Source organism: Rosa rugosa, chromosome 6, assembly GCF_958449725.1.
Source record: "Rosa rugosa chromosome 6, drRosRugo1.1, whole genome shotgun sequence".
In the NCBI taxonomy this organism is placed as follows: domain Eukaryota; kingdom Viridiplantae; phylum Streptophyta; class Magnoliopsida; order Rosales; family Rosaceae; genus Rosa; species Rosa rugosa.
This window is the reverse complement of record NC_084825.1, coordinates 30723662-30794198: the sequence shown is the minus strand read 5'-3', so window position 1 is coordinate 30794198 and position 70537 is coordinate 30723662. Positions and strand designations below refer to the sequence as shown.

General features: G+C 39.6%; 6 protein-coding genes and 1 long non-coding RNA gene across 10 annotated transcripts in view; 4 read left to right on the top strand and 3 right to left on the bottom strand.

The window, feature by feature from the left end:
• Positions 1 to 1686: 1686 nt before the first annotated feature.
• LOC133713736 (uncharacterized) lies at positions 1687 to 3647 on the bottom strand. Of its 2 annotated transcripts, XM_062139770.1 has the most exons (3): positions 3174 to 3646; positions 2097 to 3070; positions 1687 to 1817 (listed from the first exon to the last, which is right to left on the bottom strand). In XM_062139770.1, the coding sequence occupies exons 2-3, from the start codon at positions 2944 to 2946 to the stop codon at positions 1693 to 1695; spliced, it is 975 nt and encodes a 324-aa protein (XP_061995754.1). In that variant the 5' UTR covers positions 2947 to 3070; positions 3174 to 3646; the 3' UTR covers positions 1687 to 1692. The 2 variants fall into 2 exon arrangements, with proteins under 2 accessions (XP_061995754.1, XP_061995752.1); XM_062139768.1 differs by having other exon boundaries at positions 2097 to 3647.
• A 7782-nt stretch (positions 3648 to 11429) lies between these two features.
• On the top strand, positions 11430 to 16416 carry LOC133714785 (F-box protein At5g51370-like). Its single transcript, XM_062141040.1, has 2 exons — positions 11430 to 12745; positions 15659 to 16416. The coding sequence occupies exons 1-2, from the start codon at positions 11562 to 11564 to the stop codon at positions 15930 to 15932; spliced, it is 1458 nt and encodes a 485-aa protein (XP_061997024.1). The 5' UTR covers positions 11430 to 11561; the 3' UTR covers positions 15933 to 16416.
• A 2820-nt stretch (positions 16417 to 19236) lies between these two features.
• On the bottom strand, positions 19237 to 21001 carry LOC133713566 (uncharacterized). The gene is made up of 3 exons (XR_009848090.1): positions 20375 to 21001; positions 19736 to 19758; positions 19237 to 19586 (listed from the first exon to the last, which is right to left on the bottom strand). It is a non-coding gene; the product is annotated as an uncharacterized LOC133713566 (long non-coding RNA).
• Positions 21002 to 33387: 12386 nt separating this feature from the next.
• Positions 33388 to 34607, top strand: LOC133715150 (protein transport protein Sec61 subunit beta). Its single transcript, XM_062141531.1, has 2 exons — positions 33388 to 33498; positions 34144 to 34607. Exon 2 carries the CDS (start codon positions 34148 to 34150, stop codon positions 34400 to 34402), a length of 255 nt encoding a protein of 84 aa, XP_061997515.1. The 5' UTR covers positions 33388 to 33498; positions 34144 to 34147; the 3' UTR covers positions 34403 to 34607.
• A 3139-nt stretch (positions 34608 to 37746) lies between these two features.
• Positions 37747 to 40175, top strand: LOC133715071 (uncharacterized). The gene is made up of 4 exons (XM_062141385.1): positions 37747 to 38197; positions 38727 to 39091; positions 39190 to 39271; positions 39755 to 40175. The coding sequence occupies exons 1-4, from the start codon at positions 37883 to 37885 to the stop codon at positions 40022 to 40024; spliced, it is 1032 nt and encodes a 343-aa protein (XP_061997369.1). The 5' UTR covers positions 37747 to 37882; the 3' UTR covers positions 40025 to 40175.
• Positions 40176 to 40624: 449 nt separating this feature from the next.
• LOC133715070 (uncharacterized) lies at positions 40625 to 59146 on the bottom strand. Of its 3 annotated transcripts, none has more exons than XM_062141382.1 (51): positions 58846 to 59146; positions 57449 to 57746; positions 57083 to 57314; positions 56630 to 56969; positions 56428 to 56541; positions 56211 to 56339; positions 55897 to 56088; positions 55617 to 55811; positions 55324 to 55461; positions 55069 to 55191; positions 54734 to 54984; positions 54128 to 54231; positions 53381 to 53475; positions 53064 to 53303; positions 52394 to 52582; positions 52213 to 52297; positions 52061 to 52128; positions 51121 to 51263; positions 50897 to 51005; positions 50670 to 50816; positions 50489 to 50536; positions 50278 to 50406; positions 49944 to 50177; positions 49732 to 49845; positions 49552 to 49640; positions 49367 to 49472; positions 48139 to 48234; positions 47867 to 48019; positions 47089 to 47268; positions 46776 to 46996; positions 46561 to 46696; positions 46357 to 46479; positions 45910 to 45954; positions 45710 to 45787; positions 45405 to 45521; positions 45005 to 45131; positions 44822 to 44922; positions 44534 to 44671; positions 44363 to 44446; positions 44082 to 44228; positions 43859 to 43990; positions 43729 to 43767; positions 43500 to 43646; positions 43347 to 43408; positions 42846 to 42999; positions 42562 to 42753; positions 42068 to 42172; positions 41782 to 41916; positions 41322 to 41552; positions 41084 to 41188; positions 40625 to 40957 (listed from the first exon to the last, which is right to left on the bottom strand). In XM_062141382.1, the coding sequence occupies exons 1-51, from the start codon at positions 58942 to 58944 to the stop codon at positions 40811 to 40813; spliced, it is 7206 nt and encodes a 2401-aa protein (XP_061997366.1). In that variant the 5' UTR covers positions 58945 to 59146; the 3' UTR covers positions 40625 to 40810. The 3 variants fall into 3 exon arrangements, with proteins under 3 accessions (XP_061997366.1, XP_061997367.1, XP_061997368.1); XM_062141383.1 differs by having other exon boundaries at positions 41084 to 41185; XM_062141384.1 differs by having other exon boundaries at positions 49732 to 49794.
• Positions 59147 to 70419: 11273 nt separating this feature from the next.
• LOC133717952 (RGS1-HXK1-interacting protein 1) overlaps positions 70420 to 70537 on the top strand; it is a 5102-nt gene continuing 4984 nt past the window's right edge. Inside the window, exon 1 of the mRNA XM_062144726.1 lies at positions 70420 to 70537. This exon is cut by the window's right edge and continues 197 nt beyond it. Coding sequence (XP_062000710.1) covers positions 70495 to 70537 — 43 coding nt within the window. The 5' untranslated portion in view covers positions 70420 to 70494.

Here is a 70537-nt window from a genome sequence, read left to right as displayed (position 1 = left end):
GGCCAGTTTAAACTAGCAGCAAATGAGAGCAGAACCTGAATAGTGTTCATCTTGGCGACAAAGGCAAATGTTTCATCATAGTCTATACCATATGTCTGAGTAAACCCCTTTGCTACAAGGCGTGCTTTGTACCGATTCACTGATCCATCTGCATTATGTTTCACAGTAAACACCCAACGACAACCTACAGCCTTCTTGCCTCGTGGTGGAGGCACAAGTTGCCAAGTATTGTTCTTCTGCAACGCCTCCATCTCTTCCTCCATTGCCTTCCTCCACTTTAGATCCCCCAACGCATCCTGCACTTTGTTAGGTACTGATACAGCAGATATTTGATTCACAAATGATTCATATGACTTAGACAATCTCCTAGTGGACATATAATTAGCTACTGGGTATTTCGATTTGGCAGTAAGAGTAGGTTCATATCTTTTGACTGATTGACCCCGAGTGGTCCTATTTGGTAACACATACTGCTCAACACTAGACTCACTACTACTAGTACTAGTGAGTGGACATACCTCAAATGAGTGATCTTCCCTACCAGGAAGCTGTGGGTCAGGGGTAGAAGCAATGGCAGGAGGGGCAGTCGTGTCTTCAACTTCATTTTCAGCCATATGAACTGGTGCTTGGATGCTTGGAGCTATTGCTTCAAGAGGTGGCGGGCTGATGGTCTCAACTGGATCAGTCAAACCTCCTGCCTGTGTGACTTCTTCCTCTCCTCCTTCTGTTTCCTCCCCCTCTCCATGATACAGCTCCTCAAAATATGAATTCTCCCCCTGAAGAGCGGTATCTGAAGTGGAAAAATAACTCATGTCTTCAAAGAAGGTAACGTCCATAGTGACATAGTACTTCCTGGTAGGTGGGTGATAGCACTTGTATCCCTTCTGATTCCCTCCATAGCCAACAAAGACACATTTAAGCGCCCGGGCATCCAACTTAGACCTCTGGTTTTTAGGAACATGGACAAAGGCAACACAACCAAAGACACGAGCTGGAAGATTATGAAAGGAAGGTAAGGAGACATGAGATGCAAGAACCTCAAATGGAATTTTTCCCTGAAGGACGCTAGATGGAAGACGATTAATAAGATAGGAGGAGGCCTGTACAGCCTCGCCCCAAAGATACTTAGGCATATGAGCACTAAAGAGAATGGCACGAGCCATATCAAGTAAATGACGGTTTTTCTTTCAGACACTCCATTTTGTTCTGGTGTTTGTGGACATGTAGTTTGGTGAACAATCCCATTGGTTGTAAAAAAACTCTTGGAAAACATGATTAACATATTCCCCCCCATTGTCAGAACGAAGGACTTTAATGGTGCTATGATATTGTGTTTGAACAAGAGTACGAAAAGTTTGAAAAGCTAGAAAGACTTCATCTTTGGTTTTTAGCAGAGCAACCCACGACAATCTTGTACAATCATCAATAAACAACACAAAGTATCTCATACCCGACACAGTGGGTTCTCTAGATGGCCCCCAAACATCAGAATGAATCAACTCAAAAGGAGCAACATTTTTATTAGAAATACTAGGAAAATAAGTAGCATGATAACTCTTGGCCAAAACACATGTTTCACAATGTAAACTAGACTCATCCACACCAATAAACAAAGTAGGCATGGTTTTTCTCATAAGACTAAAAGAGGGATGCCCTAAACGGCGATGCCACAGCCAAATTTCACTTAGCTTATCAGAACTCGAAGTCAAAGCGGCGCGGGACTGTGCTCCTGGTTTCTCTCCTGCGTATGTCTGATCCAGATGGAACAACCTGCCCCTCCGATACCCCCGACCAATTATCTCCCTGGTGAGAAGATCCTGAAAAATCACATACATAGGAAAAAAGGTTACGGAGCATTTAGACTCAGTATTCAACTGGGGAACAGATATCAAATGGTGGGACAAGTCAGGCACATATAACACATTATGAAGTTCTAAGGTAGGAGTAATACGAACTGATCCTGAACCTAACACAGGAAATGCCTCACCATTGGCATTGGTTACATAGGACACTGGTGGGGAAGACAATTCAGTAAAATATGATTTGTCATAAGTCATATGATCGACCAGCTATAGAGGCTGTAGGAGTAACTCCACCTGCTGTATGATGATCTTGGCCAACTACTCCATAGAAATCCGGTTCTTGGACCAATTGAACAGCTGCTGCTTTCGCCTTAGGACGATAACCTTGCTTTTTAGGTTTAAGATGTGGGTTCAACTTCCAACAAGTCTCCCGAACATGCCCAAGGTCATTACAATAAGAACACTGAGGACGAGGGCGATTGGTGAAGCCTTGTGGGAAACCTTGCTGATGAAGTGGGGCTGAATTCTGCTGCTGGAGGAAAGGTGCCGGTGACTTGGCCTGAATGGCAAGGCTAGATACTTCAACCTGTGCATGTTTGACACTTTCCTGTTGAGACTCATCCTTGCGGATATATGTAAAGGCTGTGGTCAAACTAGGAGGGTCTGTCATTCTGAGCAATTCTCCCTTGGCACTGCTATGCTTCTCATCAAGCCCTCTCAGAAATACATGAACCCTTTCTAGCTCCTTCTCCTTCTGGTACCACACCAGATCAACCTGATTCTTGATCTTGCAAGGACGCTTCTGATCAATTTCAGCCCATACATTCTTCAGCTTGGTGAAATACACAGCTATTGGTTGCCCATTCTGTTGCATACTAGCAGATTTACACATCAATTCATGAACCTGTATAAAATCAGACTCGTTGGTATACAAATCCCCCAATGTCTTCCATATCGCCTCAGCAGTTTCACATTCCTCCACCATCTGTAGCACATCATCAGTCATGGCTCGAAATAGAATTGACATTACCAGCCCATCATCATCTGCCCATTTAGCATAGGCATCCACATCATCTTCACTGGGAGCCTTGATTGTTCCAGTCACATACCCCATTTTGTGTATTCCACGGAGATAAACTGACATAATCTTCTTCCATGTTCGAAAATTGGTACCAGTGAGTTTGGTACCTCCGAAAGAACCACCTTCTGAGCTTTTGACAGAGACCTCAACCTTCTGTATCTCATTTGCCTTAGAACCCTGACTCTCACTGTCATCACCACCCATTGCAATAATACAATAGAAAATATATGAATCCCAAAGTACGCAGCGGAAATAAACAAATAGTAACATTTTTTTTTTTTTTTTTTAACCTGGTTGACTAAACTGGATGTGTGGACCGACTGATGTAGGCGAGTTGACTCGGAGGCGGGTGGACTCACTGAAGCGGGTCGAGACGAGAGACAGGTTTGGGTCGAGACAGATGGAGGCGGGTCGAGACCGATGTGGGTGACACCGCAAACTGGTGTGGACGGAGCGGCAAACGTCCGGGCCAAACAGATGGGAGCAGCGCCGGAAACTAGAGAGGTGCGCTGGCTGCCGGAAACTGGAGATCTGCAGCCGACAGCGTCTTCGGACGAGAAGTCGGTCTGGGCAGCTGGGTCCGAAATCGATCTGGACGAGTCAGGGTATAGGAAGCAGCGTCGGTCAGGGTCTTCGACTAAAGCTGGACGAGTGATGAGTGATGAAGAGATCGGTCCTTCAAAAAGACGAAGACCTGTAGCTTGATTGAACAGAGGTCGGTCCCTCAAAAGAGACGAAGACCAGGCTCAGAGAATGACAAAAACAACCCTAGAGGTTTGGTTTTGTATCAACTCCTCGGATTGAGGAAAAATTGGACTGCTAAAGAGACAAAGTCCTCTCGGATCTTTGCTCTGATACCAAGTCAGATATCACAAGATTTAGAGAATGAATTTTCTGATATATTATCACACCCATTCTGCGGTGTTTATAAACAGATTACAATCGTACTACAACTGTACTACACAACATATATAAGGTAAGTAATTACAACAATATATTCTCTTGTAGTCTATTCCTAATAGGGAACGATGACTCACACTAACATGTCTTCCCTGTGATACAAGCCTCTCCAATTAATCCTCACAAGTCTTATAATCCTCTAAGACTCTAATAGGCCGTTCATGAACAACCACAACTATTAGAGTCTTCCTAAGCCCATCGAAATGACATTGTTGCTCTCAAATGCTCCAATGCTTAATACATAGAAACAAAATGCTTGTTCATGAACAACCTTGTTTCAATGCTTGAAGCTCCTCTGAAATGGTGTTGCTCATGCAAGATTTAATGCATAGAAATGGTTGTTCATGTTAGAATTATATCATAATATCCAATTAAATATGAATGAAAATATAATTAATCATCACCTTTTAAATTGAAAGGGTACATGTCTTTATTTTCTACAAGTTTCTTTAGGAATTACTGTGTCTCTTAAGGAGATAAGTAAACAAACATATTGGTTCACTTCGGGTTCTATATAAACCCATAATCATATCTCCTTCTAGATAGATCATAGATCAAAGAGATCAAAGAAAGATCAAGAGTATCAAATTTATGATTTCTTTCTCATTTCTTCTACAAGTATTCTTCGTGTCAAGAGAGTGCAAATTATAATTTATGGTTCGCCAGAGTCCAAAATTACAGTGGTTTAATTTTGGATCATTGATTGTTGTATTCTAGAAGATGGACGGCCACCGAACTGCATGCACAAGGGCAGGGGCAGGGGCAAAATCTGCCTTTAGTCAATTGCAATTTGCAAGCCTCAATCGGAAAATCAAGTCAGTAATTTCAGTTATGCTTTATCACTTGTTTCATCAATTTTTTTAGTAAGGGCAAAATACTGTTTAGTCCCTGAAGTATGACCTCGTCCTCATTTCAGTCCCTGCCTTTCTAATTTAATCCCAAAAGTCCCTGAACTCAAAATTTTCAGTCCAACTGATCCATTCCCTCCATTTCATCATGTTGCCTGCTGACATGTCAGTTATCTACTTGCCAGGTTAGCGCCACGTAAGACCCCGATTTTGTAAAGTGATGAGAATGCCCCTACTCTTCGTTCTTACTCTTTACACCCAAAACCCACCACAACCGAGCTCTCCACCACCACCACCGAGCTCTCCACTACCACTACCACTACCAAGCTCACCATCCAAAAACAATCCACCACCACTACCAAGCTCTTCTTCAACTTCAATTTCAACGACGTCGTCTTCCGCCATGAAAACAGTCATGCTCACTCTCACAACCTCATGCCGGAGCTTTCTTCTTCTCTTCCTCCTCTTGATTTCCATCAACATCATCGCCGGCATCGCTCTCGACAACGCCGTCTTGAGCGTCAAGTACAAATACGCTAGCCGCGACCCCACTCTCAGCTCCCTAAAAGCTCAGACACCAAACCCACTCTTCTATTTCTCGCCAGCGTGGATCTCCTTCTCGGCGGCTCCGGCCTCCCTGACGCCGTCGGGGGCATAAAAATTCATCTTCTCATCATGCTCTACAAGCCTGTGTAATTAGATTTTGAATTTGATCATGTTTTGATGATTTCGTTCTGGGTTGCTTCGGCCGTTTCGGGACATTTTCCGGCATCTCCGGTGGTAGTTGGGCTTGCTTGATATATGAAAGACGATCTGCTCTCCGTACTTTACAAGCTGGCCTGTGTAAGCGATTTTCGAGTTCGATCAAGTTTTGAAGAAGTTGCGATTTTGGGCAGGTTTCGACTTTGCCATGTTCTTCGTGACCTTGAGTCGGAGTTAAAGTCTGGAAATTTATGGAAATTGGCCAAGTTGAGGAATTTGGGTTTGCCGTGTTCTTCGTCGAAAGTAAACCTGCAAATTGGGTTCTAATCTTGATCTCATTTGATCACGAGGTAAGCTAGATTATATTTGAAAGTTCTGGGATTTGCCTTGTATAGTTAGCTTCTGGAGGTGGTGGTGACAACTTGGAGAAGAGAGGAGTCGTTGGTGGCGATTTGGGTTCGCCGGATGCGCGAGAAGAGAGAGAAGTCAGACACCCAGAAAGATTTGGGTGTCCAAAGCAATTCTAGGTATTGCTTCGTCAGTGCGTGAGTCATTTTCCAGCAGCTCCGGACGATGTGGGAGCTGGGTTTGAGTCGCCAGAGACTGGTGGAGGTGAGGCACGGTGGTGCCGAGATATTCACTGGTGGAGGAGAGAGAGAAATCTAGATCTACTTTCTCTCTCCTCGAGTTCTCTCAGGAGACTACCATTTTGGAGGAAATTTTGGAAGAAACTGAGGCAGGGGCATTTTCGTCACTTTATGAAATTGGCTTCTTGCGTGGCGCTGAGCTGGCGAGTCGAAAACTGACATGTCAGCAGGCAACCGGATGAAATGGAAGGAATGGATCAGTGGACTGAAAATTTTGAGTTCAGGGACTTTTGGGATTAAATTAGAAAGACAGGGACTGAAATGAGAACGAGGTCATACTTCAAGGACTAAACAGTATTTTGCCATTTTAGTAACTTTGAGTTCAGTAGTACTTTAGGATTCAAAGACTACAACAATCCTATATTAGGATTGAAAACATTACTGCAATCCTCCTCGTAATTTTGCAATCCTTGTCGTACATATATATAGTTGTGTACAAACAACTTATTTTTCTACATTGCTCGATCTTGGTCATTTTTGTCACTGATGCAACCAACACCATGATCATTCTTTAAAACTAATGGTGAAGCTATCAAGGAGAAGCCGCAATGGTAAAGGAAAAACTTCAACTTGCCGTCAAGAACAACAAGAAGTGATTGCATAAAGCCACAAGAAGAGAAGCAAGCGTATGAAGCAAACCATAATACACATTGATTGATATTTAAAACGACTAATTTCAGTTTGCCTCCTCCAATTTTAATTTTGAGTCAAAAATCATGTTAGTCCATGATCTTGGCCTTGTTGTATGGTGGTACTCTTTCCTCGGTTCAGAATTTTATCCCAATGGTTTTATCTGAACAAAGTTTTAACGAGGCCACCTTTAGAATAGGTTTGAGGAGAAGTGAAGATATTTGTCCACTTCTTCCGATTGGTTTATAAGTTTGCTTTTGCGATTGTTACAGGCAGCCGGCCTAGTTAGTAGGTATCTGCTTATGTCCTGACATTCGCCCTAGGTTGCGTCTACTTATATTCCTCTGTTTTATCCCTTGAACTCAATATATGTTCATTCCAATTCTCAAAAAAAAGTGTACCCTTGCACTTCCTAAATTCATCTTCCGCGTCCAATCCTCATATGACCACATAAATTGTGCCGTCAAATGGTGACGTGGCACCGACATCCTGACATCTTTTTCACGTTGGGACCACATAAATGGCTAAATTTCCAAAATAACTTTTGAAACTAAAAAAAAAATTCACAATCTTCTTCTTCCTCTTCTATTCACAGATAATGGAATTGATTCATGAGTCCATCTCCCATCTTGAAAGAACTCCATGAGTTCTTCCCCAGCTGTCAGCAAACCAACCAAAACAACAGGTGACAACATCAGACCACCCAAATTCAGGTTCCAAGAACATGAACCTGCCTACCACCGTGCCAAACTCCTCCGCCCCTACTGTCCTCTGTCGTCTAAAACCCATATTCCAGCAAGCCTCACCAACACACCTCGATCTGCTGTAACCTAGATCGACAACTATGTCCCTGGCCGGCAACAAGCCACAAAACGCCTGCAACATCATACCAAGAACTGAGGGCCACCTTGTATCCACCAGAATCCTCTGGCAGTTATGCTCGATTCCAAGGTTTGAAGAATCCACAGCAGCAAAATACAAAAAACAAAACCAAATTCAGAGATGCTCACAGAGTTTGGTGCACACATAACTCTTCGGGTTGTACGTCGGCTAGTTTGAAATTACCGGAGCCCCGTCGCGGTTCTCCTCCTCCAAGGAGACTCCTCTGACAATCCAAATAGTTGGGTCCAACAACATCCCCCAATCGCTAACCTCCAACTCCCCAAATAGATCCGATAAGAAATGCCACCGATCAGATATATGGGGTTTGGGATTGGGGGAGTTTGAACCGTTTGATCACCGCCGCGACGACCTCGCTGCGTCATCACTGCCACCTTCCTTGACGTCAAGTTCCGCCTCTTTCACTTCAAAATTCTGGTCAAGCGCGGCGGAGTTCTCAGGGCGGAGCGCGTACTATTTCAACACAAGGGTGATGGTGATCGATCTGTGGAAGTGGAGAGAAGGTGAGTACAACAGATCGCTGGAGCACTAGATGAGCGAGCAGAAACGGTGCCGTATTTACGAGTCGGTGAATCAGAGAGGGGAAATGTCTATTTTACCCTTCTTGTGGGTTGAAATGCTGAAAAGTGGGCCATGTTGTCGGTGCCACATCACCATTTGACGGCACAATTAGATGGAGTTCGGAGACTTGGACACGGAAGATGAATTTGAAAAGTGCAAGGGTACACTTGATTAAAAAAAAAAAGATCAGAGACTAACATGATTTTTGACCCAGAGTTGGAGGAGGCAAATTTAAAAATGTTACAAAAGGCAGGAGCTCAGTAAGTGGTGAAGTTGATATGTGACTGAAATTCAAGTAAGGGCGCAATGTAAAATAAATAAATAATTGGTATAAAGGCCAATGAGGATTGTCATAAAAAATAATTAATTAATGGATCATAATTTTTCATTAATTAATTTAACTTGAAGAGTCGCATGTGGAAAAGTCTGAAGACTTCAAATTCAGTGATTTTAGTTTATCAGGCCTCCGAGACAAGAATTGGAATCAAGCTCATTTTTCATCTCCAACTTAACCTCAGAAGCTCAACACAATGGATGTCCAAATAAGTTCACCTCGGAAGCTTGGGCGCGATTAATTTGTTCGTCGACAAGTGCAAAAGTAACACAAAGCCCATTCGAAATTTCGGGCCTCACTGCAAAGCTTGGTACATCGGGTTTCCAATCTGCAAACACTCTACTAAAATTGGGTGTCTACAAAAAAAAAAAAAAAACATTTGTGTGATGGGTACAAATAGATACACACGCCAAAAACAAAATTGGTAAAAAACCACAAATCCCACAAAATATGAAATACGAGTGGCTTGATTCATTTCCAAGAGTACATAGGCAACCCATTCAAATATTTGGGTGCAGCCGCAAAAACACACATACATACATCCTCATAGTTGGTTTCTTCATAAGTGGAATCAAAGGGTGTTTTTATGTTACAAAGAAATGTAATTAAGAGACACATTCTGTCTTGATCAGAACAGTAAAGTTATCTGTTTCTGTAACTAATACATGGGTCATTTTTTGTGCTTCATCACCAAGCAGTCTAGTATTACATATCGGGAGGAAGGGTGCTATTTCAGATGAATCACTTACTATGACGAATCTTTGTAGTAGTATTTGTTTGGCTCCAATTTTGTTGCAGCTGGTCAACAGTCTTTTTTATGCGCGGGCATGCCAGCACCGTTCGGGTGCGGTCGTCGGGGGTGTCCCTTGACCTGACTTCTATCAAGCGATTGTAGACGAGGAGAGCACCAACCTCGTCGTGAGATTCTTTGTGCCTCGTGGTGAGGACTTTGCTGAAGTTTCTTCTTGTTCACAAGTCGATACTCAATATTGCAGATTAAGCAGAGCGAAATCACCGGGAAGTATTGAGATCTTGCTAAAGCGTGACTTTAGCTTGGCTGGGTTGCTAAGGCGTTACCCTTGCTTGGCTGGTTCTGTAACCGTTGTGGTCGCGGCACTACCGTCGGCTCCCGAGGAGACTAGGACCGAAGCACGTTGACAGAGGGTTTGGTGGCACTGAAAGTCGGCTTCTGAGAAGACTAGGACTAGGAGTGTGATCACCGATAAGAGAAACAGAAGGAGAGGAGTTGCTCTTAGAGAGGTTGCTCTAGAGAGAACTTAGATCATCTTAGAGATGTTTTGATGAATTGGTCTTCTTCTTCTATGTTGTAGCCTCTATTTATAGGCTACCAAGCAACACTATTTGGCCTTAAAAACAAATCATAATGGGTTAGGTTTGAGCACTTAAACACTTAATGGAATGTTAGGTTTGAATACTTAAACACTTAATGGAATTTGTTAGGTTTAAGTCATTTTCTGCTCCCTTATCCTTCAATTTTTATCTCCATCAAGCACTCAGTTTTTGACCGTGACTTCTTCATAAGAAATGTTCCACTATGAGTGTAGATCACCCTGATAAATTTGCAGAACTTTTCATATAGTGGTTGGGCCGAAAACGCTGCTGGACCTCTTACAGGTCCAGTTTCCAAGCCTTTCTAGACAAGGAAATTCCTTCAATTTTATCTCCATCAAGCACTCCGTTTTTGACCATGATGTCTTCATAAGAAATGTTCCACTATGAGTGTAGATCACCCTGATCAATTTTCAGAGCTTTTTATATAGTGGTTGGGCCGAAAACACTGCTGGACCTCTTACAGGTCCAGTTTCCAAGCCTTTCTAGACAAGGAAATTGGACTGATTGTTTGAAGGCCTTCCACTCACTTGTAGCTCTGGCACTCTTCATAAGAAATGATCCTTGGGCTTTCTAGATTTAATCTGGAAGGTTTCAGCTCATTTGAATTTCGTTTGGTCAGGCGGCCGCTCCTTCTGTTTAGCTCGGTTTCTCCTAGCCGAAGTAGGAAAATGTGCTATAGTTGACTTTTCATGCTTCCATAGTAGACTTTATTTTGCCTCTAAATATATATATATATTTCAAACTTGTCGACAATATATAGCTTGAGCCACTGACATTGGTTCAATTTCTCCAAGACGTGCCTTGTCAGGCCAAAATGCTCATTTTGGGTCCAAACAGTATTTTCGTCATGAAATAAATAAAAAAAAATACATTAATGCATTACTCTTATCTCCAAATAAAGCTTCTGAAATTATCGAACCCTATTTTCAAAAGAAAAAAAAAAAAACTTATGAAATTTCGTGATCAGCCCATATAATTATGATTTATTTGAAAGTAATAAAACACCATAATTAACACCATAAAAAAATTTACTCCAGAATCCGAACAATCTAGTGAATTTTTTTAAGATTGCCTTACAATCATATGTAGTTACCATTTTAACTGACATTGTAGGATCAAAAGGTTCCATCTCTATATTTCCCAATAATGTCATCCATGATCACTTACCCTACTCCTTTTATCTCCCAACTGAAAATCAAAACCCTAGAAAAGGTAACTAATACAGATAATTGAGCTGTACTTTCTTTTATTATAAGAGCTTTGATTTTGTACTTTCCCCAAATTGCTAAGCTGTTTCTCACCTTTTACATGAGACAAATTCTAGATCTTCAAAACCAAATCCTACTCTCGTTATCATCTCCGAATTACAAGACTTAAAAAATCATTCCCAACCCAACAGCCAAAATCCCCTGCAAAACCACCTCACACACCCCCCACCTTCACCCTCCAATAACTCCCCTCCACGTCACCAACCGCACCCTCCTCAACCAATCATCTCCAAGTGTATGTATGGTTTATTCTGGGTTGTGCTGCAGTGGATACCAAAACCACATTTCCAACACTACCCTCCCCCCAGAAACAATCAGAAATGCACAATCTTTTTCTCAGAAATCTAGAGAGAGAGAGAGAGAGAGAGAGAGGAGCAAGCTTTAAGCCAGAGAGAGATAGAGACTGAGAATTAAAGATTAGATTTTTTTATCAAACCCTAACCCTAAATTTTTACTTTATATATCTTTTCCATAAATGTCCTCCTACTCCCCAAAGTCACCATCTTTGAAGAAGAAGAAGAGGCCAAGAACTCACAGCCTCCCAGACCAAGTTCTCAAGCATGTTATCTTCAAGATGCATCTTCACAACGACCCTCCTCCTTCTTCCACTGCACCCACCACTCCTCTCTCCGCTTTCCGGAGCCTCACCCTAGACCCGACCCGACCCGATTACACCTCCCTGCTCTCGGACGAGCTCCTGCTCTTGATCTTCGCCAAGCTCCCGGAGTCGCAGTACCTCCTCAACTCCCTCGTCTGCCGGCGGTGGCTGTACCTGCACGGGAGGCTGGTGCGGTCGCTGAAGGTGCTGGATTGGGGGTTTCTGGACTCGGGTCGGGTCTTCGCCCGGTTCCCGAATCTGGCTGAGGTGGACATTGTTCATTCCTGCATTAGGTCGCCGAGGAGTTCGGGGATTATCGTGACGAGGAGGGGTTTGTCGGTGCATGTGGACTCGCTGTTCAGTTCGGGCGGTGGATTTATTGAAGAAATGGATGTGTTGAAGCAGAGTGTGGTGGATGATGGGCTGAGATTGATTGCGAATTCGTACCCGAATCTGCGGCGGATTGCGGTGATTGGTGCCGGGGTTGATGGGCTGTTGAGCGTTGCGGAGGAGTGTCAGACGCTGCAGGAGCTGGAGCTGCATTGCTGTGGGGACTTGGCGCTGAAGGGGATTAGTGGGTTTAGGAACTTGCAGATTGTCAAGTTGATTGGGTGCGTGGATGGGTTTTACAGCGCGCAGATTTCGGATATTGGGTTGACTATTTTGGCCCAGGGGTGCAGGAGGTTGGTGAAGCTTGAGCTTTGTGGGTGTGAAGGGAGCTATGATGGGATTAAGGCGATTGGGCAGTGTTGCCAGATGCTTGAGGAGTTGACTCTCAATGATCAGAGGATGGATGAAGGGTGGTTGGCGGCGTTGCAGTTTTGTGGGAATTTGAAGACTTTGAGGCTTGAGTCTTGCCAGAGTATTGATTCGAGCCCGGGACCGGATGAGTACTTGGGGTCTTGTGGAACAATTGAGGAGTTGCATTTGCTGCGGTGTCAAGTGCGGGAGAAGGATGGTATGAAGGCATTGTTCTCTGTTTGTGAAGCTGTGAAAGAGGTTGCTCTGCAGGATTGTTGGGGTTTGGTGGATGAAGTATTTGGCTTTGCGAATATTTGTAGGTATGACTCTTTTTCGTATGCATTTGTCTCTGTTTGTTGTCTGCCCCAAAATGCACTATTGTGTATATTAGTAAGAAAAATGCACTCAAACGTATATTCATAAGGGGGTGACTGATATAGATTTAACTTGACTGTCTGATATCCCCTGTCTGACTTTAAATTGTTTGTGTGCAATTGGTTATCATTTCCTTTTTGAATTTTGTCTACTACCTGCGAATGCTGTTTGCATATAACATGACCGGGAAACTGTAGTGTCGAAGATGGTAGGATGGTTTTACCAGAAGTTATTTTGTTGAAAAAGTAGTTGTACTAGATGGAAGAAATATACTCTTTAAATCCAATAACTATACATTGCGAACTGCGTTTCACTGACTTTATTTTTGTTTTGAACTTTTCATATATAGCTGCCTTTTTGGTAATCCAATTTAAGATTCATTATTTCCAAATAAAGCTTTACTCAGCTCTTTCTCCCTAGAATTGATTAATTGATTTAGATCTGTGGAGTCATTTATTCACTGTTACCTGTTATGGTGAAAGATCTGATTTGAATTTGTTAGATTAGGCTAAAATTATCCATCTAAATTTTTTGGTTCTCCACTATCTTGTTCACTAATTTATTGGCTTTGTATAGTCCAACTATCCAATGCTATATAATACTTTAAACGCTTGAAACATAAATAACTTTTGTTACAGTGATTAAGAAAATCATTACCTACACTATTTTCTGCATTCCAGTGGTGTTTGATCTAGGCACTATATACTTTCTGGAAATCCCAAACATCAGAATTCCATACCTTCACTTAATTCCTTTTTGGTGACTCATTTTATGATGCGAACTGATACCTTGATTTAGAAGTAGGATTTGATGAGTTATACTTAATTGTCAACTCTAAATCTTGATGTTTATCTGTGAATTGGAGCAAAGCCATAATAAGTTTAAATTTTCAAAGCGCTTCATAGGTCATGTTGTGCTATAGGTTGCATGGTAAGAAGTTTAGTATCAAATTCATGTCTGAACTAAGAAATGTAACTTCATAAGAATAAGGCAAAAGTTTTAATCTTACTCACACAGAATGAGAGTTTAAGTAAAGAATGTTGATTCTTTTCTTGGTGAAGGTATGACTCCTTAGTTTATTGTTCTTATTATCAAAGGCATGAGTGATTAGTGTGTTGTCAAGAATGTGTTAATGGCTTCCCCCCTTTTGAACAACCCTTGTGGCTGTTGACCCATAAGCTTAATTGTTTCACTCTGTACGGAGCTTGTATGAGTGATTAGTGTGTTATCAATATGTGTTAATGGCTTCTCCACTTTCGAACAACCCTTGTGGCTGTTGGACCCATAAGCTTAATTGTTTCACTCTGTACAGAGCTTGTAGTGTTGTCATTTGCGCAAGCTGAATCAGGTTTAGGCCTTGCCCAAGGTTATCTTGAGGTACAAACAAGTTGAGTATGAGTTCATCTTGGCCCGCCGTTCGAAGCCTAGAGTTTTAGATTAAGACTAGCCAGCTGTATATTTCCGGCTTTGTGCCTAGTTCGGACTAGTCCAATGAGAAGTAGGCGCATGCCCTGTGACTTTAACACTATCTTAAAGCAAGAGAACCACAGTTCATCCGCCAATATGATCCAGAAGACAAATTTTTGTTAGAATAATCTAAATATAATATATGTAATTATGTACAACTCTTAGCATCAAACACACTTTTATTGACCTGATTTAAGTCCAACTCTTATATGTGATTTTATGAGTTGGTGAATATGAATCTGGTATAGTTGGATATCAAATCCAGTTGGAATGGTGTTGGACTCCATATTTTTCAACAAGGGAAAAGGTTTTGAACTCTAACCCCATCCAAAAGAATATGGGTATAGTTACATAATTATACGGTGTTGCTCTTTTTCGCTACAAGTTAAAGCGAAATTAGTGTTCAGCAAAGTTGGAACCTTGAGCAGATATAGAGAAATCATGGTTGTGGTATACATTGTTCTTGGAAATGCATTTGACAATGGTCATATGCATGATTCTGTTCATTACCAGAACTTCCTCCGGAAGATGTACCAAGACAGTAAGAAGTCCTCACACAAAATGATTATTTATGGAGAGAATTCGTAAGTTCTCAACAAGACATTTTTCTGTTTTTATGTTTAGAGAAGGAAAAGGAATCAGTGGGGACAAAAGTATTTAGGATTTATTATGATCACTGGAAAACATGAAACTAAGACACCCTCACTCCAAATTTGTTGATCGTCAAGGTCAGCACATATAAACTCCCCTGAATATTAACAAGAATTTTTTGTTGGAAAAATGTTTAGAGTTGGTTAAAGGTTGTTATAATATTTGATAGAAAGGAACATTTTGGAATTTTATTCTAATAGTACAATAGCTTTTACTCCAATGTAGGGAATCTTAGTTTTCTTGATATTTAGAAGATTTAATGGTCTTTGTATTGCTTTATGAAATGCCTTCGTGGATGTTGTAGTCATAGCCAAATAGAGATATTGCTTAGGAAGTCTATAACAAGTGTTACATCTTGAAATAGTATCCCAGGCCTATAGTTTTCTTTGACATCACTGCTTGCTGATGGATATAAATTAGAATCTGTTTGGTGTTTGGTTGCTTGAAGACATCAGTCTAATTTCTCCCTGTCTAGGCATTTTGTCCTTTGGGCCTTCATCTTCTAGTGTTGAAGAGTCTTAGGCCATGAAGAACCCCACATGAACTTGTCAAACTTGTAATTTTTTTTTTCCCCTTTTTTCTTTTTCTGTTTTATGTATGACCATCCATCATCTTATGTTTTAGCCAGGTCTTTCTACGTGGCTGACTAAATGAGTCTACAATTGAAAGCATTGCATTGATTGAAATGTACTTCCTTCTTGTTTATAATATTTCTACCCTTTTCTTTTCTCTTTTGATAGGAGAGTGAAGCTGATCTCCTTGGAAGGATGCTCACTGTTGACAACAGGAGGTCTGGAGTCAGTACTCCTTTGTTGGAAAGAGCTTCAAGAGCTTAGAGTAGTATCATGTAACAATATATCAGACAGTGACATTACTCCTGCCTTGGCATCCTTATTTTCTGTTCTTAAAGAGTTGACATGGCGACCAAATTCCAGGGCTCTCTTGTCATCAAGTCTTGCTGGGACTGGAGTGGGAATGAAAGGTGGTAGGTTTTTCAAGAGACTAAAGTCTTGACTTCGCTGCTTGTTGATGGGACTATTGCCTTCAAATTAATGAGCATCCAGATAATTTAACCGTCAGGTGTTCAATGTTGGTGCATACACTAAATAGGTAGATTGTAAATGATCATATCTTATTTAGATGTTCGGCATTGTGGTGAGTGAGGGTAATTTTTTTCTCGCTTACAGCTAGCTGCCGAAGGGAGATTGTCATTGGAATGACATTCTAGGCTTCTCCTGTTCCCACTTGTGTTTTGAGAACCTTCCTGTTTGTCCGAAATCAGCAGCAAGTTGTCAATGTGATTGAAGCTAGCCTCTGTTTGTCTAATATTCAGTGAGTTTACACGGGCTAATTTTGTCATATTAATTAGTCGCTAGGAGTTAGAATAAGCTAAATAATGAGTACAGTCTATTTTATATTGTTGATCTATGACATGTACTGGGAATGAAGTTCTTTATCACAAAATGTAATACATATTATCTGCAAATGTTTGAGCTCATTGCGCCTTACTTTAACTGCAATGCTATGTGGATGGTTGAATTTGTTTGATTAAGGGACATCTGTCATGCACTTTACAGCATGTCCTCCCACTCCATTTCCATTCATTCATAACCTGTATGGATTATCTCCTTTTTCCTGTGAAGGCTTTTCACACATGCACTATGAAATGCAATCCTACTCAACTGTCACAATTCCTTCATGGCCAATAAGATCACAATTGCTGAACATTGCAATGTTGGAAATGAATATTTGTTTCTACCGTTAATCAGGAGACATATCAACGAGTCTTATTTAAATTTGGATATTATTATTTTACTCAATGAAATATGGGAGGAAACTAAGTTATCGTTACCGAGTACATGGAGGACACTCAAAATTAGTGTTGATGGACCTTTCATCAATGGCACTGGTCATGGTGGTATAGGCGTGGTAGAAAGATGTACTTGTCTGCTAACGCTTGCAAGACCAATGGCCAGTGTACAATGAGAGCTGGAATGTTAATTGTCCTTCATTAGGGTTGGGAGAGTATAGAACTTGAAATTGATTGTGCTTTCAACTCTCGAACATGATACTAAGGATCTCTTTGAGATTGGTTGCATTTTAGGGGACTGCAGTGCTTATTTGAATGCTTTCAATTCTATTAAGTTGAGTCACATTTACTGTGAAGTAAATGGTGTTGCATATTAAATTAGTGCGCACCTTACTAGTTTTTTTTTTTTTTTTTGATGATTTTTCTGTTAGAAGAGACTCATGGTATTATTCAGGACGTTCTTTATGAAAATTTGTGTAGTATTTCTCAAATTTCAGTTTTTATGTCCCCTCCGTTGTATATTTAATCATCAATAAATAAGTCGGGCGTAGGATTGAGCCTCCCAGATTGGTTATGTTCTGAACCCTTTAAAATAAAATCAAAACCCATAACTTAGTACAAAGTACAAATTCAGAGTAATGGTTTTAAAGTTACAACATATTATATTTATCATGTAAACTATCTTCTTGGAAACAAAAGATTATATCATAATTACTTTATTCAATGAATAATGAAAGGCCAAAATATTCTACATTTTTGGCGACAAACAAACCATGGCAAAGTATTTCTTGATTAATATTATGAAGATAACACTCTTGGTGATTACAATTCATCGGCACAAATATTTTCTAATAAAACTATGAATGTAACACTTTGGCCGACCAAATTTCGTCAGCATAAGTATTTATCGATTAAAATGAAGAATACAAAACTCTTATATTTTTTTTTCCTTTTCGAATAAAGAGATAATATTATTGATTGAATGCCAGAAATGACATATACATCAACTCCACGACTCCGATAATATCTCTAGATCTAAGCATACAAAGACTTGACAAATACATTGAGGGAAAAATTCATCTATGAGAGCAACGGTGCTATCCCTAAACCCTAGCCTCCCAAGGCTGGGCGATCTATTTCCGGCCATCTCTAGCCGACCTCTAAGCCAGCCTTGGATCTGGCCATCACACAGTCTGGTAACCAAAAGATGGAGGGCGGGGCGAGTTCCGCCTCACCACCAAGCTTTATTTGATCCGGTAATCTCTGCTTTCTCCAGCGAAGAATGGAACGAAATCGATCAGACACTCCTTGTCAATCTGATCTCGTTCAAAAATTCCTTGTGGTTTGATCTGTTCGGACCGAAGACCTGTGCGGCGGTTGGAGGCGCGCTATTACACGCCTGGGACGATGAGAGGCTGATGATTTCAGCGAAGATGGCTGCTGGTGGCGAATCAGTGGGGCAGGCGTTGTACCGCTTTTGGGCTCCTTTCTGCACTCAGCTCTCGGTGGCGTTGATGGCGGAGACGCCTGCGACTCTGGTGGCGGAGGAAGCATGCTGGTGGGTCCTTGGGCTCCTTGGGCCGCTAGGTGCGACTGCAGCACTGAAATCCAGTTTTGGGCCAGTCTCTTGGGTCCAGAATGGGCAGTGGGTCTTTGGACCCTTTTTAAATTAGTTTTGGCTATAACTAGCCTATTACTATGCGATTAGTTCATAGTTATAAGCTCACTTTTGAATAAGTGAGCAATAAGAAAATACAATTAATTATGAAATACTTTTGTCTAGTCCTTCAGGTAAGTCGTATTCAAACAATTAATTTTGAACTATATTCCTTTTTTTTTTGTACATACAAATTTCTCAAATTTGCAGACTACGTTTGGAAATGGCTTATTGCCAATCTATAAGAGACGAGAAACTTTAGTAAGCTAGGTGCAATATTGGAACCCGAGACAACAAGGGAGTAAAGCATGTGTCTTACCCCTCCTCTTGTATGAGGACAAACTTTGCAATTTAGATTCAGTTGAATGAAAGTAATTACCTGGGAAGCATATTCCTCATCTAATAATACAGGTCATTCCATTTAATGAACGTATTATTTTTCCTTCATTTATAGGTAAATAATGATGTTTGATTCATGATTGACTTGCCAAATAGATAAAAGAAAAAAGAAAAAGAAACAGAATTACAAGGGAGGGTAGCTAGGGCAATTTGTAAAAAAGAATTGACATAAAGTAATATAAAAATAGAGGGGGTGTGTAAATAGATAAAATGAGTGTGTGAATAGCAGCTCCCTATATATATATATATATATATATATATATATATATATATTAGCAAGCAAATTACCACTACCTACACTTTTAGTCCATAAATTACCATTAGCAGGCCTGTTTTTTTAAATTCCCATGCGGTACTGTTCACTTTTTGAATTATTTCTATTGGTAAGTAATTTACGAATCTGCCATTGTGAGTTTGATAATGTGAATTAACACTGCTGAATGTCAGTAGCATTGTGAAGAAATAATATTTCTATATTCCATCTTTGTTTTTCTTAGAAACAACTCATTTATTTAATAATTCCAAAAACTATTTATAAATATTACAATATGAAACTTGAACAATATATCATTTATTTCTGGCTTTGCTGCTTGCACATACAAGTTGCATTGAATTTCACCTCTTCTCATGGTGAAGAAGTTTCTCCAGCAGGATTTCCTGGAGTACTGACCCTCAGTAGTATATTGACCCCCAGTAGTATACTGACCCTCACTGATCCCCAGTAGTATACTGACCCCCAGTAGTATACTAGCCTGGCCTTATTGCGTTTGCTCACATGAGCATTGCTTTCATTAGCTCCATCCTGCAAGTCAACCAGCAACACAGAGCATAAACATAAACATAACTAAAGCATTACACAACACCACCAATCCCATAAGAAACTAACATAAACACAAAACTAAAGCTACTGACCCTCAATATAAAACTGACAATCAGACTATAGCTACTGACCTGCAAACGAAATTTGCTGAGTCCTGCAGAAATAACAAACAAATTAAGATTAGTACAGCTCCACCAAATTGTGAAACAAATAAACAACACACAGTCCATTATAGCTTACCCAAAACCAGTGACATCATACACAAATGCAAAGAAAGCAACAAAAAATGCTTTTCTTCTCATGTGTAATAACCCAAACCAACAATCAAATCCTAGGAGGTACTCTAGACTTCAAAAAGGCAATTGAGGGAGATTAAACGTCTAGAATTTACAACAGAAAAAAAATCTCTAAAGACTCCCAAACACTATCTAATTGAGATACTAAAGACATGACCCACCACAAAAACTTGGCCTCTTTCACTAAGCAAACAAGGTGACTACACAAATCAACAAGCTTTTCTACTTTGCTCAGTTCTAGCTCCCAAAAATGGAACATGCAGAAAAAATTAGTCAAAAAACCCCAAGTCCTAGCATTTTTCTATCTCCCTCGCTATTACAACAAGCAAACCTAACCAAGCCCCAAACCACGACTCCCCAATGCAACGAACTCCACAAATTACAACACAAAACAACTCTAGGGCACACAAATGCCAACACCTAAACTCAGATCCAACCAAAACAAACCGAATTCTCTCCTAATCGAAAATATACCTCTTCTTCAAAGTCATAGTCCTTCTCGACCGGCACAGCCTCGTCATCGGAGCCGCGGGAGTTGTCCTCGGCGGCGTCTTCATCGTCGGAGTTGGCGGAGCGAGCGACGGCCTCTACCTCTTCCTCGTCCTCTTCGTCGTTGATCGGCTCCTCCTCCTTGGAATTGGATAGGGCTTCGTCAGAAGAGACCTGGGGCTTCGTTTTGGGGGTCAGTAGCCTCAGTAGTTCCTCTTCACCACTAGCTTTGCCGCCGCATCCAAGATCTATTGCCTCGCCGTCGGAGCCTCGATTCGTTGCTTCGCTGTCGGAACCTTGCTTTGTTGCTTCGCCGCCGCCGGAACCTCGCTTTGTTGCTTCGCCGCTGAAATGGAGGTTTTGATTTGGGGAGAAATAGAGGTTTTGATTTTGGGGAGAAATGGATCTGTGAGAGAGAGAGAGAGAGAGGTTTTGATTTGGGGAGAAATGGAGGTTTTGATTTTGGGGAGAAATGGATCTGTGAGAGAGAGAGGGAGAGAGCTGATGTATCGTGATAGAGTGGCAATTTTCGTAATTTCATAAAACTTTAACTATCCTTTATGTTTTTAATGCAAATGAACAGTGACCGCATGGGAACCACATCTCTAGCCTTTGCGCACGGGAAAGAAATATGAGAATTTGTAGTTAATGGTCATTACCTCTACTATTATTAAGAGAAGATGTGTTGTTAGCTAAAATTAATTTTTCTTTATTAAAATATCATGGATTACATTTTAACATCAGGGACAAAAATGTAAAAAGAAAAATAAAACAATAAAAAACATAAAATAAAAGAAAATAAAATTTTCAAACTCTCCACTCTCACAATTGCAATTATAACATCCCACTACTCTCACACTCATCCGGTGTGTAGACATTTTCTAGTATATATTAAAGGAACAAATCAATGAGCTAGTACATCACATATGGATCAATGACATTAACTGAGACCACCAAATATACTATAATGCGGGATCATGGAATAATTTTTTCTGGCCCTGCAGATTTGCTTCAATCATATAAAGATTGAAACTGACAACATAATTAAGGTAATGATAACGTAATTAGAGGCACACAAAAAAAGGTTTGTGCATGGTGATTTGTATGCAATATGATCTTTTTGTTGACTTCATGGATTCCATACAGAAATTTGCATATGATACTAGTAGTTAGAGAAAGATTTGTTTGTCTATATAACTGGATGATTTGTTTCATCTTTCCAATAGTCTTTCCATAGGGAAGATTATCTTTATATGGATTTATATCCATCGAGGACGATTTGTTTCCCCGGTTACAACAAGATTTCTTCAAGGTGATAGAACCCTAGTTTCTTATTGTCTAATAATATTCAGTAAGTTTACACATAGATTTGTCATATTAAGTAGTTGCACTGACTTGATAGGAGTTAGAATAAGCAAAACCCTCTCATGTTTCGAGGGGATTATCTGTTCCGAATTCAGCATTATTTTGTCAATGTGGTAGAAACCGAGTTTCTTATTGCCTATAATATTTCAAGTTTACACATAGATTTGTCATATTAAGTAGTTGCACCGACTTGCTAGGAGTTCGAATAAGCAAAACCATGAGTACAGTTTATTTCCTCTTTTAATATTGTTGATCTGTTACATATCATCGATTTGCATATGTGCAAGTTATGTGAGTGGCTGAATGTATTTGCTATGTTGTCATGAGTTAATCTCTCATCTGACTGGGCTCAAGTTTCTTGATGCAGCATCAGTTATTGGGATCTTCTGATAAACTTTCAGGTCATTCAATATTTGTTGATGATGTACCACTCTTATTCTTTTTGCTATCATCTCTGTATTGGTTGTTCTAACCAAGGGAAATCTGCCATGCACTTTCGAGTAGAGAGGAATGAGGATCACCTCCTGCTGTAATTCCAATCATTCATAACTTGTATGGGTTCTCTCCTTTTTCGTGGTGCAAGATTTTTCACATATATGCAATGCAAGCCTACCGAATAGTCACAATTATCTCATGACAAAATATCTGTCACAATTCTTTGACAACATGGACTGCAAGTTTGGAAATGAAAAATTTGTTTGATTTGTTTCTTAGGACAGATCAATGATGAGTCATAGATAAAGGTGAGAAATTAGATGATGGTTTTGGATGGGAACAACTCAAAAACTTTCAACAGTTTCGTTTCCCCAATATGTATATGAGTTATTTGGTGAAATATTGGAGGAAACTAACAGGTACATAAGATATAATGAAGCTATGTAGATTATATATCTTTTTATTTGACTAGTTTTCATAAAGAGGTGCATACATTGCAAATCAAAAGTTTTTCAGTTACATCTTTTGAATAGAATTCTGTCATCCACATTATAATTAAATAAAAAGTAAAACACAAACCATTAGTTTGTAAATGAGGATGAATTAAGGATAGGCTTGCACACCTTGTTAGTTTTTCCATTAATGATGTATGGTTAGATGAAACTTTTGCTATTATTGAGGATGTTCTATACAAGGATATGTGTCATTTTTCTTATGTAGTTCGGAGTTCAGGTTTTATGTCTCCCTTAGAGATGGCAAAAATCCCTAGTGGAGTGGAGCTCTATTGGGTACCCGCCCCTAATGGGGGGTGAATTAGAGGGGACAAATGGGGAATGGGGATGGGGATCCCCAATCCCCACTATCTAAGATTGAGGATGGTATTGTGATTCCCATCCCCAAACCCGCCCCAGTAATATATACATATATTTAACTTATATATTTTTTAATTTATTTTTTTGTAATATAAATCACAAATATATATATTTACTACTTTACTTTAATGGCTACACTTTTACTTTAATGGTGTTTTGACTTTTGCACTCACTGAATTATGATTTATGAATTTAATCATGTTTTAAATTTATTTGTTGTAGATTTTGATTTTAAAAAAGGCAATATGAGAAAAAATTATTTTATTTATTAAATTCTTATTAGGGATTTGGGGCGGGTTTGGAGGCTTACCTAGTGAGGATGGGGTTGGGGAATCCCCAATATATTTTTATTGGGGATTGGGGCGGGGATGAGGTAGAGAATGACTCCAGGGACGGGGATGGTATTGTGATCCCCATTCCCAACCCGCCCCAATGCCAATAAGAAAAAGGATGGCATTTCTTTGTAGAAAAAGGATGGCAGATCACGGCAATCAAGCGAATACCGTAAATCATGATGGAAACCATACCCATTCAAGGATTTGAAGGGTGATTTTTAATAGTTTGTGAGTATTGTGGTTATCATTTTTTTAAAAAAAATATTATGGTGCCACTGCTAATGCTCTTTGTATAGACTAGAGAATGTAGTGGCATTGTTTTGCCATATATTATTTTGGTGAGAAAGTAGGGAATAATTTTCCAATGAACAAAGCGGTTGTTTTGATTGATAGCATGTTCTTTCTTTTCAAATGTAGTTGTTTTTTCGGTAATCTAGACTTTTCGTTTTCTTTTTACTAAATAAATTTTATTGAAATTGTTTGTTGAGTAAGGGTAGGTGAACCACCTTTTGATGTACCATTTGGAACCACTCTATGTGGCAGTTAATCTGGCATAACTATTCACGAATCATAAACTTTCATTAAATGATGTGGCAATTCCACATCAGCTGCTACATAAGGTGAACTCTAGGCAGCACACCAAAAAGTGGTTCACTTTGTTTAAGGAAACAAGATGCAAGAGCGATTGACGAAAGAATTGTGTCTATTCATTGATAATAGAAGCCCTATATATAGGGATTACAAAGTACAATTTCTTGGAGTACAAGGATTCCTATTCTAACTTGAAATATATATGAATTCTCTCTTATTACAACTATAGAACTAATCCTAATTTGACAAGGTACACTAAAGTCAACATCCTTTAACACACTTAACATTATTACTATTTCCTAACCTTTAGCGTTGATGTTTCTCCGAATTTGATCGACACTAAATTGGTAAAGAGATTGAAGCTTAGTCTTCGTTTGTCTGATATTCAACGATTTACTCAGACTAAAATTTTGTCATATTTTGAAGTTCTACCAACTTGCTAGGACTTAGAATAAGTGAAATCACGAGTACAATTTATTTCAACTTTTTACCTTGTTCATCTATTGATTTGAAATAGTCACTTAAATAAAATCATTTAACTACACATCACATTGCGCATACTCACCATATACTGTGGCTGTCTTTGAGTCTAAGTTTATTGCTGGTACACATTGTATATTCATCTAGCTTTTCCTTATGTTTTGCACCCTAGTTTTTTTACCACAAAATATGCAATCCTGCAAGCTCATTGTGCCTGCTTCACGCATGCAACTGCTATGTGGGTGGTTGAATTTGTCATGTTTTCACTAAGTTAATCTCTCAACTGACTATGGTTGAGTTTCTTGAACGGCAGCACAAGTTGAGATCTCGTGATAAGCTTTTGTTGATGATGTACTACTCTTTTCACTAACGTCTATGTATTTTGTAATGGAGCCATGTCAAACATTGATTGAAATTTAATCTGGTTATGAAATTGGTTGTTTCTAACTGAGGGAAACTTGTCGTGCACTTTTGCGTAGGGAGGATGGCCTCGCATTACAAAGCATTTTCTATCTTCCATAACTTGTGTGGATTCTCTCTTCTTTTTCAGGTGGAGGATTTCTCACACTTTCTTTATGAACTGTCACAATTATCTCCTAACCAAAAGATTGTTGCAATTATACGACTACATTGCGAATACATAGATAATTTGTGTCTTTTCAATTGTTTATGAAGAGAAAAAGAAGTTGGGAAAATGATAGTTGATGTTTCAGTTCATTTCATTCATTTACGAAACAACCTTAAAACCTTCAATAGTAGATTCTTCCTTCACCCAACTTATATATATATATATATATATTTGGATACTATATCTTTATTTCCATATCCAGTAAAATATTGAAGGAAACTAAATGGTCTATACAATATGAATTTATATGAATTTTATTGCTTTCTACTGACTTCATCGATCCATATGGATATTTGAATACCATGGGAACGCAATGTGAGGTGATTACAAGAAAAGGAAGAGAAAGGTAAAAACCAAGATGAGGTAAGAGCAATGACTAATGAGTCTACCACAACCGCCACTAGGTTTCATGCTCGTCATTCTTTGATCAACCTGCGGCATACAAAAAGTGTTGAAAGAACTTTTGTCATTAGAGGAAAATTTGAAAGAGAAATGAATGAGACTCGTAGAATTGAATTTTAAATAGAGGTTGATGTGAATTAAGTTCACATACCACCATAGCACCATAACTCTACAATAGAATGTTCAACGACTTCCGGCTGAACATTATGTTAGAACGTAAATACGTAGGTAAGGTACAAGCTAAAAGAATTAAAGGTTCAATTCAAATATAAACTTTGAATCCTGCAAAAACAAAAAAAACATAAACCTCAAATGATCCACTAAAAAGAAAAATAATAAAAGTGCATATTAATTTCATCAATTCAACCACAAAAACAACAAATATATAACAAAAATCTAGTTTTTGTTTAAGGAAAACTGAAATTGGGAGAGAATTGAGTCGTGCTTTCATTGATAATAGAGGCCTCTTTATATAGAGGATTTCAAGCATAGAGATGGAGTTTTACATGGTGTTTGGCTCCAATTTTGTTGCAGCTGGTCAACATTTTGGGTCCAAACACATGGAAACATAATCGTACATTGATTGGATATCTCCTAAGATTCTCCGAGAATATCTCTAATATAAACCCTATTTCAACTAGAGCAAGTAATCTCGAGTTTGAGCCAGACACATATTCTGGATTTACTTGAACACTCCCCCTTGTGTCGCCCAAACGTGGTGCTCCTCTCGTTGCCTCATTAAAAACCTTGCCGAGTAACAAAAACCCTGTGGGACAAAAATAACCTCGGTCGAAGGGGAAAAAGAGCACAACACACCCTTCACGTTTCGAGACCATACATGTAGACACCTCCCCCTGATGTCTACATCTCCCCCTGATGACAATGGTCATGGGAGTTCGGATAACTTCCGCAAACGATGCTACCAACATGTTTCCCAAAAGTGGAATTTAGGCAATTACTTAGTGAGCAAGTCTGCCACACTGTCCTCAGATTGAACCTAGTTCACTTTAATCTTGAGGAGAGTCTGTTGTTGCTGATTATACTTGGTGTGGTCGCTTTTGATGTAGCCTTGCTTCAAAACAAGCAGCATATCCTATATGCTCGTAGGCTCATCTGTGGTAGACTTCAAACCACAATTTTTCGAACATGCGTAATTATGGATCCAATCCATATACATTCACGAACCACTTCGTGAAGAGCAATGATCTCTACATTGTTCGAAGATATAGCGACTAGGGTCTGTTCTGTAGACCTCCAAGATATCATGGTCTTTACCCATGGTGAACACTTAAACCAGTTTGGCAATGACCTTTGTGTGGGTAAGAGCGATACCCAACATCAGCAAAACCTTCCAAAACACTTATGTCATTTTGGGATGGGGATAGAGGACGCAGGCCAGAGTTGACGGTGTTCCTAGTGTGTGATGGGTCTAAATCCATCATCTCTCTGTAGGGATAAAGCATGCCCATATCAGTTGTACATCTCTAGTATCGAAAGATATCTTTTACACCAATCCAATGGCGTTGCGTTCGCACAAAGCTATACCTTAGCTAACAAGTTCATGGCAAATGAGATGTCCGGTCTTATGCATTGAGCTAAGTACAATAATGCGCCTATTGTACTTAAGTAAGGCACTACTGCCTCTAGCACATCTTCGTCATCATCCTTTGGACGAAGAGGATCATTTTCAGGATCAAAACTACGGACGATCATGGGGGTGCTTGAAGGATTGACCTTGTCAAAATGCCTAAGCATCTATCAACACGATGCTCAAGTTCCAAACCGAGACATAATCATGTTCTCCCAAAATCCTTCATCTCAAAATCAGATTTCAAGTGTTCAGCGGTTTCCCTCAACTCTTTAAGGGCTTCTAATAAAGATCACGTCCAACATGAACCGCGATAGAATCCGAAACTTGTTATGAAAACGCGTGAGCATATCCCTTCCCAATCAAGTAGTCACTTTAGTGAGCGTTTCAACCTCTTTATAAACACGCTCCATGGTCTAGAGCCACTTGACTTGGGTAAATGAAGTTCACCATGAACCTTCATGTATATTCCGTATCTAGATCCCTATAGAGATACGTAGTGACCACATTCGTAAGCTGCATGTTCAGTTATTTGGAAACTACCAAACTGACAGGGTAGTGGCGTGCAATGACATCCATTACGAGAAAGTATGACTCATTGTAATCGATTCCAGGGCGTTTTGTGAGAAGCCTTGCGCCATAAGGCGAGATTGCCATCTCTTTTTCTCATCATGCTTTCTAACGAAGACCCATTAGTCAATAGGTTTTATGTTAGGAGGTATTGGCATCACCGGCTCAAAAACCTTCCTTTTCGTTAGAGAATTCAACTTAACCTGGATCACATATTTCCATTTAGGCCAAATCTCTCTATGTTGGCATTTATTCATCAACGGAGCGTGGTTCGATATCATCGGACTCAACAAACTCATGCGCAACTACATCATCAATTATGATGGAGTTTCTATCCCACGTCTCATGTACACTAGTGTAATTTTCATAAAGCTCTATATTATCAGGAATAGGTTCTGACGTTGAGGCGTCCCCCAACGATAACCATAATCCGGAAGATTCTTATGAGACGGATTTTGAGTCTTGATGATCAAAGGATTGGAATGTGCCAAAGTATCCTTCGAACCCACGGGTCTCCCACGCATCCTAGCTGGGGCCATGGCCTATAACGCCATAGTGCCACTATCTTTGGTGTTAGTGCCATGCCTACCTCCGTGTAGGGTGGCGCTATGTCCTCTCGTAGGGACGTCCATCCTTGCAGGCATATTCGCAGCAGATGTGTGTGTTCTCGTCACTTTAATAGGGATCGAGATGAGACATAGTGAGGACAGACCAAGACAATTCTTGTCGTTCCTGCTGAACATTCGTGTTCTTATCTCCCCCTAACGACGGGAAGACTGTCTCATCAAAGTAACAACCCGAAAATCTAGCGGTAATGAGATCGCCTTGCAAGGGTATTAAGTGGCGGACGATTGTTGGAGTCTCAAATCCAACGTAGTTGGCCATTCGTCTGTAAAGACCCATCATAGAGCGTTGTGGCGGCGCAATTGGCACATAAATGGCTCACTCAAATGTGCGTAAGTACAATACTTGTACCCAGTCACTAGCTGTAACGCCGAGATAGATTGAGTGGCGGTAGGTCGTAGACGAATTAGCATAGCTGCATGCGATATTGCATCACCCCAAGCGGATATAAGGAGATTGGTGCGCATTACCAATGTCCTGACTACCATTGTAGTCGTTTTTGCGAAACCATTTGGGTGTGTTCATGAGAATATGATGTCCAACATCAGTCCCATTGCAATATCCATCGAAAGTCGTCGATGTAAACCCTCTAGCATCGTCAAGTCCAATTGACGGAATAGGATGAACCGGGGAGTGAGCCCGTTGTCATATGATATTTGCTAGGAGTGTAGCATAAGTAGCATTTACAAGTGGACAATGGCACAACACGCGACCAGCGTGTTTGCGTGTCAACCAACATCATGAAATATTTAAACGTCCGCATGTTGGTTGAATCAGTCCACAGAATCCCCATGGATTCTATGTAAGAACAGAATAAGTATTTTCATATCCTTTGCATAGGACGGTCTCAGTCCTAATTTCCCTAATGAACGGGCTTTGTAAAACGAGAGAGAGGCTTTAGAAGCAACCAATGAGGATTTTGGTTGGGCCTGAGCGTTTGAAACGCTATTTGAAGCAAGTTGGTGATTGTAGCATCACCTGGGTCGCCATCACCATGATGGACGCCATCCATGGTGTCATAGATAGGGACTGTGCCAGCCCTAGGCTGGTGGTGGACGGCGGTGGCTGTCACACTTAGTCCAAGAATCAACCTTTGATTCATGCTTCATTTCGCTCGAGAGAATAGATGTCCGTGTGAAGTCTTTTGTAGACGGATCATCATATCATGACTAGGATGATCTATCCTGTCGTGAAAAAGTCAATATGTGTCTAAATCCAAGAGATCTTCTCTCATAACTTTTATTGGCTTAATAGCTCGAATAGTGACATAGAGTCCACTAGAGAGACACATAAACTTCTCTAAGATGCGCCTTTGTTCACAATCATTAGAAGTATTGCAAAGGAACTCATTTCCGTTCTCTACATGCGTTTTCGCATGGAATCCGTTGGCTATTCATAAGGTACGATTTGCCCTAAGAGCATAGAGAGTTTTTGTGATAGTAATCAAGGTGCCATTTGGCAAGTGGAACTTGGGCTATTCCATGTCTTTGAATTAATACCGATGGCCCAGCCATCGTAGTCACAAAGTAATATGCTCAGAATTAAAATGGAGTCATAATGAAAAGAACTCGAAATTTTATTCATAAGCCAACGGAGTTACATCATTGTCTCTTTGACCAAAGAAAATCTAATCCAAAATGCTAGCTAATGCAAAACAATGATAGTCGTCTAACTTCTTTCGGTAATTCCAAAATAAATGTGACCAGGTAAGTAGAGAGATGTTGGTGGAGCAAGGCTCGCTTAAGTACCACTAATCTCATAACCTTCCTAGACATCACACTTACTTTGGGTGAGCCTACTTTGAAGAAAGACTAAACCATTGGCATTTACTACAAAAATATATGGCAATTGCCTATTACATCTCTTGGAAAAATAAAGACTTAAACAGAATTGGTGATCTATTGATCCCAGCCAGATTTGTAGTCTTCAACCCTTCACTCTAGATCATCTTCCTGATCTTCTTGTTCCAGATCGTGAGCTTCTCTTGCTTCACAATATGCTTTGTAGGAGGTGACAATTTCTTCACAAGCTTTATAAATGTGTGCCCAATGACCAGATACTCCACATCGAGAACATACATCTCTTTGCTCAGACTCCATTGATTGAGGCGCTTTGAAAGAGTCATTTAGATGGCTCTTCGTGTTGGTGGCGCCACCAACATGGCCAGAGGCGTTGCCTCCCTCTCTCTTTCCACGTTTACTTCTTCGGTTCCATGTTCGCCTATTTTGGAGGTTACCTTCCCAAGTAGAGCGATTATATGGACCAGAACGTCCAAAAGTATCCCTAAGATTAGGGTTTCGCTCTTGGCGGCCTCTCTTAGAGGCGCGACTATAATTGGATTCCGGAATATGCTCTGTTTCCATGGATCTCGAATTATAGTTCTTCACAAGGATGTTGTCATGCTTTTCAGCGACATTCATAGCTCCAATAAGCTCATGAAACCTTGTGATCCGTCCTGCAGTAACATCAATTCGATAGTTCTTAGCAACCACCAATGCAGAGACGGGGAAGGTAGAGAGAGTCTTCTCAATCAACATCACATCTGTGATCTCTTTACCACAGAATTCCATTAAGGATTTAATGCAAAGTGCTTCCGAGTTGTAGTCAAGAACTGACTTGAAATCACAGAAGCGGAGGCTATGCCATCTCACTTCTAGGTCAGGAAGCAGGGAGTCACGGACGTTGCCAAATCTTTCTTCGAGTGAGACCCACAGCCTTCTGGGGTCTTCTTCATTCATACACTCGTACTGGAGCAAATCATCCATATGACGAGTCATTAGGATGATGGCTTTCGCCTTATTTGCCTCTAAGGCTGCTCTATTTACTTACAAAGCTTGAGCTTGCTCACCAGTTAGCACGTCCTGGCTAGGCTTGAGAATCGTATCCAGGATTCCATCGGGCTTGAGATGTTGGCGGACGTCACGAACCCACCTATGATATTCAGAGTCAGTTGTTCCCAATGGAGCAAAGTCCAATTTGTTCAGGTTACTCATCTTGAAAGAGAACAAGAAATTAGGGTTAGTTTCTGAGCGAAAAAGGCTACCACGAAAACAAATAAAATTTCTGAGCGCGCTTCCAAGAAATTAGGAATTTTCGAGCGTAATCGCTTCCAAGAAATTCGATTCCAAGAGGGGTTGGATTAGATCGAAACAATGATGTTTGCGGTCGATCGTTTTATCTCATCAAACTCTAAGTTTGGAGGACTCTACAAGCTCCAAGCTTGGAGTGAGCACGAACCCCCACAGTTTGGCTTAATTTGGTCTCCCCTATGATAAAGAAAGGGGGGTAGAAGAAGGGAGGTTGCAAGTCCCCGAAAAAGAAGACAAATTGAATTTAAAAAAAACTCTAAAAAACGGGAACTTTTAGTAAAAAAATACCTTGAAATAGGTCGCCGGAAAATTTGGCCGGAAAATGTCGACTGAAATTGCCGGAAATGTGGTTGACCGAGGGTTAATCGGCAAGCTGACCGAGCTGAAGTGGCAGTGGGTCCGGTTCCTGACGTGGCAGTGGGGTCGTTGCTGACGTGGCAGTGGCGTCCAGCGCTGATGTGGCAGTGGGTCCGGTGCTTTGACCTTTTCTGGGCTTTTCCTTCTTTTGGGCTTCTCCTTCTTCTGGGCTTTTCCTTCTTTTTTTTTTCTTTTTTTTTTTTTCTGCTGGGTTTTCTGGAGGCCGGTTCTGCAACTTTTAGACCGGTTTTTTGTGTTTTGCTTCCAGTTCCTGAATGCTGAGGTCGAGACGCTACTGTGGGAAAAATTTGGTAGCAATTGGAGGTCCAGAAGGTAGTGAACCGTTGCAGGGATCCCTCTTTTTTCTTCTTGGAGGGCTGGTTCGATACTTCCGATGGCCGGTTCGGTAGTTTTCCGGCCGGTTCTAGTGGTTCCGCCGCCGGTTCTGGAATCCTGGAATTGAGAGCTTTAATATATGCGGCGGTGGTAGCTAGGGTTTGAAGGCTACGAATTTAGGGTTTCAGGGTTAGGGCTTCGTGCTGAAAACGTGTTTAAGAAAAACTGAATTGGGAGAGAATTGAGTCGTACTTTTATTGATAATAGGGGCCTCTTTATATAGAGGATTACAAGCATAGAGATAGAGTTGTACATGGAAACATAATCGTACATTGATTGGATATCTCCTAAGATTCTCCGAGAATATCTCTAATATAAACCTTATTTTAACTAGAGCAAGTAATCTCGAGTTTGGGCCAGACACATATTCTGGATTTACTTGAACAGTTTTACTATTATTGAGGGAACACCTGTCACCATGTTTTGGGTTTTATTCCCAAAATAACCCTAAACAAATTAGAAAAATTAATATTAAGAGTTGAGGGAGGAAAGGGAATGTCGAATATTTTCTCACAACTTAATATATAAAAAAATGTTCTCCCTACTAGAGCTATTGGCCTTCATGATGGTTGACTCAAAGATTGGAACAAGGTTCTCAGAATCTTTGTTGAAGGAGACTTCGAACTCATCATTAACTCTCTCAATAGAAGTAGTGATATTCCTTCAAGGCTCAAGTCCATTGTTCATGACATCCCACCAATTATTAAGTCTCTCTCTTCAATCATCTTTCAGCATGTTCTAAGAGAAACAAGTTTTACAACAAATGCTCTGGCTAACTTGAGTCATTCAATTAGGGGTGAGACTTTCTCCCCGTGTGTTAATGGCTTACAAAAAAAAAAAAACCAAATTTTTTTCTTTCTTTTTTGGTCTTTGAAAACATATCTCTACTACTATAAAGAGAAATCAAAATTTAGTGTCAAAGACTTCATTTTTGGTTTGCAATAAATGTCTTTTACAATAAAAATAAAAACTCATAATGAAATAATCTCAAAGAATTGTTACGAGAATCTACAAAAACACAAAAAATATAAAATTAAGGATGTAGGTGAAAAGAAAACTTTCACATTCTCTTTCTTTCAATAATAAAACTGACATGGCACATATATAAGACTAGTAATAATAAAAAAAACGTCCCTAAAATATTTGTTTTTTATCTATAAATAAAATAAAGACAGAGATATTTGGCAAAACTGCATACGCGGGATTTGACGTGGCAGGAGACGATTGGAGGAAGAGGCGTGGAAGGGTAGTCCACGTAGACAAAATAACCTTCAAACGCTTTGCACTATATAAGCAAAATAATTTCAGGGCCATTGGAGTCAAACACGCTCTCTCCCTTCTTCAATCTTCAAACAACTCTCGCCTTCAGCAACTCAGGCAAGTTCTCGTCTACGCCATGCAATCTTCAATTTCGTATTTCAATTATCAATTAATTTGATCTGGGAATTTTACATTGCTTTCGTGATTGGATCTTGGTTCCCATTCACGGATCTGGGGTTTAGGGTCTCTTAATTGTCTATATTATCATGTTTTAGAAGTTTTGTTTGATGGGTTAGATAGATTCTGGTTGTTATTTTTTGGATTTATAGCTATTTTTCTGCTGCTGATGTTCGTTGTGTGATTCGAATTCTAGATCTATACGTTATCATCATACCCTTTTGTTTCTAGTCCAACCAAGATTTAGAATTGAGCTGGGTTTTGGGTACAGAGTTGATGAGCTATGAAGATTTTTATCAATTATTGTGAATAATTCTGCATGCAATTGATTAGTCTTTTGGTTATGCTATCAGAATTGCTAATAGGAATCGAATTCGTGTGTGTGTTGTTTTGTGATACCCAACTGGAATCGGGAAGAAACTTGGGTTTGCATTAGGATTTGGTAGAATCAATTTTAGTACTCTGTTTTAGAAGTTTTCTATTATTCTCTTTTTGTGTGGATTCTATTTGTGAATGGTTTGTTTTTAGATGCGTAACAATATATGTTTTGGATTGGGAGACTAAACGTGTGATTGGGTTCTCCAGAAAAATGGTTCTAGGCGGTGGAGCAGCTCCCCCAAGAGGAAGTGCCGCAGCTACTGCAAGCATGCGCCGAAGGAGGACGACGAGTGGTGGCGGTGGTGCTTCTGGAGGTGCAGCCGGGACAATGCTCCAGTTCTACACTGACGATGCCCCAGGACTCAAGATCTCCCCGAATGTTGTTCTCATCATGAGCATTGGTTTCATTGCCTTTGTTGCTGTTCTTCATGTCATGGGAAAGCTCTACTTTGTGCGCTCTGCTTAGAGAGGTTCTGTGTACTGAACATAGGAAACAAAGTTCAATATGGTGTGTTTTTTTATATGGATCGTGAAATAATAAATAGTCTAGTTATGGGAAAAAAAAATGACAGTTTTATCAATTTACTTTGTACTAATTGAATGTTTGAAACAGTTATAGCTGTTTCAGGTTGAGTTTAGTAGAATCAGAGGCTGCTTTTTTGGTACTGAAATTTTGGTCTCTCATCTACAAATTGAATACACTTTTTGGCTATTCTGTTGAAATTATACAATGAGCATGGAGTTCGATTGTTACCCAGCGAGGGTAGCGTGTATAAGCTGGTTGTGATGGTGTGAAATGGAGATTGGTCCTCTGATTCCAATGCCATCACAATTGATCACATGTCTATGACAGTTCTATTCTCTTCACCATGGTCAGATGTGGTTTGGGACCAATTTGATTCAAATAGCTTATTCTCATTTTAATGGGGGTGGAGAAAAGAGGTCAGATTGTTTGGCACAGCGATATAAATTATGCTGTGTCTAGTGTCTCTGGCATGAAAGTATATAAGGGTGGACTCAGTGTCATTCGGTGTAGGGTAGTTGATATCGTCTGCAAGATTTCAGTCTCCTATGATTTTCAAACCGAAATTGGTTGGAATTTCTCAGTTCTGATATTATTGATTTAACCAATGACGAGTTCCGTTGGGTGTTTCATGAAGGAAAGAGCGGAACTCAAGCTTCTCAAATCTCAGACCAAAAAAAAAAAAAATGCTTCTCAAATCTATAGAAGAACAAGATAAAGGCTTGAAATCCATGATCCAAATATTTTATCCCACTCTTTTGGAAGTTCAGCAAAGGTCTCCCAAGAACAATAACTATGGACAAACAAAGAAAAAAACTAGTTTTGATATATACTTCTGTACAATTTTTTCTTTTTGACTCGTCCATAGAAATGGCGGATTGACTTTGAAGTCTCCCTCATTTGGTTATCTGTAATTGAAGCCAATATCTGGATTCCAACTCGACTAGTTAATTAATGTTGATGAAAACCAATATTTATAATCCTTAATTCCAATGGTGAAAATATCGCATTGCTATGCCTTTGCATTTTGTGATATCCAGTAGAAGGTTGACCAGTGTGATTAGCATAAAGCCATAAACATAGTAGATGAGGATGGGGTTAAGTGATTGACTTCTCATTTAGTGTAGGGTATGATTAACAATTGACTTCAAGTTATTACACCTAAGGGTATTCAATAAAACATAATGATGAGTTCATAGTTGCCTACCACACATTGAACAAATTAGTTGGATTGGTTTAAATTAGAAGAAAAAAGAAGTATTATCTTCAAAAATAACTTCTTTTACGCCTGAAATTTTTCAGTCACTGATATAATTTTAAACAGTTAAAAAACTTGAGATATGACATGCTTTGAAAAATGATTAAATGATTCATCTTGCAAGAGCAGTTGGACTATTTCCGTTTTCACAAAAAAAAAAAAATAATAATAATAATAAAATTCCGTTATTCTCTCTTCTTGTCGAAGAGACGAAGGCTACGTCTAGAAATCTATGAAAAGTAGTACTAATCACAAGTCATAACCCAGTCTTCTCGGCTTTTTTTTTTTTCTTTCTTTCTTTGAAGAAAATATTCGTGGACATATGTTGAAAATCTATAATATGGCGTTACTAGAAGAACTTGAATGCCGGAGTGCGATGTGGGACAAAGTGTGTTTACCACGGAGACAGAACGTGAGTGTTGGTTTGTCTTATCCTTACACAAATTGAGTCGTGAATGGTGACTATCACAGCATTCTAATCCTTACACAAAGTCCATTCAAATCCCACGCAAAATGAAGGGAGAGAACAGAGGAGGAGAATAAAGGAGGAAGAAAAAGTTAATAGTGACTTTCACAAGCTCAAGAAGTGTCCTATAAACATGCATCTTGAACTTAATTCATTGCAAATTTGCAATACGAACATAGCAAAAGTGTGCATTGTCCTCTTTAACATATGAACAGCTCTAGGATTATGGCTTAGAATGGTGGTGATTCCAAGGGAATAATTTGTTAGCAGGGTCAGCTTAGTGATCAAGTTAGGGTTAGAGGTACTTTAATTAGAGCTATCAGTGTGTAGTTCAGATAATCTATATATCAATTTGTGGGGAATTCTTTTTCTGTAATATTTACCTTCATATAAAAATGGAGTCATGAACTTTTTTCCCCTTAGGTTATTATTATAAATAATGCATTTATCTCTCTCTTTCTCCGGGGTTTGTTTTTCCTCTTCAATGTTCAAACTCTAACCACCTCCATAATTTTATTTTTGGCAATGAATATATTACTTCCCATTCAGAGGGATTCTCATTAAATTATGTTTAGGTTAACAAATCATGTATTCATTTTTTTTTTTTTGGATCAAATTCAATAATTTATGTATTCATTGAAATAACTTTATTTCTTGTCAAAATTAAAAAGCAGTTACCAGTTTCCTTAATTACTTAATTATTTGTATGCTTCTTTCACCTAAGCATGCATGCTGAGCTTGTGGCGTGCTTCTTCCCTATTGAATCAGATTCTCTAGAGTTGGCGACCCTTCGAGATTTGAAGCATTATTAGTGCTGGGAATCTTATTTGTTAACCAAAAAACAATTATTCAAATCTTTCTACAATTTTTTTACTAATAACATCAATCAAGGTTGACAAAAAAGTCCCAACTTATAAAAAAAAGTTCTACGTTTATAAGAATTGTTAGCCCTTACCTCGCTTGTTTTAAAAAAAATAATAAAAATAAAAAGGTTAAGGGAAATGTGGGTTTCAAACTTGAGAACTCATTCAAAATTATAATGAAAAACTATTTAGTTTTTGGCGGTAGAAAAAAGATTACATTTTGCGCACGCACTTGCCATAATTCAAATGAAATTAGGCTCATAGGATGAAATAGGAGAGATGACGTAGTCTTCGTTTAAGTCATTTTAATTCTATTTTCTTTTTACTAAAATAAAACTTGTAACTTTAATTGTTAAAATCAATTATTTATACAACTGTGATTGTGGCGAGCGACCCCAACATTTTTACATCCAGAATCTTTACATGAAAACAAGATAAATTAAGAAATTAGTTTGGTGGGATTAAATCTCATCATTCAAGAGCAATGGAACCGTTGAATTTCACATGGGAAGATTGAAGGAGAGACGATAAAAATGGTAGGTGAAATCCAACAAAGTAAAAGCACAATCTACATAGTGGCTCAAATATGTATGAATCTTCCATAATGGGCCACTCAGCCTATTTGACCATCCTACAGTCTCTCCCCCAACACCATTCTTTCCGTCACTTTTTAAAGCATCAAAATCTGAGGCACTTCCCTCACTCCTCCTCTTTCCCCATCACTCTCTCTCTCTCTTTCTCTCTCTCTCTCTCTCTCTAAAACCAACCTCCCACCCATAAAAACAAACCCACATTTTCAAGAACGGAGAGATAGAGAGTGAGACAACGCAAGAACAATGATGTCCGGAGCAAGAATGAGCTCAGGTTTGTCTGATAGCCCCAAGACCACCAAAGCCACCAATAATGGACCACCCTTGTCTGCCAGGACCTTCAGAGGCTCACCAAAGCCAACCAGTAAGGTGACGCCGCGTGTCGCCGGAGCTTGGAGCATGAGTCCTCTGATAGAGGCTTTTCCTGGCTCTCCACCACCTGTTGGTAGCAGTGGCTCCAGCCCCATCAGCTCGTTGAGCTCCAAGACTTGTTCTCCCAAATCAGAGAAGACTAGTTTCTTCTCTGACATGCCTGCAAATGCGTCCACCCCAAGAAACCAGGTAGTTACTCCTTGAAAGAAAATGGTTTTGTTTGATCGTAGAAAAATGGATTCTTGCCTTGTCTCTGTTTGACATTGTTATATGGATCATGTGAATTGAGAATCATGCAAGGTGTAGCCTAAAAGGTTTGTGTGAAGATCTTAAAAGAATGGTTATTTCTCTCAAGGGTATTGAATTCTGATGATTTTTGATATTTGATGAGATGAGTATTGGATATTTTCTGATGTTGTTGATCTCTATATGACAGTTGATGATAGCATAGATTGGTTTTGAAGATGATCAATCTTCATCTTATTTCGTGTAAAAATAGTTTCATGGTTGTGAAATGGCTGAAATCTGTTAGAGTTTTGATCAATTGGTACATGAGAAAATACATGCTCTGCTTTTGATAGATTGGTTCTGAAGATGATGATCATCATCTGTTTGATAATACTCAAGATGATTGATTCCTTCTTGTAAATCTCTCCTTTTCCCATTAACTTTTCTGATTTCTATGTCTATAAACGATTTTATTTGGATTGGATTACAGGATGGGTTGGAGAATGCCAAAGACTATGGCCGGCTCTGTCTCACCAATTTCCAGAACAATCCTCACAAGGGTTCCTGCCTGAGCAAGCTGTCAATGGCCTCGAATCCTCACCATGAAATTGTTGAGCACCAATCAAACTCAGAGAGAGAGGAGAGGTCTGTTGATGAAGAGGATAGCCATTTGGCATGTGGGGAGCAGAGCACAAATGAAGAGTCCGATGGCGGCGGAAGCCCGATTGCCGGAAGAGATAAGCTGATGGAACGGCCCAAGCCGTACCATGAGTTCTTGGATGAAGTCAAGAAGCAGGAGCTGCAGGCTGAGGTTGAGGCATGGAAGAAAGCTGAGCAAATGAAGCTTATGACCAAGTGAGGAAATTTGACCTCCATTAATTTCCTTGTATGAATTTGACTATTTGAGTAAATGGTACGAATGGTTTTGTAAGTCTATTCAAACGTGTTGACAGGTTGAGAAGAGAAGAAGCTGCCATTGAGGAATGGGAATTCAAGCAGACCAGCAAGGCCTTGAAGGACATCAAAAAGCTTGAGGTACGAAATTGTCTGATTACTATTATGTTTTTGGGTCAATCTGCATAGTAGTATGTGATTACCAATAGGAGGATGCAGGAAATAACACAGTTTTATTACGGATTGAAAATTTTTAACCACTAAAGTTACAGTGCTCATTTTGCATCCTCTACTCCGAGTTTCTAATACTGCTCAACATCTCTACCAATTTTGTAGATCATATTATAGATCGCATATTTAATTATTTAATGATGGCAGCAAAATTGCTAAAGTACAAAAAACGCTAACTTAAAACATACGGTTATTACTACGTCGTTAATTAACACATTCAATCAACTGTCACATCGTAGTTTATTAATGCGGTACTTCAAAATTACTTACAGAATATGGGACCTACTTATATATATATATAGATAGATTGGCGAGTCTCATTTATTATTTTATTAGAGATGTTGTTGATATTGAACTCATTTCTATTATGTTTTTTGGTTGATAATTTGGCAGATTAAACTGGAGAAGCAACGTGCAAAAGCAGTGGAAAACACATGGAAGACAATAAGCTTGACCAAAGAGGAGGCAAACAGGAGGAAGATTAGAGCAAGGCAATGCACAATCGGAAGAATATCAGCAGTTTCAGAAAATTATCAGAAGTCCAACTCCTCCACCAAGAGCTTAGTTTGGAACAAACTCACTGTTTACTGCAAGTCCATGTATTTCAAATCTGTGCGAGGCAAGGTGCCAACATCATCACAAAGGCAACGTTCGTTAAAGTAGTTTCCTTTCTCATAAGCTATCTGACATTAGACAAAGTGGGTCTTCGGTTAACTAATTTCATGTCATCGAATAAAGTTAGATGTGTGCCAGAAATCGTTGTAACCTTATGTCATGAATAAACTTGGGTATGTGCAAGCAATCCCTTAATTTCTTGTGGAAAACAGAGCAAGTCTTTCAAAAGCAAAAAAAAGACTTGACCACATCCAGTTATGGATTCCAGTCTAGACACCAAACTCGCACGCTGAAACATATCAAATGGTGAGAAAGAAAATAACATACAAGGGCTCATCACACAACAGAAAGAAGAATAGCTATCTGGCCCAAGCATTTCCAAATGCCAAAAAGACACCTTTGCAACGTCGGGAATAACGGGATACTGAAAATTGCATTTTTCACTTTGCCCAGATGATCGAATCTCGTCAGTGCTAAGCATACGCAAAGCTCTGAACTCAGGAAACATATCTTTTGCATGTGTCCCGTTAATTTTAAAAACAATATTTCACTCCGAATCCAAAACATACTTCAGGGAATCACTCATATAGTAGTATTCCCAGACTTATCAATGATGTTAGATCAAGTTATCAACAGCCAAAAGCAAAATATGTACAATATAGGACTGAATAATTTTCATTACATTTAGTTATAGTTGATTATGGAAACATCTACAAGTCAAATATACAACAAGAAATACAACAGCTGGGTTCTAGCCAGATAAAAATGTACGTTGCTGCTGCATTTGGAAACGCATACCAATACCAAAACAATTGCCATAGGATTCACAAAGGATCAGTGAGCGGTCTCAGGTACCCAACCTGAAACCATACTCTCATCCACAGGCTTTGCGCCACAAGACCTCGATACAGATTCAAAGAGTTTTTCAATCTCTGGTGCACACCTTATGAAAGCCCGGTTCCAGAAGTTGTACCTCGGATTCTAGCAGTCACAGAGATACTTAGGTAAGTATGCATCATTCAGAAAGTATTAAGTTTTTTTGTGCGCGCGTGTTTTTTTTTTTTTTTTTTTGGGGGGAGGGAAGGGGGGGGGGGGATGGGTGTTTACCTTGATTAGCTCAATGAATGTTATCAGTAGACCCCATGGATGAGGGCGATTAACAATGAGACGTTCCAACAATACCCTTGTGATTTGCTCCTGGATAATTTCCTGCTGAAAGACAGTACATTGACAGTTTAACACATGCAGTAAAATTATCACCTACTTGAGTCATCAAAACATGGCAAGTACAATACTTTAGATACCAAAAGATCTTGAAGTGCAATAATTTAGGAAATTGTCTCACCTGGTTTGACTCCGCGAACAAGTAAAGAACAATGAAGGAGAAGTAATGCGTATGGGTGTTCGGATAGCGCAGTTGGTTTGCAATTGCATTTAGGAAAAGGTAGCGTCCTTCAGTATCTAGGTCCACTATCAGAGTCTGGAAGATATCCAAAGCAGCACCCACCAAATATACAAATGGAACAGTTTGATTTGCCTGTGCGTGTGGTGTTCTAGCCTGAAGTTGCTGGATAGCCTGTAAATGTAAACCCCGACAATAAGCATCGGAACATCCACAATATTATTATGATTGTTCACTGGTAAAAGTTTAGCTATAAAATATGCAAATAAAAAAATTATAGCAATTAGGTACAAGACAAATGATTCAAAAAGGAATTTGTATACTTCACTATTAAAAAACTAGAATCTTGATTTTAAACAAACTACTATAAGAATGGTTGGATATTAAAATGAAAACTCAGTACCTGCATCCCCACATAGAGTACAAGGGAGTTGATGAGGGGTACATTGTAACGAGTACCAGCTGAGGCAGCTTCGGTTGGTAAAAGGAGCAATTTTTGCTTCAATTCGGTCAAAAATGAAGAACCTTGTTGCCTTGTCTGCAAAGTATAAAAATGATATAACTTGTATCAGAAGAGCAGACTAGGAACACATAATGTAAATTAGAAAGCCTAGTCAAATAAGAACCTTAAACCTAATTAACACAAAAGGAAAGCAGTATCTGTCCATAATGTACAGCAGTCTACATACCTTGAGATACTCATCCACATCGGTCTTCATCTGCTTTAATTTCAGAGCTGCATCAACCTCAGAAAGAACACGTGGAGATTGAGTGATTTCAGCAAGCAAATCAATCTGCAAACATAAGGGAGAAACCAGACCCCATTCCGATCAGTTTCATGACAAAAAAAAAAAAAAAAATTGCATAAAGTTAACTATTCTGTTTGTGTAATTGGCAATTAAATACAAAAAGAAAATTTCTGTAAAATCATTAAGATTTTTTGGACCATCTTTTATTTCCTCAACTGCAAAAAACAAAAAAAAAAACAAAAAAAGAGAGAGAGCGAGAGAGAAAAGCTGTATTGAAAGCAGTTAAACAACGCTCAGAAGTTCATACCATTATAATATATATTCTATTCTTAAAGTTTTAACCAACCAAACCAAGGGCAATTGCAGGGTTTTTAAAAATGAAACCATAAGCACCATCTGCTTAATTAATATATATACAAAGGATCATCAGCAACCTTTAAGTTCGGAGTAGATGGGTCAGGAAGCCTCATGTTACGGGGAAATGCACTGAGGATGATATTTCGCATTTGAATGCAACTCGGGGGAATAACATCACAGAAAGTGAAGTGATAATCACAAAGGAACTCGGGGAAATCATGGAGCAGCACAAGTAACACTCTAAGGGTGCCTTTATACAGGAAGTGAACCTACATGGATAAAGAGGACAAAAAATGATGTGAGATAGCAATTTAAGGTATACTTCGGCAAACAATGAAATCCAACAGAATAAAAAGCATACCGGAACTCCTAGTTCAGCATTCCTCAAAAAAGGCTCCATAAATTGAAATAAGTCAACCAGCAAACGTTGGATATAGGGCCAACCCTTCTGACCATTTCCAGCTAGCATTTTAGGCATGAAACTCCTATGACTCACCAACTCGAGCCATGCAAAGCTGATGTTGCCAAAGGAGAAATATATCAAAAATTTAATCATCGAGACATCAACAGATCTAGTGTTGGTACACCAGTATTAAATTAAAATCTTCCCAAACACCAACGCCAACAATGCACAATAAATAGAGACAACAGAAATGGAGAAAGAGGCATTAGAAAGAGATGGAATAGAAAGAGAAGATACAAGGTTCATGATCCCAAACTATGAAATAAGTCCCCAAAACAGATAACTTGATTTGATCATTAACTAAATAAACCCCAAAACTTAGAACCCCACCACCCAATCATGGATAATGACAGCCCATAAGTTCATAAACAGATGGCCATAATAGAAAATGATGCTAACCTGAATGTAGGAACTTTGAGGGGTTGCAATGCATGAAATGCATTTGCGAAGGCTGTCAATATCTGGAACATAGACAACAGAGACACTAGTGAATTGACATGGCCAAAATGACAAACCAGAGGCAAAAGATTATCTAATCCAGTAGATCTAGACCTGAAAGTTAGCACCATCAATAACAGGATCCAAAGACCCAAGGTCTAGCAACCAGTTAACAAACAATCTAAAATACGGTCTTGCATTGAAAGATGATTTCTTCTCCTCTGCATCCTTTTGAATGAATCTCACTGTAACTGCCAAAATCTGTCAAAATACCAAATTGTCATACAAAACCATTACTGGATAAGCAGTAAAAATATTCTAACCAAAATGGCGCTGTGCTCACCTTGGACAAGAGAATTAGTTTACTTGACCCCTGCTCCATCTGAAATAAATGTACGTTCCACAACGGAGTTAGGCCCAAATACGTATGTATGTATGTATATGCATATGTATATAAATGAAGAAATAATTACCTTGAGAATTAAAAATACAAGTTTAGCATAAATATCAATGGCAAGGAAGGATAGATTCTGCACTTGTTGAGGAGTTTGCAGTGTGCCTGAATTAATCACCTCAGAAGATAGACAATGTGCAACAGTAAGCTCCTGAAAATGAAGAAAGAAAAGGCAACCCTATTAAGTTTTTTTAATTCTTAATATAATCCAGAAGTACATCATAATAAAATTGAAAACTCACCGTGAGTAGTCGGAAAAATCGGTCCGTAAGATCATCCCCCTTCAGCATGCCACTTGAGTGCAACTGTATGATTAAATGGCCACAACTATTTTCGTTTGCACCAGGAAGTTCACAAAGCCGGTACCACTCAGCAAACAGCATAGACACCTACAAATTATTCATATAAGCAAAAAAGCAAAGGCAAAAAAGATGTACAGTGCACTTATATTAAACATGTTGACGGATCTCCATTTTTCTTAATTTGTTAAAGAAAAAGGAACCGCGAGAATGTCTCATGGTACCTGCTCGCGAAAACCAGGAGGATCTGGTTCCGCAGACTCCACAATACTGAACTCTTCCCTGCTTACTGGGGAGTGAACAGAAGCCTGCATCATCATAGAAAAAAAATAAAATTAACATCATTTGAGGCAGAAAAGACACCTAAAATAGGCCAAAATACTAAAGACACTAGCCTTTTTCTCTCTCGATTGTCTGGCCTTGTCATCCTTCCCAACATTAACACCAGATGGAGCAGCTCCATTAGCAGCAGGATTCTTGACAATTTCAACCACCTGCTGCAGTGACTCGGGAGATCCAGGCTTTGCAGCAGCCTGTGTTTCAGAATTTGTCAACAAACTCGACTAACAGATGACCAGAAACAGATGTTCTTTTATACACAAACCTTTCCCAATGCATCAACAAGATTTGTGAAAAAACTCTACTAACAGATAACATAAAAAGATGTTCTTTTATACACAGACCTTTCCCATTGCATCAACAAGACTCTGAAGTTCTGAGATGACTTTAGATTCTTCAATCACCAAAGTTTGGAGCAAGGAAGTGGCGAACTCTGTTGCTGGCTCTGTGGATTTTAATACAAGGAATCAGTAAGTTGGAACATCTTCATGTACTTGCCATGTAAATATTATATTCATTCTACTTACTATTCCTGCCACCATCAATAAGTTTTGCCAAGTGAACATTGTACTCTGCAAGGTTTAGCAGTTCACTGCGTATAAGGCCAACAGTAATTTCTTTATTAAACTTCCGCTCCTCATCAGAATAAATCACCTGAAAGAAATTGTAAATAAATGTATTACAAGCGAAGGCAAGTATTGGGAAAATATAGCAATATCAGTTTCTAATTGTGACTAAGGTGACATGATCATAGAACTATGAAATAGCATTTACCAACTAAGACTAAACGTTTAGGTCATTGAAAAGTCGAGTGACCAAAATCAACATTTAAACCTTCTAGAGAAAAAGAAACAAGAAAAAAAGAACATGATTCAAAGGGGAGGGCTGGACTGCGTAAACAATATCTGCCAGTGTAATAGTGCATACCCAACTAGTGAGCTGCGTAAAGACAAGCTTGCAAACATCACGAATCGCAGTCAGCATTGCTAGATGTGCGCCAACATGAATCTGGTTTGTTGCATTCTCGTACAAACCCTTGAAAACCTGTATGAAGATTAGTAAAGCAAATTTATAATCAATGGACATTATTTAAAGCAGTTGCTCAAAACACAACAGTCAGTTGCTCAAAACACAACAGAGAAACTCCATAAACAATCAAGCTAACTCACAATTATCTTTACAGACGAACACATGAAAAAAAAAAAGAGCTTCTTCGAAAGAGTAGCACTGACCTTTTGAGCCACAGCCAAGGCGGCCTCATCTCGACTAACACATCTGAGTATAATATCAGGCACTTCACCAATGACTCCCTAGATTGACATTTATGTTAGTGGACATGTAGATACGAATGTATAAATGTAAGTGTGAGTACAAAATGGAGAACTCTCCAAGTAAATGGGAGCCTATATATGGGAACAAAGAAATACAGTACCTGGATTTCTGATTCTCTAGCATCGTTAGTCACCAGAGCATCCAACTGAAACCATTACAGAACATGGGTCAGGCTAAGATTGCATCATTACATACTAAAATAAAAAGGCAAAATGGAAATATTTATGCGTGAACTGAGTATCCTTTGCAACTCCCATATAATGTATTGATGGTTGCTGTGTGTCATTATGCAAATTCAAATCCACATTTACTGAAGTGTTTGGCTGTGCAATGCCTTTGTCCCCTTCTCCGATCCCCCGTCTCAAAATAGAAGAGGATAAAGAGTGCCAACCCAATTTGGGTAATGTTATTTACATGAAAATGAATGATATGCCAGACAGGGACCAAACACAGCACTTCTGGAACCTTTATAAATAGACCAAGAACCCATCCCCAATACAAATAGGACTAGACAAACATCAGATAAGTAAAAGCTAAAAAGGTTGACCTTCAGTGCAACAATCTGGTATTTTTCCAATGCAGCCCCTGTGGTGAGGGAAGGTTCTGAGAGACTTCCAAGACGTTCAGTTACAGCAGGTGAAGGTGGTGGCTGTGAGGACACTCCAGATTCCTGGAAACAAAATAAAATTTTGGGCAACAGAGAAAACATGAAACTTAACCAACCTACAATCATGAAAGAAGTTTCGTCAACCTTTACAGCATCAGATGACTCTACAGAGTGCAGCTCAGGGGCAGAAGCAGCAGAAGGAAATGAGCCAACAACAGAATCATTTTCAGAACTATGCTGGGAAACACCATCAGCCGCCCCAACATGAATAGATGAAGCACTGTTACACATAATACTGTAATGTCAAACATTTCAGCAATTAATACTTCATCATGCAGTATAGAACTATGAACACCAACCTAAGATGCAGGGCAGAATTGGATTCCATCGCTTCATCCAATGGACGAGAAACAGCTTCAAATTTGCTTCCAGGTCCTGGTGAGTAGCCCGTGTTAAGTTGTCCGGATGTTGAACCATACGTGCTAGTGAGACCAGCACTACCAGATGAAGCTGTGGTAGCAACTGGCAGAACGTGCGAACTTTGAATAGATTGGTTTTGCCAGGGAAGCCGAACAAAATCCTACATCATTTAGACGGTGTGTAAGAAGAAAAGAAGAACCACAAGGCATTCTTCTAAGGAGAAGATCTCCCAAGTAAAAGGTAGCATCTTACCTCATAAACTCGTTGCTGAGAAAGGGACAAATGACCAGGTTTAGGGCGGAGAGCTTCTGGCACAACACCCATAGAACCTTGTGGATACATGTTTGCATCAAAATAGGTTGCACCAACACCTTCTCTCTTTCTTCTTACCGAAAGCTGCGGACCTATTTCCCCGTCAATTGTTGCTACCGCCTGAAACCAATAAAACACCATTAAACGACAAAATAATTGAAGAGAGATGTCATCTAAACACAAGAATCATTTAATCTACTAAAATTAGACCTGATTTAATTTTCAAGGCTCCAAGAATTCACAAGAAAAAATTTTCGTATGAAATTTAACAACTGAGATCAATTGAACTGTTGAACAATTATGAAAACTGGATGTAAATTAACCAAACCAACCCCCCCCCCCCGGCCCGCACGCGGGGGGCGGGATCTTCCTTGCCCAAAGTCTCTCTCTATTGTATGGTTCAAGCAATATAAATGAGTTCAAAAAACAACAGAAATTATCCACATTCATGGAACTATCATGATTATACAGGTGCCATTGCTTGAGGGAAGAAAAAATAAAAAACAAGAAGAAAAAAAGCAACTTGAATTCAGTAGATAGAAAAACAAAAACACCAGGGCTAAAATTTAAAAAAGATATAAATTTGAATAAATAAATTGAAGCAGGTTTGGTTGTTAAGAGGGAGGGAGGGAGGGAGGAAGGGGGGAGTCACTCCCCCCTTTTTAATGTACATACAAACTTAATATACAAGTAAAAGCATTTCTTCATCAAAGCAAACCTTATCTGTAGCAGCCTGCTCAATGACCGCACAGCCAAGATCCAGATTATCATTGGTTACAAGTTGAACAGCTTGTTCTAGAAGTTCACTTGCGATGTTTAATCCCTGAAGAGAATTTCTTAGCTGACTTAATATTGAACTGCGCAAGGGTTCCTGCATGCAGAAAACACAAACCACTCGATGAATGCCAAAAAGCATCGCAATTACTGCAAATATGTGTATATGGTAAGAAAATCAATCAAATAGGACAAAATTATAATAAAGAAAAATACCTTGCATGTGACATGTGCTAGACTTCCTGCCAAACTGGCAACCATCAAGTGCGCTGCAGTAAAAATTCTTGTGTCATCTGATTCCATGGCATAGTCCTGCAAACACAAATATGGAGATGTTGGATAAATTAAATATTCTTGTCACATCTGATTTCCATTAAATAATCCCCACGAACAAAAGCATAAGGAGAGATGCTACATAAGTTACTAAATATATTAAGAGTGATGCTACACAAGTCACTAGATAGAAGAGTTCTTTACATACCAATGAAACAATCTTTAAATGCAAAATCTGGCTTGGGCCTCACTCTAACAACAAAAAGAGCAAGCTAAGGGAGGCTTTCCTAGAGTGGTTGATTTTATGAAGTTTTACTCTCTCTCTGAATCCATCTAACTAAATGCGATGAGTTGATAATTACAACTAGACTTCACCAGATGTATATGATCCAGACGATCCAGATTGAATTAACTTCACCAGATCTAACTAAATGCATTATTACACTAAAAAACCAATAGTTGCACTTTAACCTTAACTTCCATTCTTAGGAAATATAATTCCAATACTTCCTATCCAAGCACATATGTACATGATCCAGACGATCCAGATTGAATTAGTGTGTTAGCAACACAATTAAAAGCTCCACATTGCAGTGACCCCAACCACATTTACAAAAGCAAACAGTACGATATAAGAAGATGGTTTCAGCATAGTACCAAGTGAACTATTCAGTACAAACACTCTTGAATTACTAACGACAATGCAAATTCAATACAACAATGGCAATGCACAAGGATATACTGGTGGGACTCGATGCAAAGACAAAAGTACAAATATGCTTCTAAACACTGACATTCTAGAGTAGAAGAAATCTAGCAGAACGGGGCAAATCATACTTGATAGAACACTACACTTGGGTCTAAAGAATCAGCATAAGAAAAAATAAAACTGCTACTGTGACATGGTAATATCAATAGAAATATGTGGCAAAACAAGAACTGACACTGACTAGATGACGAAGGAACATAGAAGCTAGAGTAGCAACAATCGAGGACAAGAAGACAAGTTAGAGTCACCAAAGAGCATGAATGATGAGAGAAACATATAGTAAGACATTGCACAATAATGACAAGACTTGGCATGCTACATAACCTAAAAGCCGAGGTAGCAAAATCATTCTTAAGATGGGTCACAGGTAGAGGAAATTGACAACAAGTTGAGTAAACTAACCTTTAAAACAAGCTCCTTAGTTGTCTGGGTAGCTATAGAAACACTGCGCTGAACAATACCAGAGACAATTTCTTTGATAGCTCTATCCATAGCAATTGGAACCACTCTGCAATATATGAATAACAATTAGCAATTCTGCCAAAGAACTTGCAAATGTACTTGATAGGAAAGGACTTTCATAGCACCTTTGGAAATGCACGTGCAGCCCCCCCAAGGCACTGAGCTTCTGGTTGATAATTACATGGGTTCCAATGTTAGGTATTGCTGTGGGATGCTGCAAAGACAAAACAGCCAGCCAAGAAGTGAGGATGGGGAGAAACATACTAACTAAAAAAAAAGGGATTAAAAAAAACACGGATCTGCACCTGACTAACAGAAAATGGGGACTGTGATGGAGTAGCTTGTAACAGTCCTTGAGCAGAGGTGATCTGATCAGATAACCCCAAAGCAAGCTTGTCATCCTCCATCAAGGTAGCATACTAAAGAATATATAAAAAATCAATGCATACCCAATATGGAATGAAAATGTACAACAGCTATCCAGCAAGAAGATCTCAAGCAAAAGTTGAAAGCAAACCTGAGATAACAGATGTGTATGGCTCCCAGAATTAGATGGAGCAACGTCAAGTGGTAGCTCAACTTGGTTTAGTGGAGAAATAATTCCAGATTTTACTTCAGCAATCTGTGGTTGAGATGCTCCAACATCTTTGTTGGAGAAATCTGGATTCCCTTCAAGTTCTCTGTTGCGATCCTTGAGAAGAGAAGTTGGTGTTATCTCCTTCAAATCCACTCCTAGATTCTTGAATAGAACCTGAAAATCCAAATAACAGCCTCATAATGAAGTAACTGGACTAATGATATTAAGGCAGGCAAGCTCCAATAGAGAACTTAAGAGACATGTGTAAGAATACCTCTATATCAAACTTGAGGTTCATCTTCAAGTTTGGCATGGAATAGATCTCAGCAAGTAATCCAAGAATACCCATTGTCCAGGGATTCGGTGGTTGATACGCGAGGCTATTCTGACATGGTTCCAAAATCTGCAACCAGTAAAAGAAAATAAGCTGTCCACACACCTACGCTTACAGAAAGATGAAGCTTAATAATAGCACCATACTATACCTTTGAAGTAAAAGGTATGACAGCAATCATCAACCCTTTCTCATATGCCTATTAGGGAGGGAGGAAAATTAGTATCAACCAAATAGTAATCAGTTAATAAGTAGCATAACAACAATACTTATAAAAAATTCTCTAGGAGCATAGCAAAATCAAAACAAAACAACAATGTTTAAACTAACACCTCTATGATCAAAGATTTGGGATCAATTTCACGAGCCCTTAAGACTTGATTCCTTCCAATAGTAAGCTTCCCAAGCCAGCTACCTAAATTTTTTAGCAATGAACGCTCCTCTGAGCTTGATTTTATAAGCTCAGACCCTAGAAGAACCTGAGAGGATATTCACAGGCGTTAGACAATGCTGTCGCACAATTATCTCCAAGTGCACAAATATGAAATACATGGCAGACCTTGCAGTTCTCATACGTGGCTTGAACAATCTCTTTATTCAAAGCCTTCGAATTAAGTTTGTCCAGAAATTTCAGGTACAAGTCATGAAAATTGGGCTCAATGCTTGCCCTGCCAAGAGTTAGGTATGTTACACATGTTAGGAGTCAGGACAATAATCACATAGTGGAGCAACCAGCATTGATAAATAAAATTTATGAGTTAGTATTTTATGTGAAGTACCCACCTTTTCATAACCATATACTGCGCAAACCAGGGATAGTATTGCTCTTTCAGTATTTCAGAAAACTCCTTCGACTTAACTTCAATATTAGCAAGTGATATATTATTAACTATAAATAATACTTTGTCCTGAATCTCTGCTGGAGCCTGTAGAAAAAAAAAAGACACACATATTTAGTAGAACACTAATATCAACAAGATAAGTATCTGCTCTAAAACTACAAATTTCCTAAATAACATCAACCACAGACAATTAAGTATTCCTCCAAAACATGCAACGCAAAGACTAAATAAATAAATAAATAATAAAAAATAAAAATAAAACTCTGGTTCTGTTTCTTAAGAACACACTGTTGGTCTATAATGCTCACTGGACAAAATAATCATCTCGTAAGCTCTTTCAATCAAAGTAAAGATAGGAAAAGCACGTAACTAGAGAAATACCACCAGAATCACCACTTTGTTAAACGCCAGTGAAGGGTACAAAAGCAAAGAACTAATAGTAGATGTATATATTGGACCCAGAAATCAAATACTCGTCAAGGGTGTCATGAAGTTATGTGGAAAGGAGGCCAAGAACTACTGACTGAAAAAAATACCATTGAAACCCGGAAATCAGATATATTGGCAATCAGTCCACACCAAGACTAACATAGAAAATTTGCCGCTGGAACACAAAATACCATGATTTTCTAGGCCCTCATAAACAATCTCTATCTCATGCATACTTCTGGCGAACTATAGTTATCCAAAGATATCACCTCACTTAATAAGGATGTATTAAATATATCCATAATAACAACGTTGGTTAGCAGCTAAGACTAAATGGCAATACGGTCAGGTAGTGTTACACAAGTTTTTAGAAAATGCATGTGACGGTGAGACAAAACTCAACACATACTACTGCACATCATCATGCATGATATATAAGGCTAACTGGGTACCTCAACGGGAGCATCTCTTTTCTCAGCTGCTGCAACCAATGTTTCAATGCTCAAAGCAGAGCCAAACCCTGTATTGTATTGCAAAGGTTTTTTAACTAACATCACAAGTATGATGATTACTTAGAAGACGAGGTAAAGAAACTGAAAATTACTAGTAGAGGTAGCTCCTCGTGACGGACGAACAAAACCAGGGGAAGCAGAAGACAACATTGATGGAGCACTAACTGCATTTTGTAACTGCAATTATACAAAAAGGAAGAAAGAAATGTGATGATATAGGAGCTCAATCGTAGCATATAATCCCGTGGAAGAGAAAAAGGTAAACAGGCATACCTTCTGAATACTCGGAGCATCACTAACAGGAACAACAGCAGGTTGCGTCGCAGAAGATAAAAGTGGCTTTACCTCATTAGATGGAGTTGAGGACTTGTGACGGTCATCAAAAGAGCTTTCATGTCTCTGATGGAGCTGGAGCGGAGAAGATAGTGTCTGCCCAGTTTGTAAGATGCTTGATCCATTTAACTGAAACAGTGAGTCAGCATATAAGTAAGAAGGCGAAATAGCTCAGAGCGATAGATATAACTGACATGGATAAGTTCGAAGGTCCAGCATTTATTTAAAAACTCATATAAAGAGATTAAAATTGTGATCTTAAAAACAAACCAAAAGAAATGTCATCCTAACAGACTGCGTTAGACAGTATAGACTTGCACTTTAAAGGAAAAGGTAGACATTATGAAAATTCGTGAGAAAATAAAATTTGAAAAGCATGTGCAAATGATAGAAACATTACAGAAGGTGTTGACAAAAAGACCATTGGGCCTCAGAAGGGTTAACAAAGGAGAACCTCGAGGTTTATCATTACTCTTTTACCAGAGAAGAAAGAAATTATATGTTTGTCATGAAAGAAAAAGCTTATAAGACCTCTGTAATCATCCTTTCTCATACTAATTGGTAACAAAATTGAATTAGTGACACAAGTCACAAATCTGACCACACTTACCTCCACATTTCCTGAGGTAACTTGACTGGGACCGTGATGATGAACGGCAGAAGCATGGTTACTTCCATCTGAATCTGAATGACCGGATGAAATCCTGGCAAGAGCCTGTTCAATGAATACCACCAGCTCTGAATGAGTATTACGCAAATGGGATATCTGAAGAATGTGATTGCAGTACTGTGGCCATTCAATCAGACGCTCCACAAACTGCTCCAGAGCCTTTGTTCCAAACACAAACATCTGCAAGTCAAGAGACTATTTAGCAATGTAATGATATGAAAATGTAATGAGAGAAGTTAAAAAGAGATAATACAAACTTTTGAATCCGCAGGTTTGCGCAATGCATCTAAAACACCACGCAGAGCAATCCCTAGAGTCAGATGAGTTACAAGCTGCTGCTTGATGACAGACCCTGAAATATGATTGTGAAAACATTACATGCAGAAAAACTGACTTAGTAATATCAATTCAGAATAGCATCTCACAGTGATTCTCACAAAAGTCTGAGAGTAAATTACAGTCAACTGAACCACATTTTAATTACATTTTAATTCTGTCGCTGCAAATTTATAAAAGTTCTAAAAGCTTGGATTTTCACAAGGGTCAGGAAATATTCTAAGCTTTCAACACAAGTTTAAAACCGTTGAAAACAATATTTCAACAGTGAGGATTAAGAAGAGATGGGCCGAAAAGGGACAGAAAAGAGAACTATTGTTTTCGTTATTTTTTTTATTCAAGACAAAATAGTAGCCATGTCAACACTTGCTCCTCACCGCTCACCAATTAAAGTTTTTATTTCCAAAGTTTAACTTGTGTATTGAATATTGTGCCAGAGATCCTGACCCATATATAATCAATAGATGGACACCCATTGACCCATATAATCACACATGCGCCCAAAAAACATGTGATCTATCCAAAACTGAAGCATCAACCACGATCAGTGATGATGGATATCCATTTTACATTACAATACATAACCTAAACTTCTAGTTCCAGAGAAAAAGGTTAAACATGTATTTGGACTCAGAGTCATTGATAGCAAATTTTATAACAAAACTCACCAAATAAAATTGCAGCAATTTTGAGCTGTCTTTCAGGATATTTCGGAAAGAATCTGTACTCTTCAAACAGATTAGCAATCATGCACTCAAAAATGGATTGTTCCCTGCCATTTGATGCAAGAAAAATAAATTGTCAATTAAAAACATGCTAGAAAGTGAAAATAAGAGTATTCAGCACAAATCAGTAAAAACCTCCATGTTACTACGCACACTAAACCAACAAATTCCAAAAGCTGTCTCTCTAAGTTTCTAAATCATATGAAAAGTTTGACTTTAAAAGTACATTTTCTATACCAATGTTGTGCATATGGCACGTAAGACAATGAAATTGTCAAAACCAGCTTGGCTCCTCCCGGTGGAGGCTGGAGCAAAGAAATGGATAATTCATTACAAATGTACAAGCTTAGATGTACATTATTACTCTCGAAAAAAAAAATCAATATCAACTTTGACTACAAGACAAATAATATCCTGTGTACTTCAACTATTCTAATGTACTATCAGAAAATCTACAACCTTCTTCAACAGAAGAGAAAAATCTAAAATAATGGTAAGGCTTTCAAAACCATTTGAAGTAACCAGATGCAAAAGCTTTAATATACATACCTTTGGACAGAAGATTCTTTGAAACGGGCAAGCATTTGGACCATTGATTCAATCGTCAACTGACCAGAAAACATTTGATGGAAGTAAGAGTTGGCTTCAGCTTCAATGTCATCTGCATATCCATCTGTCGATGACTCTGTAGGCCCACCATTCTGCAGCCTTGGATTAGAATCCATAATTGATAGAGAGAGTTTTTCCATCTCCTCAGTAAGGTGGCTAGAAGTAATCTGGGCGACATGAGCTTTAAGAACCTACAATCACACACACATGATGAAATTCTGCAGAATAGAACTCCCACATTATAGAAAATAAAGCTGCAAGCTAGGTTGTAGAACCTTCGAGAATGTAGCAGTAGTGTCCCCATAGAGAGTTGAGACAGCACCAGAATGTTGGAAAGGTCTGGTTGAGAAATCTTGGGTCCCTCCAGCTTGAATCTCCTTCAGGAACTTGAGGCACTCCTGAAAAGTTACATTAGGTTTATAAGGTGGTTAATACATTTAAAAAACGTATAAAAAAATACAATTATTCAGCATACTGCAATTATTGTGGCCCAACTATACAGCAGGGAATGGCAGCCAAGAGTACATTACCTCAAAGAAAGTATCTTTATATGTATTCAAATTACTACTCAACCACTTCTCGAGTTCTACAAGCTCTTTTCTGAAAGCAAGGGCCGCCAGTCTGATACTAAAGGGAGAAGGAATCATCTCCATGACGGACGACAAAATCTACAAATAAAAAATAATTACCTCAGAAGTAAGAAATAAAATAGCCATTCCACCAAAGTTCGGACAGAAATAAGGCAGTCGTTTTCAGATTATACAGAGACAATTGCAACAGACAACTGGTTAGGAGACAATTCACAGGTTCACTCCAAACTCACCTTAAGCTCTTGACAGATATCCAATATTCTAGTCATGCTGTCTGGATCGCTATTGTAGGCATCCACAAATCCCCGCAGCACCAAAGAGGGGTTAGTATGCCAGAGGTGAACAATCATGCCATTACCCATGACATTTTTTACTATCATGGGGAAAACAATGAAAGACACTTCATATTGCAGCAGGTTGTATGGAGTCTGAAAACACAAAAATAGATTTATTAATTGTACTGGGAGAAAACAAAGGGTTAGAATTAACGCTCAAATAATTTTCAATATGTACATTAATGTGTGCCATCCCAAGAAGCAGGACTTCAGGACAGTGTTGAAGAGGATACTCAAGTATCGATCGAACAGAAAGAGCATGACCCCTCTCTGCTAGGTGACAAAGTACATCCAAAAGGTCTAGACACAACCATGCATGATTTGCATGTCCAAGTTGTAGCTTGTGGCCATTCGCCGTATCCGTATAGGGCTGAAAAGATGATAGGTAATTCAGAACAGTCAAAGTTATATAGAACATAAGCTGGATAACAGAATGAGCAAAGTTTAAAACATAAGAGGATACAGATAAGCTGGATGAATACAGGATCTTACCAGCTGCCTAACAGAGTGTGCAAAATTAAATACTTCAGGTGGTGATGAAACAGCATGTTTGAGAAAAGATAGCTGTCCCTCGGTATTCTTCCAAACAGACCCACAGATGGCATGTAGGGGGAATGGCTCCTGCAAAGATCAAGAGACAGTTACTACGGTCCGAAACATCATGTTTTGCATATTAGTAATCTTAAACTTGCAAGTGTGCAAGACATACCTGACACACATGTTGATATACAGACATGAAAAAAGAGAATGCCTCCTGATTAGGAATGTAGAACCCCTCGTGATCCAAATTTTCAATAACACTTATCCAGTTGGTGTCTAGAGCCTGTATTCAGAACATAGGGATAAAAAGATGAACTTCCTTCACTGAACCATAACTAAATGAATAACTACAAGATTAGAAGTGGACTCACAAGTTGATTGATTGTATCCACAAGGACATCAATGTTCCAGGTGTTTAGCATAGGCAAATCAGATGAAGTACTATAACCAAGAGCCAACCGGAAGGTTGAAAATGTATTCTGATTATCCTCAAGACCAGCATGGGTGCAGGCAATCGTGCCAAGTATTTTGGAGATAGTAATCTCATTGAGGGGTAAGAAAAGGGATAAAATCTCTTTGCACTGAGATGAATCAACTGTGCATCCATAACCTAATTCCTTCATAATATCTCCCATACTCATCTCCTTCTCCATTTCTGCTAAAATAGCGTCAAAATCATTTTCTCCACTTTCACGGAACAAGTCCATGTTACTGCAGAAAAGGCAAAATCTATTGAGCAAAGGATGCATTTTATCATAACAAAGGAATAGAAAAGGCAAGTGTAAGGACTGTCATCTATTAGCCGACTTGAATAGTAATAATACCTCAAAAAATTGGCATCACGAAGCTCATCTGAAAGCAATGGACTTAAAACAAAAGAGTTTTCATCATCTTTCAGCTGCAGTAAAGATAATATCTGCATAAAGGAATCTACATGCTTGGAAAGACCCTCAGACCGCTGAAGGAACATAACAATATTCTGAATTTTCTCAGAAGAGATCCTGTCAACAGGAGTTTCACACAATTTCTCAATCTGAGCCATACAGAAGTTTTTGCCTGGAAACAAACAAAAGAAACATTAAATACACAATACAATGGAAGAAGAAAAAATAAATATAAAACGTACAAAAAATAAAATCATCAACCAACAATATTTCAATCCAACAGTCCATTTAATTACCGAAGCTTACCACATATTCTGGTGTCTAGGTTTTCTGAATCTGACAAAGCAAGACCAATGCCAATTTTCTCAGGTACAGACAGTTGCAATACACTCGAGAAATTCTCCACAATTCCTTCATTGACCTCTGTATTTCTTAGTGATTCACAAAACATAGTACTGAAATTTGGTTGGTCGATGAGATATTTGAAAATTGAGGCAAGAACCCGTTCCAGTGCCACATTCTTTGTATCTGTTCTGTAATGATTCAGATGATCCAGACAGGTTTGGAGCAGCAAAACGCTTCCCTCAACTCCATATTCAATAAACTGGCATGAAACAGCAGACTACATCAGCAAGAGCTCAGGTGAAATGCAAGATTTAGATAAGGTTACTCCAGCGTTCTTGTATCAAATAATTTATTTTCTATCCTAAATACAGATCGTAATTTTATAATCTGCAATTACAAGGATTTGACTCGAAGTTTTAAGCTCCACCCTCAGCTTGAGAAGAAGTAAACCTTCAATTGCCCACGTTTAAGAGTTACATATACTGCAGACTACACTAAATGTATCGTGCACTATCAACCATTCACTCAGCTGCAAACATGAATTTCTTATGCCAAAAATATATGCGTGTGTGTGTGTATATTCAAATTTCATATATGGACTACAGAAGCTCTAAAGTTTCTAGAGCTGTTGGGTAAAAAGCAAAACAGTGAGCCCAATCAGAAATCAGACAATACAAAGGGAGCAGCATGACTATCATAATATTTCATCTGCAAGCCCCATAATACTTTACAACAACAAATAAAATATAAAATAAAAACACTACATAGCATACGATTTTGGCACACAACCCTTAATTCAACCTTCTCTTAATTCATCTCTCACTGCCCCGCCACCCACCCTACTGACTAAACATGATTTCGCCCTAGAAGTTCTACAATACTTATTCCAGTAAGGAACCGCCGGCCTAACCACCGTAGTGTATCAGTTTACCACAACCCAGCGGAATCATTGCCTACCGACTCAGCTGCAGTAAACCAAACTCTACACAACTCTTAGTACATTCACCATTTTTCCTCTAATTTTTCAAAAAGTCTTTCAATTTCAGCACCTGTTACTTCACACCTAAACCATGAAGCTAAACTTGAACAAAGCATTCAATCACACCCAAACGGCCACACCACCGCCTTGAGAAAATAGCACAGAGCTCACCGAGTAAGCCAAAACGACAAACAAAACCCCCGTTTTGAGTTCTAATACTCTCACTAAAAGTCCAAAAAACGAAACCGAACAAAATTGAAGCTGCGTCCAAATTCCGAACACTCCGAAACCAAAACAGAGAATTCTAGGGCTCCGAAATGAGAATCGGAAGCAAACAGAGCCGGAATTGAAGACAAAGCGAGAAGGAGAGAGGTACTACCTGAGTAAGCTCTCGGTGAACAGAGTCCGAGTTGGCGTCGTTGAGGCTTTGCAGGAGGAACCGAATCTGGTTCGCAGTGGTCTGCGAAAACTTGAGCATCGCGGAGACGACGAAGAGGCTCGGCAGAGGGAGATAGGGTTTGCTGAGAGAGCGAGCGAGATTGGGGAGAGAGCAGAGGTTACGGGTGCGAGGGGGGGAGCGAAATTTTGGAGAGAACGGAAGGGTATTTCTGGGATTTTCGAGAATCGTCGACAAGCGCAATGGTGAGAGAGAGAGAGAGAGAGACTTCGGGTTGATGGGGAGGTCTGATCTGAATTCGGAGCGTGCGTAATATAGTAGTGAGCCCAGTGGGCTCCACACGAGAATCCTTCTTTCGCAATTTTACTCCCTCACCCTGCGGGTTGTAGGTTGTCTCGAGTGAGGTTTACCTTCTATGGACGTCTGTGATTCTTTTTTTTTCTTTTTTCTTTTTTTTCATAATGGTGCCTCTATGAGTTTAGAAAACTAAAAATGAAAAGAGAGTGAAACTGTTGGAACTGGCATTTGATTTAATGGTTAAGAAATTAGTGTGTATTTAACTCGTCAAACTGCTAAAGAAGATGGATCAAATAAGCTCGGCTTGGTATGGTTCGAATTGCAACCTTTTCATCGATGAATGCGGTTTATAAGTAGAAAAAATTAACATTGAAAATTCACTTATGCTGAGTCAATCTTCACCATAGTACAAACATACGTTTATAGTCACTACAGAAATTGAATTTCATTTTAGATAAATAATATACTTTTTAGAGTCTAATGATGTCAGTTCGAGTTTTTATTGTTTTTAATTATGGAACAAATGTGAATCGAATGGAGTGATCATTTTCAATTGTGGGTCCAATAATTTCTGATAATATACCGACCTCGAGGTTAATCTTTAAAATAATAAAGTTTTTTTTCTTTTAATTTTAGCAATATCTATCTATACTATTATTAAGAGAAGAGAGCTTGCTCAAATACACAGCAATTCTCATGATTTGATGGAGCTGCCAATATATAAAATAAGTTTCTTCTTCTTCAATATCCGGTAAAGTCCCTAAAGGCCGGCTTTTGTTCTGGCAATCATCCTCGTCCGGCGGCGCTTGGGCGCACCGGCTGGCCTTTGGCCTCGCCGTCGTCACGAGGTTGGCTGCCGGACGGGTATTGAATGGCCTATGGCTCATGGGATGGCATCTGATGGGGGTTTGCTCGGGGTTTGTGGATGGTCTGGCTGGGATGGAGGCAGAGATGGCGGTTGTGCTAGCAGATCTGGCGATCGAAGCCCTGATGGCGGCGTCTTTGATCTGGCTGTTTGGCGGTGGCTCGGGGTTGGGTTTCTCTAAGGCGACGTGGCTCGACGCGACATGGCTTGTGCGGATTTGGGTTGTCGACGGTATGCTTATGGCGGTTTGGATCGAGCGGTGCAGGTCGTTGTGGCGTGTTCTGTGGGGTATTGGGTCGCCGGAGGTGGATCGTGGGGCGCAGATCGGAGCAGTGCTGGTCGTGGCGGCATACGGCGGACGGAGCTTGGCTGGCTGGTCTGTGCGACAGGGATGGAGTTTGGCTGGCAGGTGGACTGGACCGGACCAGGCTATTGGGCCTTGGGTGGACCTTTGCTGATGGCATCCTATTTGGGCTTTGAGTTTATGGGCTGGGGCTTGACCCTGGTCTCTCAAGTGGGCTAGGGTTTAGGCCCTTGGCCCAACTCTATGTTTTTAGCATTTTTGTCTAATTACACTATGTTCCCTTGTATTAGGAACCTAACAACCCTATGTGGTAGGGCCTATATTCTATGTCTCCATTATCCATAGTTTATAGGCTCACTTTAAGTGAGCGGTTAGTTCGAATATAGGTGGTCTATTTCTATGTATCACAGTAGTTTTGCTACAACTTCTTGATCTGTCTAGTTGAAGGCAGCAGAAGGATATGTAATGGCCATCTTGGCATGCGTCAATGAAATCCACATTCCCTTCCAAAAAAAAAAAAAAAAAAAAAAAAAGAGAAGAGAGCTTGCTCTCCAATCTCCATAATTGATTTTTTTTTTACCAATTTGCCTCTTATATATTAAGATACTTTGAATCAGAAATAAGCAATACTACAATAGGGATAGTAAAGTCAATTAACAAAATAAAAAATAAAAACAGAAATTCAATTATATGTAGCAGAGACGTGGTGTGAGTCTCCACAATTTTTAACTACCTACCCCACACACTAAAATATATATATATATATATATATATATATATATATATCCCTGCACACACTGTGTGTAGGCCACTGCTAGTCTAAAATAAATCTAGTTGGATATGTAGGATTCACTATGCTCCAAATTTGGTTTGAGTGATTATTGGATTCTTGAAAAAAAAATATTGAACCGATGTAAAACTGATCACTGATGGATTGGTTACAATTGTGGATAAAGAATTGGCAAACCAAGATGGTTGGATCGGTGAACAGTTTCACCAGAACTTTTTTTTTTTTTTTTTTTTTGGTACATATGGGGCCAACAGCCCAGACAAAACAAAGAAAAAGAACTAGCCAGCACCCCTGGCCTTAAAGCCTCTAGCTCTGGGAACCCCAATTATATCATCCAAAAGGCATTCAGTGATCAAAGCAGGGGGGTCCTGCAGGATCCAGATTCCTTTAGCATGCAAGATACTGTTCTTAGCTAGGAGATCAGCAACCATGTTGCGCTCACGCTTGATGTGCTTAATCTGGATGAACTCAAACTCATGCATCAGTTGTCTACAGTTCATGATCAACGTTCCCAAGGGATGGAGATTAATATTGTCACTGTGCATAAGATTAATGAGCACAGAGGAGTCAGATTCAACTTCCAATTTAGTAACCTTTAGGCTCAACGCTAGTTGCAGACCATGATAGAGGCCCCAGGACTCAGCTTGAAGGACCTCACCTGCCCCAACATTAATCATAAAGCCACCACACCAAGCCCCAGTGTCATCTCTTATAACTCCACCTGCTCCAATAGCACCATTGCTGGCTCTGGATCCATCAACATTAAGTTTGTGGTTTCCAGTAGCAGGTCTAAGCCAAGGAAGCATATCAGCATTTCTAATCAAATGAGTATTAGGCTTAGAATTAGCCTTAACCCAATCAGTAGCATAGTTAAAGATAACTTCAGAGGGATTATAGGGAAAACGGAACTCCACATCAAAAACACTCTTGCACCTCCATTTCCAAATAAACCAACAGCAGAAGATGAAGAAAATATTCCAGTTCAAGTTATTCATGTGATAGCCTTTTTGCAACAGGTTGGCAAAAATCCAGTCTTCCCAATTTAAATTGAAAGTATTTAGCATGTTGGCAGTGATAGCAAAGGAATGCCAAACCTGCTTAGCCTTGGGACAGTCTCGAAAGAGATGTAACATAGTTTCCTTGGTGTTTATGCAGAACTGGCAGGAAGGATTGGATGTGAGCTTTCGTTTAAAACGATGTTCATTTGTTAGCAGCTTGCTTGAGACAAAAGACCAGAGAAATATTTTGAGCTTAGGAGGAATAGGAAGGGACCAGTTCCTCAACCAACCATAACTTTGGCATCGATCCCTGTTCATCACAAAGTATCCTATAAGCAGATTTAACAGAGAAGATCCCTGATGAGGTACCACCCCAGATAATTTGGTCAGGAGACTCGGAGCCAGCTATAGGGATAGCAATAATTTTGTCAATAATCTCATCAGGAAGGTTAGCTTGTAACATAGGCAAGTTCTAATTCCTATCAATCCAAAAAGTTTGGACAGTAGAGTTTAAGTCAATGCTATCAAGATTTAAAGCATGGTTTTTAAGCATGCCACATAGGGACCACTTGTCTGTCCAGAATTTTGCCTCAGCCCCATCACCAATTCTCCAACTCAGACCTTTTCGCAGGAGATCAGCACCATAAACTATACTAGACCAAGTGCTAGAGCAATTCAAGGGTTTTTTATAATTGTTCTGCAATAGGGAGGCAGAGTGAAGATATTTTTTCTTATAGACTTTGCTCCATAAACCTTGATCATCCTGCACAATTCTCCAGCTGGCTTTTGCAAGCATGGCCTTATTCATATCAGCTGTCTTCTTTATTCCCAAACCACCAAAGCACTTAGGCCTACACACCATGTCCCAGTTTGTGAGATGAATCTTCCTTTTCTGCTCAGTGTCTCCCCAAAGGAAATCCCTATTAAGCTTATCCAATTTGTCACAGGTATGAACAGGGAGCTTTGCAGTTTGCATAGCATAAACAGGAATTGAAGAGTTAACAGACTGAATGAGAGTTAATCGACCAGCCATATTCAAGGTCTTACTCTTCCAACTAGCCAATCTAGACTGGACCTTATCAACAATACCAGTATAGGTGTTTTTATTAATCCTTGCATGAATCAAAGGCATGCCAAGGTACACCCCGAGGTCATCAGTTAGGGGAGAGCCACAGATTTTACTAATAGCAGAAGCAGCTGCATTATCAATGTTAGGAGAACAATAAACCATAGATTTCTCAAAATTGACTGATTGGCCAGATAAGCCACAGAAAAGGTCCATGCATCTCTTCAACACTTTGGCTTGTTTAGTACTTGCTTCAGAGAAGAGAATTAGGTCATCCGCAAAGAAAAGGTGCGACACATAGGGTCCAGACTGAGAGGATTGGATAGGTTTCCATAGGTTGACTTCAACAGTAGATCTAATAAGATGGGACAATTTCTCCATGCAAAGCACAAACAAGTAGGGTGAGAGAGGGTCACCTTGTCTGATCCTTCTCCCACCAATAAAAGTATCCGAGAGCTCACCATTGACAATGATCTGATAGCTAGCAGTTGTAACACAACTCATAATAAGCTTGACAAGGTTATCCGGGATTCTAACTTCATACAGAACCTGCTCAATAAAGCTCCAACTAAGTTTATCATAAGCTTTGGAAAGATCAACTTTCCAAGCCATAAACCCTTTAGCACCCTTAGAGTTTTTACACTTGTGCAGAATTTCCTGAGCGATCATGATGTTATTAGAAATATGCCTATCAGGAACAAAGCTCACTTGATTCTGCCTAATCCATTTCCCAAGCAAAGGTCTAATTCTATCAACAACAATTTTAGAAATTATCTTGTAGACAGTGCAACATAGGCTAATAGGCCTAAATAAATGCATATGTTGAGGAGCTGACACTTTTGGCACCAAAGTAATGAGAGTATGATTGAGACCAGGAGGAATTGTACCAGTTTGAAAAGCATCAGTCACAACCTTAATAATCTCATTGGAGCAAAGATGCCAATGCTGCTGGTAGAAGAGTGCCGGAAACCCATCAGCTCCAGGAGCTTTGAGCCTGCCAATTCTGAAAAGAGCATTATACACCTCAGAATCCAAGATAGGCCTGCCCATCAACAATAAATCATTATTATGAGTTTCAAGGAAAAGAATAGGAATATGAAATCTAAGATCCTGTCTAATTTCAGCAGAGAAGAGATTCGAGAAAAACTCCACAGCTATTTGCTTCATGGCAGCTGGATCATCTGTCCAAACACCATTAAAATCAAAGAGACCATCAATCTTGTTTCTTCTTCTTCTCACCACAGTAGTTAGATGGAAAAATTTTGTATTTCTGTCACCCTCACTTAACCATTTATCCCTTGATTTTTGCTTCCAAAAGAGAGCCTCAGCATCTCTAATATTTTCATATTTAGTAATCAGCTCTTTCTCCAGATCTTGCAGAAAGGGGTTGTCCTTTCTACCCAAACTCCTTTGGATACCACAGATTCTAGCTAAAAGAGTTGTGATGCCCCGGAAATTCGTATTTATTTTCCGAGGATTTTCCGGAATTTAAATTGTGGGTATTGGACGATTTCGTGGCTCGCGGATGGAGCGGAAGTGTTTCGGATGAATTTTTATTCGAAAAGTATGACTTTGGGGGGGTTGCTAAGGTTGACTTTTGATACGTTGAGATTCTCCTAAAACTTCCTTCATGAAAGTTGTAGAGCGCGTCGATACGAGTTCGTGGACATGTGGAACGCTAGAATCGGAGTTCGTATGAAGAAGTTATAGGCCTCGGAAAAACTTTCCATTTTTGTATAAAATGACGAATTTTTGGGAAATTTGCAAAAGAGCCCAGATTTCCTAAAATGGAAACCCGAGCTCAGTTCTTCTCTCCCGAGCCAGGTTTCTCCTCTCCACTTCGCCGGCGTCGTTCTCCCTCCTCCGGCCACCATAGGACGCGATTCAAAGTGGGTTCTCTTCGCCTCAATCCCCTCTTGAGGTCTGTGGAAGGATTGAAGAGAGATTCGAGCTGTGGAGGGAGCTATATCGACTGGAAGAGACCGCTTCGGGGACGAAATCGCCTTGATCGGAGTCGGCGATTCCAGCCACCATAGCCGGTGGTTCTTGAGGGCTTTTGGAGCTTGGAGGACGTTGATGCTTCCCACAAGGTGGCTTGCATCGATTTCACTTGTGGAGGACGAATCGAAGCTTTGAAATTCTAGGGTTTCAATCGGTCCGGTTTGTTCTAAGGTAAAATTCGATCGATTGGTTTATAATTGGACTTTGCTGTAGTTATGAAAGTTGAAATTGGGGTTGAGATGAAGAACTTTGGTGTTGGAAGTTTTGTCAAATTCCGAGTTTGGTTTGGCGGCGGTGCCGCCACTGTGGTGGTGTTTTCCGGCGGTTTCCGGCCACCTCAGGGATAGTTTCTGTTTCTGAGTTCGATCTACTCGTCGATACGAGCATTTCGATATATTGTTTGTAATTTTTGGAGATCGTATGAGCATGTTGTGATTTTTACGGTTTCGGACCGTTCGATGTTTCGATCCGTGAGGATTCAAGCTTCTGATCGACTTGTGGTTTTGGCATATCGATCGTAGAAGTATTCCGGAGACATTGGGTGGTCTCGAATGTGGTTTCGCCTCGATTGGCGTCACTTTGGGGATTTTAGTTCAAAACAGGGGTTTCAGACTTAAATCGTTTGTGGATTGTTGCTAAGTTGAAACCGTATGTGATTAGGTGCTTGACGAGGTATCCTTGGACGGTTGTTTGTGGTGTGGCTGCCTTGTTCAGTATTGAAGACGCAGCGGGAGTTTCGAGGTGAGTAATCTCATAAGGTTCATTTACGAACGGAATACCTTTATCGTTTTCAGAGTTATAGATTTAACTGCAAACTATAGTTGGTATTAGTAGGCATCCCTGAGCGGATGACTACATAGATATATATTTACGAGAAATATATATGTTTTGGTGGTTTGTGGATTTATGAAAACAATAGGCATGAATGATGCGTTTTATTGTTTTGGGTTGTGGCTTTTGGAAAACAAATGATTATGGAATTGTTGAATTCGATTTGTTTTGAAAAGCGTTGGGATTTGTGTAACATTTTGGGTCTAGTGCGATTCATTTAATGTTTTGCTCCAAGGGACTGTGCGGCCCGAGGAACGAAGGTCTATGACCTTGGATTGTTTTGTGTTATGGCTTTTCGGAAAACAATGATTTTGGAAATGTTGATTTCGATTGTTTTCAAAAGCGTTGCGATTTGTGTAATGTTTTTTAGTCCTGTGCGACTGTTTTGATGATTTGCTCCAAGGGACAGTGCGGCCCGAGGATCGAAGGTCTATGACCTTGGGCAAAATATCAGGTAATCACGTCTTTGGCCGGACGAGTGGTTACGTTCAGTTAGAGCTCTAGTCTGTCTGCCATATAGGTAATTCATGGGGTAACGGGAATTGGTTATTGATAACTCATGACATTACGTGTTTTTAGGGAACAAAGTGTGAGTTGTTTTCTATGGTACGTTTTGGTACGATTGATAGAAATCAAGGTGTGAGTTGCTTTCTATGTTATTTTGATAGAATTCAAGTGTGAGTTGTTTTCTATGGTACGTTTTGGTACGATTGATAGAAATCAAGGTGTGAGTTGCTTTCTATGTTATTTTGATAGAATTCAAGTGTGAGTTGTTTTCTATGGTACAATTTGGTACGATTGATAGAATCAAGGTGTGAGTTGCTTTCTATGTTTCGTTTTAAAAGAAACCAAGGTGTAAGTTGTTTTCTTTTATTTCGATTTGAATGGATGACTATGTGTGTACATATATATATATTATGGGATATATATATATACATATGTATTCATGTATTAGTGGCTTCGTGGTAAGTCTTTGTTTATTGATTTAAACGTGATTTGTGTGAGTTGTTTCCTCGATCGAAACGTGCGGGCTTTTATCCCGTAGTTTTGTGCGAGTTGTTTTGAGCTACTCATACGGGCTTGCAAAAGCTTACCGGGTTTGTTGTGTGACAACCCGGTGCACCATTCCAACTGTGTAGGGGTTAATCCTGCAGGGTAGGATAATCGGGGCTGAAGCTGAGGTAGCTTGTTGGCAGCAGAACTGGTAGGAAGCAAACTTGTTTGGCTTTGCCATTGTTATGACTTCCGCTATGTAGTAAACTCTGAGGAGCGTTTACGTTTTATTTTGTTGTTGACAATTTAATTCGTAAGCTTATGTAATATATGACTCTGTGGGCGGGTCAATATTGACATAGTGGGTTCAGGGCATCAACATGTATATTGTATAAAGGGAAAAAGTTTTCCAGGTATTTGGTATTGATGGCTGAACGTTCACGCATGTTTAATTGTGTTAAAAATCAGGGGCGTGACAAGAGTCCTCTTTTGTTTGAAGATATTGCCAGACACCTCCCTATTCCAATCATTAAGAGAATTAGCCAGAGTAGTGGTCTTGTTGATAAGATCACCAGAGCACGAGTTCCATGTTCTAGCAACCATCTCATCATAGCTGTCGTGTTGCATCCACATAGCTTGGAATCTAAAAGGGGGGTTTTTCCTTACACGACTAGCATCAGGGCACAATTTGACCTGTATAGGGCAGTGATCAGACTTCATTCTAGCTAGATGAACAACACAAGCATCAACAAAAAGGATTCTCCAATCACTGTTGCAGAAGCATCTATCAAGTCTCTCCTTCACTGCATTGTTTGTCCATGTGAAGTCAGCACCTTGGTAACCCATGTCAACCAAACCATTCCTACAGACCCAATCTTGCATGCCCCCAAACCTATAGTGCTTGGAGCCACCAATCTTATCAGAGAAGGAAAGCAGTTCATTAAAGTCTCCCACAAGCATCCAGGGTAGATTGATAGTCTTGTATAAATTATCCAGATAACTCCATAGGCCACTTCTAGAGGTATTACAGGGACTAGCATAAATCCCAGAAAGTAACCAACTCTGAGAGCCACCCCAGGAGATCTTCACAGATATGGACTGAAAGTTCGAGTCCACAAAATCAACATTGAATTTGTTTTTATTCCAAAGAAGCCAAAGCCCACCAGAAAACCCATTAGCTTCCATTACTTTGAAATCAGTAAAACCAAGAGAAAGAAGACACTTCTTGGCTCCCTTGAATTGGATACGAGGCTCACAAACAATTAGTAAGTCAACATTGTGCATTTTAACAAGGTCCTGAATTGAGGACCTAAACTTCTCACTCCCAGCTCCACGAGCATTCCAGAATAGGATGTGATCCATAAAAAAGGTAGAGGGGAGGAGGGAGACTTCCCAAACTAGGCATCAACCATACCTTCCCCCACTTGGGAAGGCTGGTCATCATCAATGGTCAATTTGCTATTGTCAGCAAAGGTCTTCTCCGCAAAGCAATCAGAAGCTTGGCTCATATCAAGATCAGTCCTAACATGCAGGTTACTCTCCTCAGGGGGACAATGACCAAAAATTGTAGCAATTCCATTACCAAACACATTCTCAACATTTTCAAAGGAGAGCTTTTTGAAAACATTAGGTTGTTGTTTAGTAACAAAAGAAATAGTACCTTTAGACTTCCTTTGGTATTGCATAGTAGATTTGGAGCCACTGCTACTCTCAACATTGGAGACATCTTTCATTGGGATTCGATTAGTAGCTTTCAGCGTTCCAGAAGTAGACGCGCCAATTCCAGCATCAATGGGGCCAGGAGCTAAGCCAACTTTGCCAGTGGTGGCCTTAGTCAAATTCTTCTTCTTCTCTTGGAAGCTGGTCCATAGTTTCACAATAGGGACAGGTGATGTTTTTGTCAAATTGTCCGGGATAATCTCAGGTTCAGTACCACCAGTGTCAGGATCGTCTTGCAGAACTGTGAACCTAGATCCCTTAGTAGCACTTTTCTTTACCCCACCAGTCTCATTGCTTTTCTTTTTGTTCCTGTAGTTCATCAGCATCCATGGACCCATATCCTCCTTAATCACAGTAGCTTGATCCGCCGTGCCATCATAATCAGTCCTCATGTCATCCTTTCCAACAGAGTCCATAGCATGACCAGTAGTGCTGCTATTGAGATTTGAAGGCTGAGTGGGTACAGGAGGATCAGTAGCAATAGTGGGGCACTTATCTTTAGCATGGCCATAGCAACCACATTCGAAACAAATCAGTGAGATGCCCTCATAGATAACACTGTAAGCTACAGACTCAACTTCCACAAAAGGCCTAAGAGGCTTACTAAGGTCAATTTCAACACAAACTCTGGCAAATTTCCCTCGGGCTTGACCAATAGTGACCTGATCAACCTTAACAACATCTCCAAGTACTTTTCCAATTTTAGCAACAGTGTAGTCCTTGAAATATTTCACAGGCAATCCACAAATTCTGACCCATAATGCCATTTTTCCAATTACCTCATTCATTGGATCAAAATCTGGCCTCCATTTTTTGACAATTAAGGTCTGCCCCGCCAAAATCCAAGGTCCACTACAAAGAACATAGTTCATATCCTCCTCCAGATTAAATTTAACAATGAAGAAATCATTAGGTAGATCAATTAATTGCTAGCCCCCCTTAACCTGCCACTTCCTTCTTAGGCCCTTAAGCATGAAGTCAAAGGTGTTTGTAGAATTTGGTTTACCCATGAGTTTAATCACCACAGCGCAACGCCAATCATAATCAAGTTTGTTGTGTACCTTTTCTGAGAACAAGACATTTTGGCCGTGTTTGCCCTGGGTGTAGGTACAATCCTCATCAGTGAACTCAAAGTCCTCCATCATCGTTTTGCTGTAGCGGTCAATTGGGTTTTTGAGCATACTAACATAGCTCGAGTCGGAGTGGTGAGGTAGAGTGGCCTGGACAGAAGAATCGAGGTCCTCCATGCGAAGAGCTTCGAGATCTGAAGAGATATCTCCACCCTTAGTGCGCTTTCTCTGTATTGTTTGGGAATCACTAGCTCCGCCACTTCCCGAAGGAAGGGCGGAGAATACGAACGCCGGCGTCGCCACCAGTACCTTAACCAGAGCCGGAGAGAGGCCGGAGAAGGCAAAGACAACGGACCAATCGGGGTTCACGGTTGTTAACAAATAGGAAGTTTGGAGAAGGCGCGTGAGACGCGTTCAAGAGTTTCAGAGACGTGGGAGTCAATGAAAGAGAGGTCTTCTAGTTTCACCAGAACTTTAGTCCAATTAATAATCTCCCGTCTTCGCTTCAAAGAAACAAAAAATAATAAATAATCCAAACTTCCATACGAGCCCATTTTCTCCGTAACAAGGCCCGTAACTCTAAACCCGACCCGATCAACCACCCCGTTTAGCCCCAGGTCTACTGGTCCAACAAATTCGCCGGAAACCAAACAATTAAAAAAAGAAAAAGAGGGAGCACAAGTTCTTTGCGTCTGCAATGGCGACGGAACCAGAGACTTCCGGTGAGGAAAAGCCAATCT

Coding starts and splice junctions, on each gene's coding strand:
- LOC133715071 (XM_062141385.1), top strand. CDS start 37,883: ATGATGTCCGGAGCAAGAATGAGCTCAGGTTTGTCTGATAGCCCCAAG. Junction 38,198..38,726: donor CGTCCACCCCAAGAAACCAG/GTAGTTACTCCT, acceptor ATTGGATTACAG/GATGGGTTGGAGAATGCCAA. Junction 39,092..39,189: donor CAAATGAAGCTTATGACCAA/GTGAGGAAATTT, acceptor ACGTGTTGACAG/GTTGAGAAGAGAAGAAGCTG.
- LOC133715150 (XM_062141531.1), top strand. CDS start 34,148: ATGGTTCTAGGCGGTGGAGCAGCTCCCCCAAGAGGAAGTGCCGCAGCT.
- LOC133714785 (XM_062141040.1), top strand. CDS start 11,562: ATGTCCTCCTACTCCCCAAAGTCACCATCTTTGAAGAAGAAGAAGAGG. Junction 12,746..15,658: donor GGCTTTGCGAATATTTGTAG/GTATGACTCTTT, acceptor CTCTTTTGATAG/GAGAGTGAAGCTGATCTCCT.
- LOC133713736 (XM_062139768.1), bottom strand. CDS start 3,153: ATGTTACTATTTGTTTATTTCCGCTGCGTACTTTGGGATTCATATATT. Junction 1,818..2,096: donor CCAAGATCATCATACAGCAG/GTGGAGTTACTC, acceptor GTGATTTTTCAG/GATCTTCTCACCAGGGAGAT.
- LOC133715070 (XM_062141382.1), bottom strand. CDS start 58,944: ATGCTCAAGTTTTCGCAGACCACTGCGAACCAGATTCGGTTCCTCCTG. Junction 53,304..53,380: donor GCAAACCTGCGGATTCAAAA/GTTTGTATTATC, acceptor CTTGACTTGCAG/ATGTTTGTGTTTGGAACAAA. Junction 52,129..52,212: donor ACGAGGAGCTACCTCTACTA/GTAATTTTCAGT, acceptor AATACAATACAG/GGTTTGGCTCTGCTTTGAGC.